At 40.2% G+C, this 72089-nt stretch overlaps 1 protein-coding gene and 1 non-coding gene across 2 annotated transcripts; both read left to right on the top strand.

The window, feature by feature from the left end:
- Positions 1 to 25815: 25815 nt before the first annotated feature.
- On the top strand, positions 25816 to 25922 carry LOC133781066 (small nucleolar RNA R71). The gene has a single exon (XR_009869862.1). It is a non-coding gene; the product is annotated as a small nucleolar RNA R71 (small nucleolar RNA).
- A 31259-nt stretch (positions 25923 to 57181) lies between these two features.
- On the top strand, positions 57182 to 59041 carry LOC133777641 (transcription initiation factor TFIID subunit 5-like). Its single transcript, XM_062217326.1, has 6 exons — positions 57182 to 57345; positions 57442 to 57511; positions 57593 to 57632; positions 57973 to 58131; positions 58206 to 58282; positions 58880 to 59041. Exons 1-6 carry the CDS (start codon positions 57182 to 57184, stop codon positions 59039 to 59041), a joined length of 672 nt encoding a protein of 223 aa, XP_062073310.1.
- The last annotated feature ends 13048 nt before the right edge of the window (positions 59042 to 72089 follow it).

Raw genomic sequence — 72089 nt, 5'->3', positions numbered from 1 at the left:
TAGGACTGGGCTTTGAGCCTTGCATCCTATTTTGGTTGAACACCCGGATCACACGGGTCCGGGTTAGGACTGGGCTTTCAGACTTGTACCCGATTTTGGTTGAACCCCTCAGATCACACGGATCCGGTTTAGGACTGGACCTTGACCCTTGCATCCTTTTTTATTGGGAGTCGGGTTTCGAACCTCCCGGAAAATGTTCTTTGGGCTAGGACTGGGCTTTGACCCTTGCATCCTATTCTAGTTGAAATCCTCGGATCACACAAATCAGGGTTAGGATTAGGCTTTGAACATTGCATCCTTTGTTATTGGGAGTCAAGTTTCGAACCTCCCGGACAATGTTGTCCAAGCCAGGTCTGGGCTTTGAGCCATGCATCCTATTTTGGTTGAACCCCCCGGATCACACGGATCCGGGTTAGGACTGGGCTTGTATAGATGGTCTTACCCTCCCAAGTGAATGAAGAATGTAGTCTTAGGTCACTTGTTTGTGTAAAACTTGAAGGCGAACGCGAACTTTTTCGTTCCTTACAACATTTCTTACGATGTTTTGTATACACCATTTCCATTAACCAAGAAATCACCCTGGGGCATACATAAAAAATGTTAAAAAGGAACAGAATTATATCCTCCCAACTACTGATAGTACTGGCAGAGGTGTTCCGCGTTCCATGCCCTTGGGACCTCCGTTCCATCTAGTCGCCTTAAGCGATACGTTCCTGGGCATACTTCGTTTTGGATTTCATAGGGTCCTTCCCATTTTGGTCACAGAACCCCCACTCTTGGATCTTGAGTTATAGGGAAGACTCTTATAAGGACTAGGTTGCTTGTTTCGAACCTCTGACTCTTAACTTTAGAGTTAAAGTGCCTAGCGATCTTTCCCTGATACATCTTCAGCTGCACCTGTGATTCCTTCCGAATATCTTCGATGGGATCCAATGATTCTTGGAGTAGGGCGTGGTTCTGGACGGGATCGTATGTGTCCCGTATGTGAGATGAGACCGTCATTTCTACTGGGATGAGCAATTCCCATCCGTACACCATTGAATAGGGTGCATGTCTGGTTGAATTTTTTTCAATGGTCCTATAGGCCCATAGGATGCGGGGCAACTCTTCTGGCCACTTGCTTTTACAGGCTTAAATTTTTTTCTTTAATGTTCCCTTCAAAATTTTGATCACAACCTCTGTTTGCTCGTTTGCATGAGGCTTTGTGACCGTGAAGAAGCTTTTGATGCTGCCACGTCTTTCATAGAAGTCGGTGAAGTGGACGCTATTAAATTGCTCCTCATTGTCAGACACGATTTTGTGAGGGAGGTTGTATCGGCATACAATGTTGTTGATGAAGAAGTCTAGGGCCTTTTTGGAGGTGATAGTGCTCATTCGTTTTGCTTCAACCCACTTGGTGTAATAATCGTCGGCTATAATGGCATATTTTACTCCACCCTTCTTGGTCAGGGGCCATCCTACTAAATCGATTACCCACATTGCAAAAGGCCAGGGGCTGGTCATTAGGGTTATTTTCATTGGAGGGGCTCGAGGGATCTTCGCATACCTTTAGCACTATTCACATTTGCGGATGTAATCAACCCAATCCTTTTTCATCGTTGGCCAGAAATATCCTTGCCTTACAATTTTCTCGGATAAACTGATTTTGGGTGTGTAATCTCCGCAAAAACCTTTGTGCACTTCGTGCATGAGTTCACTTATTTTTGACCCGGATATGCATCGAAGATAGGGCATGGGAAACCCCCTGCATTAGAGTTTTCCATCCATCATGACATATATGGGAGTCTGGCATTGAAGTTTCCTGGTGGCAGCCCTATCCACGGGCAAAGAGGATTGGTCAGGTGGCTTATAGATTGGCCTTGCCACCGGAATTGTCGGCCGTGCATAATGTGTTTCATGTTTAAGCTCTTTGGAGGTATGTATCTGATGGGAGTCATATTTTGAGTTATGAAGATCTGGAGCTTGAGCCAGATCTCTCCTTTGAGGAGCAGCCAGTTCAGATACTTGACACGAAAGATAAGGTCCTCAGGAATAAGACGATACCTTTGGTGAAGGTATTGTGGAGGACCAACAAGGTCGAGGAAGCAACCTGGGAGCTGGAGTCAGATATGCAGAGTCAGTATCCTGAGCTGTTGAGGTAAATTTCGAGGATGAAATTTCAGTAAGGAGGGGATAGTTGTAATGCCCCGAATCCCTAATGCGGTTTAGTGGCTAGATTAGTAGGCCGGGAGGGCCATAACTGTGTAATTATGCCAATTAAATGAATATATGCATGTTTATGTGAATTATATTATATGCATGATGTTATATGCATGCATGTGGGTCCACATTTGAATATTATGATGTTTTGATAATTTGGCCCATTGAGGGTAAATTTGGGTGCATAATGTGATTTGTGAATGAGATTCAATTATTAAGGAGATATATTCGACCTATTCGGCATGAGACAGTCCTATAGAATGGATTAGCGGTTTTGTCATAACGGGGTCAATTATTGGGTAATAAGAATATTTATTTGATGATAAATTCGGAGTTATTGAGATCAGGAGGAAATTCTGGAAGTTTTGACTATAATACCCCCGGGAGTGTTTTTGGGACCCCGAGCACTAGGTTTTATTTGAGGTTACTTAAGCTTGAAGTAGCTTGTCAGATAGAACGTACGTTAGCTTGTGAGTTCCCGGATTTGTTTCCGACAGATTTCCTAGGGTTGCCGCCGCAACGAGAGATTGACTTTGTTATGGAGTTGGTACCAGGAGCGGAGCTAGTATCTAGGATACCTTACAGAATGGCTCCAACGGAGTTAAAGGAGTTGAAGATTCAGTTGCAAGAGTTACTTGATTTGAGGGTCATCAGACCGAGTTTTTCGCCATCGGGTGCTCCAGTGTTGTTTGTTAAGAAGAAAGATGGATCCCTTAGGATGTGTATTGATTACAGGGAGCTAAATAAGTGGACCATTAAGAAAAAGTATCCACTGCCTAGGATCGATGATTTATTTGATCAGTTATAGGGAAGAACAGTGTTTTCCAAGATAGACCTCCGATCAGGTTACCATCAATTAAGGATTAAAGAGGAGGACATACCAAAGACCGCTTTCTGAACCAGGTATGGACACTATGAATTCTTGGTTCTTTCCTTTGGATTAACCAATGCCCCAGCATCCTTTATGGACATGATGAATAGGGTTTTCAAGGATTATCTGGATAAGTTTGTAATTGTGTTCATCGATGACATCTTGGTGTATTCTCAGTTAGAGATATAGCACAAGCAGCATCTGCGGTTGGTTCTACAACGATTGAGGGAGCATAAGTAATATGCTAAGTTCAGTAAGGAGGGGATTCTAGTTAATCCAAGTAAGATTGAGGCGGTCAGAGATTGGCCTAGGCCGAGCAATGTTCCTGAAGTGAGAAGCTTTTTGGGTTTAGCGGGTTATTATCGGCGTTTTGTTGAGGGGTTCTCCAGAATAGCTACGCCATTGATAGAACTGACAAAGAAGAAGACAAGGTATGTCTGGACGGACAGATGTGAGAACAGTTTCAAGGAGTTGAAGTGGCGATTGATCACCGCGCCAGTGTTAAGCTTGCCGACAGATAATGAAAAGTTTGTGATTTATTGTGATGCATCCAGACAGGGTTTGGGGTGCGTGTTGATGCAAGCTGGTAAGGTGATAGCCTATGCATCGAGATAGTTAGAGGAGTATGAGCAGAGGTATCCCACGCATGATTTGGAGTTTGCAGTGGTGGTGTTCGCACTTAAGATTTGGAGACATTATATTTATGGTGAGAAGTGCGAGATATACACCGACCATAAGAGCCTAAAGTATTTCTTTACTCAGAAGGACCTGAATATACACCAGAGGCGGTGACTGGAATTGGTTAAGGATCCTATACCATCCTGGGAAGGCTAATGTGGTAGCTGATGCAATGAGTTGGAAAGTCCCATGAAAGTTGTTTAGTTCGAGACAAATATCTGATAAGCTAGCCGAGGAGATGACCAGAGCAGGTATAGAGTTGGTGGTTGGACAGTTGGCCAACATCACTCTTCAGTCTACACTTCTTGAGAGGATCAAGGAGGCGTAGGGGAAGGATTCCCAGTTGAGAGATCACAGAGAGAATGTCTTAGTCAGAGGGACTAAGGACTTTTCTATTTCAGAAATGGGATTACTGAAGTACAAGGGTCGGATCTGCGTTCTGATGGATTTTCATATCCAGCGGGAGATCTTAGATGAATCGCATACCACTCCTCCTTGAACCCGGGTACAATGAAGATGTATCAGGATCTGAGAGCTTTGTACTGGTGGTCGGGCATGACGAGGGATGTGGTGGATTATGTGGCCAAGTGCTTAACTTGCCAGCAGCTCAAGGCTGAGCATCAGAGGCCAGCGTGGTTGCTGCAGCCTCTGGGGATTCCAGAATGGAAGTCGGAAGATATCACTATAGACTTTATGGTTGGTTTGCCAAGGACCGTGGGACAACATGACTCGGTGTGGATGATTGTTGATAGGTATACCAAGTCCGCCCACTTTCTGCCTGCTAGGACGATCTATATTGTGAAGCAGTGGTGCAATATGCTGAGTTATACGTGAAGGAGATTGTTCGACTTCATGGGGCTCCGAGGTCGATAGTGTCCGACAGGGACCCCACCTTCACTTCCATGTTTTGGGAGAGTCTGCACAAGGCTATGGGCACGCAGTTACGGTTTAGTACCGCTTACCATCCTCAGACAGATGGCATTCTGAGAGGACGATTCAGATATTGGAGGACATGTTGCGAGCCTGTGTGCTAGATTTTGGGGGATCATGGAGTAAGTATTCCCTTTGATCGAGTTCTCGTATAACAACAGTTATTAAGTGACCATTGGAGTGGCTCCATACGAGATGCTTTATGGAAGGAAGTGTAGATCACCAGTTCATTGGGATGAGACAGGTGAGAGGAGATATCTGGATCCAGAGATGGTTCAAAGGACCAATGAGGCGATTGAGAAGATTAGAGCACGAATGCTCGCCTCCCAGAGTCGTCAGAAGAGTTAGTCAGACCTGAAACGCAGGGGCGTGGAATTTCATGTTGGTGACCATGTGTTTCTTAGGGTTTCACCTTTGAGGGGAGTGAAACGGTTTGGTGTTTGGGGCAAGCTGAGCCCTAGGTTTGTTGGCCCCTTCAAGATTCTGGAACGGGTTAGAGAGGTAGCTTATAGACTAGCGATGCCTCCAGCTTTATCAGGGGTTCATGATGTATTCCATGTGTCCATGCTCCGGAAGTATGTGTCAGACTCGACGCACGTTCTAAGTTATTAAAATCTGGAGCTTGATCAGGATTTGTCCTATGAGGAGAAGCCGGTTCAGGTTCTTGATCAGAAAGATAAAGACTTGCGGAGAAAGACCATCGCCTTGGTGAAAGTTCTGTGGAGGAACAACAAGGTTGAGGAGGCGACGTGGGAACTTGAGTCAGAGATGAGGGAGCGGTATCCCAAGTTATTCAGGTAATTTCAAGGATGAAATTTCTGTAAGGAGAGGATAGTTGTAACGACCCAAATTTGCTAATAGGGCTTAGGGCCTTGATTAGCGTGCCTTGAGGGCAATAAATGATTTAATATTTTAATATATGAATATATGTGAATATGTGATGGAAATGCATGTTTAGTTGAATTAAATATGCATGTGGGCCCCGTTTGGATATTAGGGGTGTGTTTGTGATTTTAGCTCGTTGAGGGTGCGAAAGTGATAAGTATGATATGCATGTGATATATATATCTGTGTAGCACAAATTGAGATAGTTCTAGTGAGTAGTTAGCCAGAAAGTCACAACGGGGTTGAGAATCCGACTCGGGGCAAGTTGTGGGGTAATTTGATGTAACGCCCTGGATAGCCAAGATCGCTACACTGTGTACTTTTAAAGGTGCAAGACTTGCTAATCAAGTCATAAATTTGAAAACGTGTCATTAAACATGCAAGAACTAGGGTTAAACATGTTTTGGTCTTAAAAGACTCATTTTATATAATTAAACTGCTATAAACACGGGATCCCAAAAGGAACAGAGTTAAAAGTTGATTTACAGACTTTCAAAAAGAAACATAAACAAAGGTTAGCCATACTAAGGCAAAATAGACAATCTCTGGTTTTGCGTCCCTGCCTAAACCTCAACCATGGTGTCTAAGCAGTTGGCTATGTACATTCTGCTCATAGAGCTCTCCAATCAGGGCTAATCCAATTTGCCCTTGCCTTTACCTGCACCACGTAGCACCCGTGAACCAAGGTCAAGCAAGAAAACATGTGCAACATAAATAGTAGAAATAGATAACAAACTCACTAAGCATGAACTCTCATCAAATAATCCACAATAGTCAATCAACATATATTCAGAGTCAAGGATGCAATCGAACACTTATAACATTTATATCACATAATAATCAGGGCCGACAATTTGGACCGCACCCTCTGTTTAACCCACTGACTCAGGCCCGCTAAAACCGAGCTCAGTGCATATTATGTTGTCCTCGGCTACTAGTGGCCGAGCCGCGCCCTGTGCGCTAGTGTAACCCTTGGCACCCTTAGATCGTTGGTTCACTAAATAGATTGCATGGCATAATACCATCTTTTCAAGCATTCTCATTAGGGAACCCTTAGTCCCGTCACATATATTCAACTGGGTGCAGTTTTCTTACCTCTAGCCTTTACGGTTATTGTTTATGAGCAACACTCCTCAAGCATGATCCGTTCGTGAGCCTAAGCGTTTATCACCTAGTCACAACCAAAGTATTAGGTTTCATTAATATCCAAATATAGGTTTCCAGTTACGAAACTAACTTCCGGGAATCCGATTTCCACCAAGCACGGTGGTGAAATCAATCCCAAGCATACTAGACCACATTCCCATGCCTAAAATCCCCAAAAGTTCAAGTGCACAACTAAGGGCTGCGGCCCTTGAAGCTTAGCTGTGGCCCTAGCCTCAAAACAAAACCAAGGAACACCCTGGGCAAAGACACGTGCCATGGCCCTTGCAATGGGCGCCGCGGCGCTCACCCCTGGTCGAGCCCCCTTGACTCATCTTCATCCTAGGGCTGCAACGCTCTAGAACAGAGCCGCGCCCTTCCCTTCGAGCCCAGAATTCCCACCATTTATAGGCTTGAAACCTTAGCCAAAACCACCCCTAAGCTCCCTACTTCAACACCCAATAACCCCAACACTTTCAGAGCAAATTAAGCCACACAATTCAACAGAGAATTCAACCTAATACTCATAAAAATCACACTCCCAATCACTGAAACTTTAAGAACATAACTACTCAAACTAACCAGTCAAAAATCCAAACTCAGACCACCAATCCACAAATTTAAGCTTACCTTGTTAATGAAATCCTTCCTCTAACCAAAACCCAGCTGATTCCCACTGTTTATCCAGCTCAAGTTCCTCCCTAAACATCAATTGAACAATAACCTCAACAACTAGTTGAAAAATCAAGGTTAAACTTCAGAAAACCCATGGTTTAAATCCTTACCTTAACCTTGATTTGATTCCTCTGAGTAAGTCTTGAACTAAGCCTCAAAAATCCAGCTCAATCTCCCAGCGATTTCCCAGATTTTTCTCAGTTTTCTTTTGTGGTTTTTCCCAAATTTCCTTCCTTTGTTTTCCTTGAGAGAGAGGAAAGAAAAGATGAAGGAGAGAGTTTAAGTCGGTTTATTTTCTTCTAAGGGTTTCTTTAAATTTGTCTTACTTGTTAAGTTAATCCCAAGGCTCGGGGTGCCAGAAACGTCCCCGAGGCCAAAACGGTAAAATCCCCCAATATTTCCGCCTAGACTTCCTAACCTCAAATATATCTCCATATATTTATTTTCATAGCCCGATAGTCTAAATAGCTACCTAATACCTAAAATACCCCTGACTTATCCAAAGTCAGCTGTTAAGCCCTGTAGTGACTTTTCCCCGCTAACTAGCCCTAGGATCGCCTCGAGTCGTGCTCTGCAGACCTACCCACATAATAATGTGGTTCTCACATATATCACATATGTATATCATATTATCATTCAAACATTATTAATCAGAGAATCATGCATTTAAGTCAATATATTCATGCAAACCATATCTTTTCCAATTATAACCTCCCGGCACGCTAATCAAGGCCTTTAAGCCTCATTAGCAAATTTGGGGTCGTTACATTTGGGTACTAGTTATTATATTGGGTTATCACAGTATGAAAATAAATATTCGGAGATATATTTGACGTTAGAATGTCTAGGAGGGAATATTGGGGAAATATACCATTTTGCCCTCGGGGACGTTTCCGGTACCCCGAGCCTTGAGGTAACCCTATAGATTTAAGTTAAATAAAACAAAATAAAGTAACTGTTGGGAAACTTGGAGAAACCGACCTTGGACTCTGCCATTCTCTCTCTTTATTCTCAAAGCTGCATTAAGGGGGAAATCTTGAGGAAGAGAGCTAGGAAATTCAAAGTTTCAAGTTGGGGCTTGTGGAGAATTGTAGCTTGGAATCTAGAAGATTGGCTCAAAAGTATAATCTAGCAAAGGTAAGTTCCTAATATGTTGAATTGTGTCAATTTATCAGCTGGTTTTAAGGTTGAACATCTGAGTTTGCATGTTAGCTAAGTTTGAATTTGTTCTTAATTGCTTGGCTGAGTTTGGGGGCAAGAGTTTGTTGGGTTTTGATGCTAATATTGTGTTAGAAACTTTGTGTTAGTTAGTCTGGATTGTTGGCGTGATTTTGGGGGAAATTGGATTGATTTTAGAGGTGGAAATGTTGAGTTTTTCTAGGTTCGAGGGGTAGGGTTGCGGCTCTGTTCTTGCTGAGTCGTAGCCCCTTTGAAGTTGGTGCATTAGGATTTGAAGGTGCGCCGCGGCGCCCTTTAGCAAGGACCGCGACGCGTATGGGTACTTCTGAGGTAGGGCCTCGGGTTGAGCTGGGGGCCGCGACATGGACCCCTAGGGTCGCGGCACTTAGAGCACTTTTGGGTTTTTAAGAGGTTTTAGGCACGAGAGTTCAATGGTTAAGGCTCGGGATGGATTTTATAACCCGGATTGATGGAATCCAATGTCCCGGAGATTATACTTATGGTTTGAGAATAATTATTGAATTAGAACTTGATGGATGAATACTGTTAACGCGTTGTGACTAGGGTTTTGGCGAGGCTCAAGTTAGGGGACTTCGCTCGGGATATCGGTGGTCGGAAAGCTCGGGACGCAGCTAAGAATACCCTTGTTCCCATAGAGCTTGTATGCAGGGCTGAGTCCCAATACGTGTGAATTCCAGGGCGTAGCCCTTTGATTGAATTTGTTAGTGTTCAGTATATGTTTATTATGCTATGTATACGGTTTTGTGAATGTTCGGCAAGAGCCGGAAACGGCGCAGTCCGTGGTCGGCAGGGGCCGGGAATGGCAAAGGGCCGGGAACGGCGTTGGGCACGTTGAGTGCAAGGCCGAGTATGGTAAGGGGCCGGGAGCTGCGTCGAGCACGAGGAGTGCGAGCTGCCAGAGCGAGATCCTAAAGGATACCTGGGATATCCTCATGGTGTGGAGCGCAAACCCAGGGCCTGGTAAAGCGCCTGGGACGGCTTGGCCGTATGTGTTTAGCCTAATGATGTCCTGTTATATATGCTATGTGTTTGTTTTGCATATGTTATCTATTTGTGGGTTTTCTTGCTGGGCTTCGGCTCACGGGTGCTCTGTGTTACAGGTAAGGGCAAGGAGAAAGCCAACCAACCATGAGTATAGGAAGCATGAGGCGGCGTGTACATGTTTGGCCTGCCTGGCTGCCACAGCCAGTGGTTTTGGGAGATGATTGTATTAAAACTTAGATTTTGTCGTCTGGCCGACTTGGTTTGCACGTATATGTTGTAAATATTTCTAAACATTATTTTGGGATCTCAAGTGTCAACCACCTTATAATTTTCAGTAAATGGAATTACTTTTCAAGATTTATAACTCTGTTTATAGCTTAATTACACTTTTTGACCTAAACTCTCGATTAGCGAGTTGAATGCACATTTTAAACTCACTTAGTAACAACTCTAAGGAAGTAGGGCATTACACATGTAGTCTATATAGACCTTCATGTTCTTCCCCAGTTTGTTCTTGAACATCCTATTGACCAGCCTCTGATAGGTGGCGACAACATTCTTAAGCTCGAAGGGCATGTAGCAATATATACCCTTGTTCATCTGGAAGCTGTGTTTTCCTAGTCTGCTAAAAGCATTGACATCTGGTTGTTTTCGGAGTAGTCATCCGTGAAGCTCAACAACTCATACTCGGATGTAGCATCCACCATGTGGTCAATCCGGGGCAGAGGGAAGCAATATTTCAAGCAGGCTTTGTAAAGATCGGTAAAGTCAATGCAAGTCCTCCATGTCCCATTTGGCTTTGGTACTAACACTGGATTGGCTAGCCAAACGGAATACAAAGCCTCCCAAATAAAGTTGCTCGAGGACAACTTCTCGACTTCTAACTTGAGGGCCTCTGCAGGATGGCAGTTGCATTTTCATCAATGTTCAACGCATGACATATGACGTTGCGGTCGATCCCGGTCATATCTGAATGGGACCAGGCCAGGACATCCTGGTTCTCTTTCACCCAGGCGATTACGGAAGCCCTGACCTCCGAGTTTAGGTTTCTCCTGACTCGGATTACTTTGGTCGGGTCGCTATCATCGATGCATAGCTCTTCAACCTCCTCCATAGGTTTTAATGCCATATCTGTTTCTATCCGCATATCCAATTAATCCTCCTCTCGGACCACCCTCCATGCTGGTTGTGGTGGTGGGATTGAATCTGCATTTTCCTCTTCAAGAGGCTCTTCGCAAACCATGAACATTGGTCGGGTAGAGACGTGATAGCACTTTTGACTGCTTTTTTTATCTCCTTGCACAGTTCCTACTCATCCATTATCCCATGGGAACTTCATGCAGAGATGGCAGATGGAGGTGATGGCGGAAAAATTGACTAATGCAGGACGACCAAAAATTACATTGTATGCAATGGGGCCTCATTCCCCAATGTCATTGGTAGTTGAATCTTACCCATCGGGAGTATTGAATCCCCATTGAAGCCATAGAATTGTGTTGGGCATGAAGCCAGATCTGCCTCTGTCAATCCAAGTGCTCTGGAGGCCACCTTGAACAGTACATTGACGGAGTTCCCGTCATCCACCAACACTCGGGATACTCTTTTGTTGGCGATTTGGGCATCAATGACCAAGGGGTCATGATGCGGAAAATGAACATTCCAGACATCCTCTTCTGTGAACATGATAGGCAGGTTCATCAACTTTGGGCACTAGGTCGGTGTTTGGACAAAGGCGCATACCTCATGGTCGTGATCGATCTTGCTAAAGTATCTTTTCTTATCATTTTGGGATGGCCCTCTCAGATGTGATCCTCCTGATATGGGGCTCCGTGGCCATTTACCCATGGAGGCACTGTTACGGGAGAACATGAATTTCCGGGCCCATAGGCATGCACCATTGGGGACCCCTGAAAGGCTTGTGCTCCCGAACCTGTAGCATACCCTCCCTGAGGAGGTCAGTACGATTCAAGTGCACCTGGGGCCATAGGTTTTCTGGGAGCTACTGGCAGTCTTGGAATCCCTGTTGGCATCCAGATTCATTGGTGGAGATGCCCCACTTTGATGAGGTTCTCGATCTCATCCTTTAGCTGATGACACTCTTCAGTCATGTGACCCACATCTTTGTGGTAAGCGCACCTTTTGTTGGTGTCCCTCGAATTCTTCCCCCCTTTAAACATGGAGCTGGCTACAATCCAGGATGCTAGGTAAATATTTTCCCTGGTGTCCACCTTAGCTTTTGAGGCTTCCTCCATAAAGTGCTGGATGTAAGCCGTGAGGGTGTCCGTGGGATGTTGTTTGACATTAGCAAGTGCACTAACTTGCATGTACAGCTTTATGGTGGCCATGAACTGTTTACGAAATGCTGACTACAATTCAAACCAAGAGTGGACTGATCCCGGCTTAAGTCTTTTCCACCACTCTTCTACAGGTCCAGCCAGAGTGATCGAGAATCATAGGCACTTGCCGTTGTTGCAAACGTGAGCTACAGTCATCAGGTGATTGTAGCGGGACAAGTGATCTCTGGGGTCCGTGTTCCTAGTATAGGTGGGTAGGTCTGACATCTTTAAACCTTTGGTAGCACAACATCCAGTATATGCTTGGTGCATGGCTCATTTTCCTCTTGTTCGAAATAAGAACCTCCCCCTTCTTGTTTCTAGACCAAGCGGTCCGTGACTTTTTTAAGAGCGGCTAGCTATTCCATAAACTGTCTGGCCATTCCATCGTCTAGGGGGACTCTCTCGTTCCTCCTATCGTTGAGGTTATTCCTCAAGGCGCCTCTTCAGGGCTGAATCTTTTCCTTGTGAGCCCGCACCTTTCGGGCGTTGAGGCCATCATGCAAGTCTACTCAGGAAGTATCGTCTCCCGAACTGACGACATCTGGTTGTTCTCCGCATTTGCGCCCTCCGTGATCCTTTTTCACGGAGGCGCTGGGATAAAAGCGTCATTCTTGTTAATCCTATTTAGGGACGTGTCGGGGCTTAATACGGTGCAAGCGCTTCCCCTACGGATCCTTCAAATGAACCCCTCCTGGGACAAGATTCATCCGTTCTCTCCTAGGGAAGTGTCCTAGGTTAGCCCCAGTTTTTGGAATAGGATGAGATTTCTTTGGGGGGATTTTTTTTCCCATAGGATCTGTCATTTTGTCTTTTCCTTTCTCATGAGCAGGATTCGATGGTTCGACTACGAGATGCAGGGATGGTCTCGGAGGAGGAATAGGGCTAGCATCGTTGGGTATGTCAGTCCTGATTGGTGGAACAGGCGGCTGCGTTCCTGGAGGAGGAATGGCCGAAGGATTGACTGCCAACCCTTGGGCAGGAAAAAGGCCTGATGAGTGAGGAGGGACTCTTGCATTTGGCGAGTAGCCTCTTTTTGTTCAGCTAACCTGGCTTCTTGATCCAAAACCTATTGTCTCAGGTGGACCATCTCTGGATCCTCCTGTTTAGGATTCATCTCCTTCTCATCAGGATTAACGGGGTTTTCTAACATCGTGATCCTCATATTCCTCTTCATCTTCCTCATAATAGCATTCATCGTAGTCACCCCCATCCTTGAAGTTTTAGGAATCGTCGGGCAGAGGCCCTAATATGGGGTATCCTCGGGTTGGTCTTGAGGAAATGTTTGATTGGGAAACGGTTCTCCATTGTCTTGTTGTTGCTGGTGATCAGGATCAAACACACTGTGCCTAGTGTTCACCATTTTCACATATGAACGAGATTGATTCAAGCTTCCTTCAACTCTCAATGAAAGCACCAAAATGTTTACCGAGTTTTTCAGAAACTAGACTTTTATTAAGAAGTAAGAGCTTAAAAGAAAGAATTAGTGATGAACAATCAGAGCCTTTACGTGGTTGGGGCGTTAATGAGCCTTAGTCCACAAGTCCATAATATTAGGATTTAGAGAGTTTCTGACAATGGAGTTTTCTACAAGTTTTAGTAGAGTTTTTCTTAGAAGAGAAATTTTTTGGATCCATGCTACAGTGCACAACTTGCCCTTTTTAAAGGTAGTCAAGCACAGTGGGCTTGGGCCGGATTAATTCAGGCCCAATAGGGATATAATAATAGTTTGCTCGCTAATGGAGCCATAATACAAATAATGTTACATAATAAAATATAGTTAATCTGGGCCCATTCGGACGGCTCAAGTGCGACCATACTTTACAGCTGCCCATTGTATGTTAGCACGGACTGGTTCACATGGGCTTCTAAGGGGATCCTGGGGAAAGGATCTGTCAGAGCAATGGCAATACCATTTCCCAGGAACAGTGTACGTTCTATGCATACCCTCTTCTGTAGGTTAGTTGAGGATACAAACTGATGGATTTCATGGGGACAGGTCAGGATTAGGGAGAGTGAGGCTTGCCCCATCTGGATGTTTGGTCCGAGTTCGTTTACTAATGTCCCTGTTCATTTACCGGAGTCTTGGTTCGTTCACCAAGGCTCAGATTCATTTGCCAATATGGACATCGCGACACTAAATATCTCCCCTAGATTCTTTATAGGGTCTATCTCCATCGACCAGTTAGTCTTCCACCTCAATTGGCATCCCGGAGGATTTAGGTTGGTCGGGGCTGGGAAGATGAGTCGGGCCTGCATCTTAGTCCTGGTTCCATTACTATGCTCGCGCCCATTGGATGTTGTTGGGCTCGATGCTGCTTGGGCTATCTTGGGTTTCATCCTTCCTTGATGAGCAAATTCAGGATGGGCCCCGACCTTTTAAAAGGGCCCACTGACCCATTGGGTCATGCCACGTGTAACAGGTGGAAAATAGTGATAACAATTAGCTATATGCTCGAGATTTAATAAAACCTTATATTAAACAAATAATCATGAAAAACAAACATGTGAGCAAAGTTATTGACCATGTCAAAAATTGATTTCTATTCTTTTATTGATAATAAAATGAGATTACAAAGAAATTAGGTTTTAATTAGGGCATAAAACCCTAATAAACTCCCACTTGCACTAACTGAAACTAATGCCTTAATTCTACTAATCTGATTTCCTTGATATGCTTATCAAATGTAGCTTCTACTAGTGTCTTTGTCAACACACCCGCAAGATTGTCTTCAGATGCAATCTTCATAACCTTCACATCTTCCCTAGCCACGTATTCTCGAATTATGTGGTACTTCCTTTTGATCTGTAAAATACGCACGCAAGTGTACGTGCTCGTGTCAATTAATAAATTCCAGAAAAACGAATATCATCCAATAGAGACTATTAACAAATTACCAATAATCGATCTTTACTTTCTATTAGGCAAGTAAAATTAAGATGAATAAATCAAACTACAAACACAATTTCAATAACTATAAATAAAACAATTAATCAAAGGATGAAAATCAATAATAAAAAGACTTAGGGTATTAACTTCATCAACTTTTTATTCTATTAATTTTATTAATCAGTTCTAAATTTCTTTCTTACTTTTCTAATAGCAGGTTAACATAAATCGATTCCTATTATTTTTCAACCTATATGATCTCAATCTATATGCAGGTTTTCTACATCTATGTGATAAACTTAAATATATAAGAGAAATTAAGCATAGAAAACCTAATTGCTACACAAGCCATACAGGTATTTTCGTCCAATATGTAACCTATGTCTATATAACGATAGCATATTCAATTCACATCTTTCGAATTTTGAATCAAAATCATAATTCAAGCAAATATTGATCAGATATTTACTAGTATTATACAAATATTATATAGATTAGAATAAAGAAGAAGAATTAATAGAAAATCATAATAACATTAAATAAAAATCCAAGGGACTACATTAACCCCTAGATAGAGATGTTTAGTTCATATCAGACATGACTAAAATGACAAAATAATTATTCAGAAACATAAAATTCAAAGACTTGAAGAAGAAATAGAAATATGAAAGTGGAGAAAAAATTGTCTCAGAATCAAATTTACTCTCTAAATTCGTAATTAAAATCTTACCTAACACTAATTAAAACATAATGTATGAATTTATACTGAAAAAAATTGATTTCCTCTTTTTTTCAAAGGCGGGCCACGACTTGGCCTTTCCTAGGTCACGTCTCGTGTGTTTTTTAGGCCCTTCAACATCTAGTTAAGCCCTCCAAGCATCGCGACCCTCTAAACCCATGTCACGTCTTGCATGTTGATGCGTCTCCTGGGTTGTCCTCTGGCCTCTACTAGCGCCATGACTCTATGGACCAAGTCGCGACTCTAATTCTTTTAAGCAAACATTCAGCCTCTGACTTTGTTAAAGTCACGACCTTTAAGACCATGTCGCGACTCTAATTATATATATTTTAGATTTTTACCTTTCAATATCCATCCTTAATCAAAAGCTTATTATAACACGTCCTTGTCGTCACTTTAAGTCAAACAACCACTCAAAGCTCCTTTTTTTTTCACCAATTCCTCTTCTTTTCACATTTATCTCACGATTCATAGCACCTATGCAAAAAAAAAAAAACACACAAGCGTAATCTTGCACAAAACAAACAAAAGGACTCAAGATTACAACAAAACACACATCTTAAAACGACACCAAAATGTTGTTATCAAACTCCCCCAAATTTACCCTTTGCTCGCCCTCAAACAAAGGACTCAAAACAAACCTAAACTTTAACAACAAAGACAATACCAGACAACACACACAACATGAATTATACCAACAATAACACTTACACCTCAAAATCATGATTGCTAATCATATAATTCTCAAAAAACTACTCAACAGTTTATTCAATCCAGAATTTCGATCAAAACACTCCATGAAAACTCTTTAGTCTACTAACATTTGGATTACCAAGTCATGATCATTAAATAAACATATTTGAAATCAATTACGCTAGCAAAATTCATCCAATCAATCCATTCAAACCAAATAATTTCATAAGCTCACTTACTTGCTATTCTCCACTAATATAAATCATGATATGGATAAGAATCAACAGGACTTATATAGGCTTGCAATGATGGCTTAGGTAAAGGTATACGAGAAAGTAATTTTTAAGCTTACTATACTCTAAGCACATGACCAAAAATCACCGACTTTACTTCCATAGTATATAATCCCATAATTCCCTTTCTTGAATTTATTTAGATAGAGAAAAAGAATTTATATATTTTTTTGTCTTTTGCATATGATAACTACACTCCCCCAAAAAAATTTCTTTTAGATATTCATATTGGGAGTGTAGTAGATTTTTTTGTAAATATATACTCTCTCAAATCTTTTCACTTTTCATATTCTAATCCCACTATATTTACAAATAAACCCCATTAGAAATCAATCCCCATAACTTTTTTTTTTCAATCATGTGCTCATAGTATATTAGGGACAGATATCTAACCATGTTTCAAATATTAGGCTTAAATAATGTCTTAGAACAAAAAAATACAATATTAATCTTAAAAAGGGTTAATCAAAGGATGAATTAATCTTAGGTTAGCCAGAAAAGTTCAAACGGTCCAAATGATTGCCTAAATCATATTCTTAAGCATAGATGATATATTATTTTGCCTCAAATAACAAGTAAGCAAGTTATAGAATTATCGAAAATAATGTCCACTTTCCATTCATTAATCCACCAACCAATTCCACCAAGCATAATCAATATCAAAAACATCAATTTAAACATCATGACAAGACATTCATCAAATGCTGCCTAAAGTAAAATGAACTAACAGAGTGTTCAATCAACCACACAATTTTTTTTCTTCAGATTTCATTTTCTTTAGATTATACTCATACCATTCACTTTATTCTCATTAGCACTTGTTGTCAACAATCATTCGTGTTGGTACTAGACACACACGAAAACAAAACTCTACACCAAACAACTAACACAAACTAGACACACAACAAAACAACACAGACAAAACGAACAGTAAATTAGCTCTCTACCCCAAACTTAAGATAAACATGGTCCCCAATGTTTAAAAATATGTAAAGAGAGAAACCTTACCTGCGACGAATCATGTCAAAATGGCAGTGGATCTGAGAAAGGATGCCAAGGTGGTGGACAAGGGAAATGACTCCTGATTAGACCACTGGTAAACCAACTCATGTTTTGGGTCCGCTTGGGCCCGATGATAATCATGAAGCTCCCCCAAATAATTATGGGTATGTTGGTTTGGTGGGATGATGTAATCCAATCTGAAAAATTGCGGATTTGGTGGGGCCTTAATTGCCAAAAATTGAGGATAAGCTCCTCTCCTCTCTTCCTCAGCTAGCCTTGATTCTTCTAGTTGAACATTGGCATGGGCAGGTTCATTGGCTACATCTCCTTTTTCTTCAACTCTCACGTGGCGAGGTTGTGGTGGAGGTGGCTCCACAGATGGGGCATTGAATTTAAACACTAAAGCTCAAGAAATGGGTCATATTGCTTTCCTCTAAATATCAATAGGTATGTAGGCACCTTCCACACCTCATATAAATCAGTAATCATCGATCCTTGCCCTAATCCAGCAGTGGTAGTCATTCAGCATAAATCATGGATACTAGTTTGGATAACTCGTCCAATATCTACAGAGAGTCTCGTCATTATAGCATAGACAAGGAGACACCGATCGGTTCTCAGTTCAGATAAGTGAGTGTTAGGCATAAGCCTGACACCCTCAAAGAGTGTCGAAGCCTTCACCACCTTATTCATTTGAAACTGTCTGAAATGCTTTGGTTGTCCATCTTGCATTACGAAACTAGCACCGGGAATGCCTAATGTTTCAGCCACCTCAACCCAATCAATCTCACTATGATAAGCTAGTAGATAATATTCATCGTCCTCCTGTGACAACATCAATAATTCATATAATGCATCAATAATTCATATAATGCATCAATATTATAAATATGGCACTCCACCAAAACCCTTCTCAGAAAGACCTACCTATTTATCGCTCATGGGATATTATCATGAAATTCATAAACCATGGAACAATTGGCCTTGGTCATTTTATGGTCCACAAAACTTTGCCAATTGCGACTTTTAATTTCAGCCACAATTGTGTCATAAGTTTCCCGAGGATATGATTAGTCTTGATATTCCATGCCTCGTTCTTGAATTACTTGACGTTTAGAAAACCTTTGATAATTGTCAAAGGCATCTTTATTAATGAATCAAGTCAGGTCAAATTCCTGAAGTGGGGGTGCTGGCGGTGGGGCTGGCTGTGGTTGTGGTGATTGGGTGTGGGATATGGAAGGGCAATTTTCACTTTTAGAGGAAGCAACCCTAGCAGGTTGTTAGCTTGGTCCCATAATAACACAGTGCACCAAATACTACGACAAAAATTCTGTAGCACTTCCGCTAATTTATCTTACTTCCCTCAACTGAGTAACATCCCAATAATATGAACTCAAAGAACACAATATACACTAGCAATGTATCCAAAAATTCCAATGAAATCTCTGGTCTGTCTAGCACAAAATTACTCCACCCCAAAACTTGAAGAACAGTGAAAGGAGAGACTTACGTGCCTTCGAGTTGTTGAGATTGCCCACTCCTAAAATGCTCCTTCTATGTTCAATACCACAAATAGAACCATGTAGGGTTTGGATTAGAAGAAAGAAAGAAGGGAATAAGTATCTAGGAAGTTCTGGGTTTGGCTTTAGGGTTGTTTTAAGAAGAAGGAAAATGGAAAATTGAGAGAGATTCTGAAGAAAAAAAATTGTTGGAATTAAGAAAAATTTGAAATGAGGGTTTTGGGTTGAGAAAAAAATGATTCTATACAAATTTTACCCTTTCTGACGGAGGCGTGTCGCGACACAGCACTATCAAGTCGCGGCCCGCCTTTTTTTTCTCAATATCTGTTATGCAGGCGCCGCGACCAAGCCATAGCAAGTTGCGGCCCACCTCTGCCACTAGTCCCCATATGCTCTCTGACTTCTCTTAAGGCCAAGACTGATAAGCTCATGTCGCAGCCCACCTCCTCTTTCATTTTATAAGCTCTCTGACTTAAGTTTAAAAGTGCAACTTGTCCGCTAGACTAATTTAAAAACTACCTTTTTCACGAATTGCACGTTTTTTTTTACATACGTTTTACTCTAAAACTAAATAAACAAATGAATCTTTACAAATACAAAACAAAATTAAATAAAAAATTTCAACTAATTATGAATTAAAACAAAAACACCAATTTTTTTTTATAGGAATGCCTCTTACAACGCTGTCATTAACGTCATTTAGCCGAACGCTAAATACCCAATTCATAGCACATACTTGCATTTTTCCACCGGTCCTTCCAAATAGTGCTTCAATCACTTATCATTCAGCTTAAAGTATCCCCTCTTCTCACTTTAAATCTGCACCACTCCATAGGGTAATGAGACAAAAACTATGAATGGTCCCGACCATCTTGACTTTAATTTTCCCGAGAAAACCTTCAATCAAGAATTAAATAATAGCACCTTGTCTCTCGGTTGAAAATCCTTCCTAATTATCCTTTTATCATGAAATGCCTTAGACTTTTCTTTATAAATATTTTCATTCTCATAGGCTTCATTTTGAAATTCATCAAGCTCATTCAACTCCAGAAGCCTATTCTGTCCTGCCATATATAGATAAACATTCAGTTTTTTTACTGCCCATTAAGCTCGGTGCTCAAGTTCCACCGATAAATGACATGCCTTTCCAAACATCAGTCGATATGGTGACATACCCTAATCAAAATCGTGAAAGCTATACGATATGCCCACAATGAATCATCAAGCCTTTTTCACCAATCCTTCCTTCATGTAGTTACAGTCTTCTCCAAAATACTTTTAATCTCCCAGTTTGACACTACTTGACCATTGGGAAGTGAACAAGGCCTTTCGATGATGAACTCCATAATGAGCGCATGGAGCTGTGAATGACTTGTTCCAGAAATGACTTCCTCTGTCACTAATAATAGCTCTTGGAGTACTAAATCGGGTAAAAATATTTTTATGAAGGAATTTAAGTACATCCTTACCATCACAAGCAGGAGTTTTTGTAGCTTCCACCCATTTAGAAACATAATCTATTGCCAGCAAAATGTACTTGTTTTTATAAGATGATAGGAAATGTCTCATATAATCTATTCCCCCACACACCAAACAACTGAACTTCCAGAATTCCAGTCATCGACATTTGATCTCTTCTTGATATGTTACCGGTCCTTTGGCAACGATCACAACTCTTGAAAAAGGCACTAGCATCTTTAAAAAGGCCAATAAAACCCACATTGCAAAACTTATGTTGCTGTCATTGTTCCTCCAAAGTGACCACCATAATGTAAAGTATGGCAATGAGTAAGAGAGGAAATTATCTCCTCTTCTGGGACACATCTTCTAATTACTTTATCAGCACAATGACGAAAGATAAGGGGCTTATCCCAATAATTATGCTTGACTTTCGAATATAACTTTTTGAGTTGCTGCCTTGACATGTCAGGAGGCAACACTTTAGCTACCAAATAATTGACATAATCCGCAAACCAAGGTAGCTTTTCGGCATTTTCAATGGAAAATAACTCTTTATCTAGAAATTTTTCATCAATTTGTTCATCTTTCTCATTAGGCACTTCTCCTTTTTCCAATCTAGATAAATGATCTGCAACTAGATTTTCTGTCCCCTTTTTGTAACGAATTTTCATATCAAACTCTTGCAATAGTAGGACCCATCAAATAAACCGAGGTTTAGCAACCTTCTTGGTCATAAGGTACTCAATAGAGGAATGATCTGTGTAAACAATCACCTTATTACCAATTAAATATGGTCTAAACTTTTTGAATTCAAAGACAATTGCAAGTAATTCCTTCTCAGTAGTTGCATAATTTAATTGAGCATCATTCAAGGTTCAACTAGCATAATAAATCGTTTGAAATACCTTGTCAACTCGCTACCCCAGAACCACTACTACTACATAATCACTCCAATTGCACATCAATTCAAAAAGAAGTTCCCAATTAGATGATACAACAATTGGAGCAGACACCAATTTTTCCTTCACCGTGTTAAATGCCCTTACAAATTCATTGTCAAAGTTAAATACCACACCATTCATACGTAGAGTAGATAAGGGTTTCAAAATTTTCCAAAATTCCCTTATAAACCTCCTATAAAGTCCAGCATGGCTCAAAAAACTATGAACCCCCTTAACAAACATTGGTGGAGGTAAGTTTTCTATTGTAGATATGTTGGCCCTGTCTACCTCAACACCATGGCATGAAATTTTATGGCCCAAGACTATTCCTTCTGTAACCACAAAGTGACATTTCTCCCAATTTAACATTAAATTTGATTCCTCACATCTTTTCAAAACCCTCTCCAAATTAGCCAAACATCAATCAAAAGAGAGCCCAAAGACTAAAAAGTCATCCATAAAGATGTCTTTACCTTTTTCCACCATCTTTGAGAAGATAGACATCATACATCTTTGACAGGTTGCTAGAGCATTACATAACCCAAATGACATTCTCCGAAATGCAAATGTTCCATAAGGACACGTGAAGGTAGTCTTTTCTTGATCCTCCGGTGCTATGAGAATTTGATGGTATCCCAAATACCCATCAAAGAAACAGTAATATGGATGGCCTGCCAATCTGTAACGACCGAAAAAAAAATCACTAATAAGGCTTAAGGGCCTTGATTAGTGTGCCGGGAGGGCATAATTGGTTTATATGTGATTTAAATGATTTAATGCATGATTCTATGATAAGCATGCTTATATGATTTTATGGATAAATGAAATGCATGTTTATGGGTATTAGTATGCATGTAGGTCATGTTTAGGTTAAAGGGGCATATTTGTAATTTTGGCACGTTGAGGGCATAAATGTGATTATATGTTTTAATTGTGGAGACCACACTATTATGTGGATATATTTGCAGTAAGCAGCTCGAGGAAATCCTAGGGAGCCAGTTAGCGGGAAATTCACAACGGGACCCGATACTCGACTCGGGGCGAGTGAAGGGGTATTTTGGGTAATAGATATTTATTTGGGGGGGCTAGGCCTCTATTGGGAGGTGGGCCGTGACATGGAGGGCTTAGAGCCACGACTCTTAAGAGCTTTTTTTTGGCTTTAAGGAGGTTTTAGGTGCAGGAACTTAACCTAGGTTGCTCGGGATCGATTCCACTACCGTGTTTGGTGGGATTCAATGTTCCGAAGGCTAGAACTTCATCTGGAAATCTTTTTGCAATTATTATTGATGGAATCCCTTATCTTGGTTGTGACTAGGTGTATGCTAGGGCTCGGGCAAGGGATTGTGCTCAAGCATCATTTCTCATAATCAGAGCGTTAAGAATTATAGGAAAGAAATTTGCACCCGGTTGTGTGATTATGTTGGGACTAAGGATTCCCTATACTTGTATGCATTACTATATGATGGTATAATGCCATGTGAACATGAGACAAATGGCCTAAGAGAACCGGAATTGATATTGGCACATAGGGCACGGCTCAGACACTGGTAGCTGAGGATAGCTTAATATTCACTGAGCTCGATTTAAGCGGACCAGAGTCAGCGGGGTAAACAGAGGGTGCGACCTAAGGGCGTCGACCCTGTTTGTTACATGACTTGGTTATTGATGTTGATTTGATGAATTTGGTATGTTGAATGTCTGATTATGTTAATGCTATGGATTGCTGAGTATATAGTTATGGTTGATGATTTATCTGATTATTGTCATTGATCATGCTGTGATATTATGGTTTTCTTGCTAGGCCTTGGCTCATGAGTGATACATGGTGTAGGTAAAGGGAAGGGTGAGCTTGATCAGCCATGATTTGGAGAGCTCTAGAGGAGAAATGTACATAGTTAGTTCCTCGGCTGCCACGGTCCAGGGATCGACAGGAACAGGAGAACCTTAAATGTCTATTTTGCCCTTAGAGTGGCCAGTAGTTGTATATACCTTGGAATTTTGTAAACTATCCTTTAAACTCTATTTATTTTGGGATCCCATGTACGAAATTTTTATTTAAATGAAATGTATCTTTCATGACCAAAATCTTTTAATCCTTGTGCAATTTTAGTTTCAGTGACACGTTTCTAACTAAACGGCTTAACTAGCAAGTCTTGCACCTTTATAAACACACAGTGTAACGGTCTTGGATACCCAGGGCGTTACAAAATCTATCCAACATATGATCTACAAAAGGCAAGGGGAAATGGTCTTTCCTGGTTGCCTTATTCAGTTTACGGTAGTCTATAAAATTTGTCCATCCCGTCACCATACGAGTTGGAATCAGTTGATTATTATAATTCTTAACCACTATCTTGCCACCCTTCTTCGGGACCACCTGAACAGGATTAACCCATTCACTGTCAAATATTGGGTAAATTACTCCTACATCCAACCATTTAAGGATTTCCTTCCTTACCACATCTTTCATTGAGGGATTAAGCCTCCTCTGAGCATCGATACTAAGCTTACTATCATCCTCCATTAATATATGGTGCATCACCGTTGAAGGGCTTATACCCTTGATATCTGCCAAAGTCCACTCAATTGATAGCTTGTGAGCCCTCAACACTCTAAGTAGCTTCTCTTCTTCAATCAGAGACAACAAAGCTGAAATAATAACTTGTAGTGTGTTATTCTCTCCCAAATATGCATACCTAAAGTGATCAGGCAATGTCTTTAACTCAAGAACTGGTGGCTTCTCAATAGATGGGAGAGGTCTCTTAGACACGTGCCCCAATTCCTCATATTTCTTTTTATAAATTTTCCCCGATGAGTTCAACCACTTAACATATTCACTGGCTTCAGTATCATCACACTCCTCTGGACTTGCTACCAAACTCAACTCAATTGGATCCTCAATAGACTTGACCCATTCACCTTGTTCCTCCAATACACTAACACTAAACCAACTGTCACTAGCTGAAGGATATTTCAAGGCTTTAAAGACATTAAAAACTACCTCATCACCTTCTACTCGTAGCCTTAACTAACCCTTCTAGACATATATCAAAGCTTGCCCTATGGCCAAAAATTTTCCTCTTAATATAATAGGCACGTTCTCATATTCTTCCATATCTAAAACAATGAAATCCACTGGAAAGATGAATTCATCTACCTTTACTAGAATGTTCTCTATAATACCTCGAGGGTGTGTTAATGAACGATCAACCAATTGAAGAGTAACAGTAGTTGGTCTAGATTCCCCTAAACCAAATCTTCTAAGTATGGAAAACAACAATAAATTAATGCTTGCGCCCAAATCACATAAAGCCCTCTCACAATGAAAGTTCCCAATGGTGCAAGGTATAGCGAAGCTACCCGGATCTCTTAACTTTTGAGGAAGTTTCTTTTAAATAATTGCACTGCAATCTTCTGTTAATGCCACAATTTCACAATCCTACATTTTTCTCTTATTAGACAATATCTCTTTCATAAACTTCATATAACTAGGAATTTGTTCAAGAGCCTCTACAAAATGAATGTTAATGTGAAGTTTCTTAAATACCTCAAGAAATTTGGGGAATTGTTTGTCAAGATTGGCCTTTCGGAATGGTTGAGGATAAGGAATCTTTGGTGTAGGCTTGGTGTGTTTCAGCTTCTTTTTCTTTGGAAGGTCTTGAGTAACTTCCTCTTGTGCTAAACTAGTAACATTTTTATCCTCTGTCTTCTTTCCCTTGTCATCCAAGGTAGGCCCATCATACTTAGTCCCACTCTTCAAACTAATAGCTTGACATTGCTCTTAGGGATTTACATCTGTGGAACTAGGCAAATTCCCTTGTTGTCTATAAGAAAGTAGTTTAGCCAACTGACCCATTTGTGTCTCAAAATTCCTGATTGAATACCTTGTCTCTGTCATGAATTGATTTAATTGGTATGGCTGAGTTGTTGGTGAGTTCATTGGAGGATGTGGTGGTGGATGAGATGGGCGTAGGTTTTGGTCATAATAGGGCTAGAGAGTAGTCTATAAGTCAATTGATGAGGTGGGTGTTGAGGTGGATACTAGGGATACTATGGTTGTAAACATTGGTTATTTTTCCAAAACAGGTTGGGGTGATTCTTCCACGCAGGAGTATATGAATTGAGTAAGTGTTGGGTGCAGGTCTTGGAAAGTTACCAGTAGCCTGTGCCTATTCCAAAGGCATACTGTTCACATCTGTTGAGCAACTGGTAGTGCTCACACATTGTTCATAAGAATGCAGACCCCCATAAATCTCATAACTCATAACATTCTGTACTTGCATTTCTTGGGCGGCGAGGTTATTCTACTGCATCAATAATTGTCCTTGTATTTCCCCCCAAACAATTGTAAAACATATGCACCAGCAACCACTTCTCTATTCCATGATGTGGGCACTTCCTTTGCAACTCTTTAAAACATTCCCATGCGTCATATAAAGACTCCCCATCCAGCTAATGGAAGTTATTAATCTCTCATCTATATCTGGCTGACTTTGCAGGAGGAAAATATTTACCAAGGAAATTCTGAGCCAAGTCTTCCCAAGTGACTACAGAGTTGGCTTGTAATGAATTCAATCAACTCTTAGCTCTGTCTTTGAAAGAAAACAAAAATAATCTTAATCTAACAACATCGTCACTCACCCCATTCATTTTGAATGTCGCACATAGCTCTAAAACCTTGGTAATATAAAGATTTGGATTCTCGTTTGGTAATCCCCTGAATTGTACACAATTCTACACCATCTGAATGATCGAGGGTTTTATCTCAAAATTATTCACCTCTACAGTAGGAGGACAAATACTTGAATGTATCCCCGTAATAGTAGGGAGTACATAATTTCTCAAAGGCAGGTCAGCCTCAACTGCTACATTAAACGCATTACCCAAATTTGCATTGTTGTTGACATTGTTATTCACGTTCTCAACCATGGAAAAACCTAGCATTTTCTTTATCTTTCGGTTTTGTCTGTACATTCTCTCAATTTTAAGATCTATCAGTATGAGTTCCTTTTATCTACTTCCTTGCATATACCAATAATTTCTAAAACATGATACATCCTTGATCTGAATGAGTATAAAGTATAAGAATCAAATTAGAACAAGAAAACAACAATTAATTATGATATTGGATATTAAGTCTCCATCAACAGCACCGAAAGCTTGATCTCTAAAATATGCACACAAGTATATGTGCTCGTGTCAAGTAATAAATTCTGGAAGAAAGAATATCATCCAACAGATTCTATTAGGCAAGTAAAATTAAGATGAATAAATCAAACTACAAACACAATTTCAATAACTATAAATAAAACAATTAATCAAAGGATGAAAATCAATAATAAAAAGACTTAGGGTATTAACTTCATCAACTTTTTATTCTATTAATTTTATTAATCAGTTCTAAATTTCTTTCTTACTTCTCTAATAGCATGTTAACATAAATCGATTCCTATTCTTTTTCAAGCTATATGATCTCAACCTATATGCAGGTTTTCTACATCTATGTGATAAAGTTAAATATATAACAGACATTAACCATAGAAAACCTAATTGCTACACAAGCCATACAAGTATTTTCGTCCAATATGTAACCTATGTCTATATAACGATAGCATATTCAATTCGCATCTTTCGAATTTTGAATCAAAATCATAATTCAAGTAAATATTGATCAGATATTCACTAGTATTAAACAAACATTATATAGATTAGAATAAAGAAGTAGAATTAATAGAAAATCATAATAACATTAAATAAAAATCCAAGCAACTACATTAATCCCTAGATAGAGATGTTTACTTCTTATGAGACATGACTAAAACAACAAAATAATTATTCAGAAACATAATATTCAAAGACATGAAGAATAAATAAAAATATGAAAGTGTAGAAAAAATTGTCTCACAATCAAATTTAATCTCTAAATTCATAATTAAAATTTTACCTACCCCTAATTCAAACATAAAGTATGAATTTATACTGAATAAAAAATTGATTTCCTCTTTTTTTTTTTCAAACGTGGAACGCGACTTGGCCTTTCCTAGGTCATGACCGGTGTGTTTTTTAGGCCCTTCAACATCTGTGTTGTCACAAAACAACACAAGTGGTTTATCTATATCTGGAATAACACCAAGATCTTAATAGAACTTCTTTAGCTAGACTATTTCTTTAGCTGCTTCAGACGCAACTATGTACTCAGCCTCCATGGTGGAATTTGAGATCGCAGACTACTTTACGCTTCTCCATATCACAGCTCCACCCCGAACAATATACACCATTCCAGAAGTAGACTTCTTGTCATCGACATTGGTTTGAAAGTTTGAATTGGTGTATCCTACAGGGTTCGGAACACCACCCTTGTAGACTAACATATAATCCCTAGTATGCCTTAAATACTTCAGAATATGCTTAACTGTTATCCAATATTCCGGTTCTGGGTTTCATCAATACCTACTCACTACTCCCACTCCATAGGAGATAACTGGTCTAGTATACAACATAGCATACATCAGACTTTCAACTTTCGATGCGTAAGGAGCTTTTCTCATTGCATCTTCCTCTTCAGGAGTCTGGGGAGACTGCTTCTTTGAAAGATGAATTCCATGGCTGGACGGTAGACATCCTTTCTTGGAATTTGTCATTGAGAAACGTTCAAGCACTTTATCCATGTAAGTTATTTGAGATAGAGCTAATAGTTTGTTCTTTCTATCCCTAATAATCCGGATACCAAGAACATAACTCGCTTCACCCAAATCCTTTATCTTGAATTGAGTGCCTAGCCAATTCTTCACATATGATAATTTCTTAACATTGTTACCAATGAGTAAGATACCATCTACATAAAGAGCCAGGAATACCACTATTTGATTTGCCTTCAGTTGGTAAACACAAGGCTCATCAATATTATGTTCAAAGCCATATGTTTTAATTATCTCATCAAACCTAAAATTCTAGGAACCAGAAGCTTGCTTCAGTCCATAAATGGACCTATTCAACTTGCAAACTTTTCCTTATTGTCTAGCTACTTTAAATCCTTCTGATTGATCCATATAAATGACTTCGTTAAGCTTCCCATTATCGAAAGTTGTCTTGACCTCCATTTTCCAGATCTCATAGTAAAGAGTGGCTGCTATGGATAGGAGGATGAGAATGGACTTGAGCATGGCTACCAGACTAAAAGTTTCCTAATAGTCCACGCCTTCTCTTTGGTAAAAACCCTTTGCCACTAATCGGGCTTTATAAGTTTCGATCTTTCTATCAAGACCATGTTTCTTCTTGTAGATCCACCTGCACCCAATGGCCTTAAAGTCACTAGGTACTTCCACAAGATCCCAGACGTAATTTGAGTACATGGACTCCATTTCCTGTTTCAGGGCTAGCCATTGCCTATTTTAAAGAAAATGGACCATCGTCACTAGTGTGACCAACAACCATATTTGTTTCATCATCTAAACCATAGTGAATTGGGTTCCTAGAAACCCTCCCACTACGACGAGGCTCCGCGATTGTTTACTTAGGAACAGTGTTACTTTCTTCATTTAAATTGACTTGCGTTAGTTGGACATGAAGAGTGGGGATTTTATCATCAACCTTCGTTGATGACTATGGAACATTGGTTGGAGTCAATTCTTCAACCATCTCCTCTAAAACTATTTTACTGCACGGTTTGAAGTCTTGGACATAGTCATTTTCCAGAAAAGTAGCATTCATAGAAGTAAACACTTTCTTTTCTGAATGACTATAGAAAAGTCCCGCCCGAGTGCCTCTAGAATACCCAACAAAGATGTAAACTTCGGTTCATGGTTCTTGCTTTCCTTCCTTCTTTCTCAGGACGTGGGCGGGACATCCCAAGATTATATAATGACGTAAACAAGGTTCACAACCATTCAAGCATTCTAAAGGTGTTTTTGGGATTGATTTGGATGGTAAAACATTTAGAATGTCGTTCACAGTTTCAATTCCATATCCCCAAAATGAAGGTTGCAGAGATGAGTAAGTAAGCATGCATCTAACCATTTCCAATATAGTTTTGTTCTGGCATTCCTTCACACCATTTTGTTGCGGAGTACCCAGGGAAATAAGTTGTGATAAAAGCCCAAGTTCAGTTAAATAATCTTGGAACTGCATATCCAAATATTCTCCACCTTTATCAGATCGCAAGATTTACCTAATTGGTTCTAATCCATAGCTAGGAATTCCTTAAACTTTGAAAATGTTTCTGATTTCCTATGCATTAGGTAAAGATATGAGTATCTAGAGTAATTGTCAATCAAAGTGGAAAAATACTCAAAACCACCCCTGGCTTTTACACTCAAAGGTCCACAAACATCTAAATTAACAAGTCCAAACGGTTCTTTGGCCCAATCACCCTTTATAGAGAATGGATGCATGGTTAATTTGCCTTCTAGACAAGATTCACAAATAGGTAATTCACCTAAGGTGAGTTCCCTCAAAGACCTATCCTTTGTAAGTCCTTGAATTCTATCATAGCCAATGTGACCTAAGATCAAGTGCCATAAATATGCCATGTTATGGCTATCAGTCTTTTGACGTTTATTGGTCCTAGGTTTTGCTACTTTGAATAAATCATTATTAAGTGTGAGGGGTTCGTTAGGTCGCAAAATATAAAGCTCGTTTTCCAAACATGCAATACACAATTCTGATCCATTGAAAGAAATAGATATATTAGAATTTGTAAAAGTTATAACAAATCGTTCTAATTGCAACATGGAAACTAAAATTAAATTTCTACTAAAATCTGGAATACAACATACATCTTTCAAAATGAAATATTTATTTCCGAACATTAGGCGAGCTCTTCTTCTAGGTTCGACTGCAACGAATGCTAAGTTACCAACTCTAAGCTTTAATCCGCATTAGTCCACTTCCTCCCACGATTCTAGAACCTGTAAAGAGTTACAAACATGGTTAGTAGATCTAGGTACAATAATCCAAAAAGATTTATCATTCTCTAAAACATATGTTTCTAAGGCTTGCCCATCTCTCTGTCTCTCTCAGCACCATTCGATATTGAAATTTAATAAGTTTTAATATTTATATGGGTTCTATTTATAATCTATCTTTTTTTAATCTTAATCTGTGTGAGTTTTTATGAAGCTTGAATCTATGTTTTGAGAGGAAGGGTGGTAGAGAGAGAGAGAGAGAGAGAGAGAGAGAGAGAGATAAAATGAAACATTTTTATTATTGTTTTATTCTTTCTTAAAATATTTTTAAATCATTTTAAATTTACAAAAACATAAGAAAATTAATTAATTAATTAGAAAAGGGGCAATATGGTCATATTCAAAAAAATATATGTGGACTGGATTTGATTTGCAACCAGAGGGTATCTGTAACGCCCTACCTCCTTAGAGTCGTCACTAAGTGAGTTTAAAACGTGCAATTAACTCACTAATTGAGGTTTTAGGTTAAAAGTGTAGCTAAACTGTAATAAAAGTCATATAATTTGAAAATGTAATCATTCATTGGAATTATAAAGCATTATACAATTGGGATCCCGTAATACTATTTAGAAATATTTACAACTCAAAATAATATTAAAGTCGACTAAACAACAAAATTTAGACTAATACAGAACATCTCCCAAAAGTACCCCTGGTCGTGACAGCTAGGCAGGCCGAACATGTACATGCCGCTTCATGCTCTCCGTAATCATGGTTGATCGACCTTTCCCTTGTCCTTACCTGCACCATAGAGCACCCGTGAGCCGAAGCCCAGCAAGAGAACTCCACACAAGCAATCAACATATGCACAAATATCAATCAGCATATAACAAAGTCACCAACAGGCTAAACATATAACAGCCATGCCGTCCCAGGCACTTTACCAGGCCCTGGGTTCGCGGTCTACACCGTGAGGATATCCCAGGTATCTAATAGGGGTCTCACCCTGGAAACTTGCACTCCGCATGCTTAACGCTGCTCCCGACCCCTTGTCGTACTCGGCATTCGCCGTTCCCAGCCCTTGCCATTCTCGGCCTTCGCCGTTCCCGGCCTTTGCCGTACATTTACAGATATACAACACATAACATAAACTTAACAAATACTTAAGCAAATACAATCATAATTAATAGGGCTACGCCCTGCAACACAATCACATAGGGTCGTGCCCTGCAATACAAACTATAGGACCACGCCCTGCTCTACGGTTACAACAGTTTTCTTACCTGTGTCCCAAGCTTTCCGAGCTCCGATATCCCGAGCATAGTCCGCTAGTCCAAGCCTCCCTGAAAACCTTGTCACAACGTATCAACAACATCCATCCATCAAGTTCTAATACATTAAATAACTTTGGATTATAATTCTAGTCTCCGGGACCTTTAATTCTATCAATCCGGGTGATTAAATCCATCCCGAGCCTTAACTTTTCAATTCCCGAGCCTAAAACCTTCTTGGGGTCCAAAACCCACTAAGCGCCGCGGCCCCAAGGCCTTGTGTTGTGGCCCCAAGGCCTTGTGTCGCAGCTCACCTCAACCAGAAACCCAGCCCCCCATTTTAGTCTATGCGCGCCGCGACCCAACTTGTAGGGTGCTGCAGCCTGTCCCTCTTCTTGGCCTCCCAACTGTTCTAGAGGGCCGCGACTGACCAAGAACAATGCCACGACCCGACCCTTCGAACCCAGAAAAATCCCCCATTTTCACAACTAAAACCAAGCCAATTTACCCCAAAATCAATCTAACAACTCAATTTAATCACCACAAAAGTTCTAGAATAGTCCCAATAACACAACCTAACAAAAAGCTAGCTTAAAACCTCATCAAATCCCAAATTTAATCTTCAACTTCAAAAACTTAAGAAATCTAAAAACTCAGCCAATAAGTACAGAATCTAAAGGCTAAAACCACAATAAAAAGCTTACCTTATCATTTGCTTGAAACCACAAGTTGATACTGAGCTAATCCCCAAATTCAGAGCCCAAATTCCTTGCTTAATCTTGAATGTTTCCCTTGGTAAGGTTTAGAGAAAATAAGAGAGAGAGAAAAGGGTGTTTGGGTCGGTTTACCAAGTTTTGATTTTTTCCTAAGTTTTGTGTTACTTATCCTAGGTCACTTAAGTTACCTCCAAGGCTCGGTGTACCAAAAAAAAGGTTCCCGATGAAAAAATGGAAAATCTCCCTAATAATCCCTCCTAAACGTTCTAACTTCAAATATATCTCCAAATATTAATTTTCATAACCTGATAACCCTGTAAAATGTCTAATGCCCAGAATACCCCCTCCCCCAACTCACCCCGAGTCGGGTTTCGGGTCCCGTTGTGACTTCTTAGCTAAACCGCTCCCTAGGACTGTCTCAGATCGTGCATCTCAAATATATCACCACTCGCACGTGGTAAAGATCATAATAATCACAAATATTGCATTTATGCCCTTAATGGGCTAAAATTACAAACATGCCCTAAATAACCAAATGGGGCCCACATGCATATTTAATTTACTTAAACATGTATTTCTAATCACATACTCATCAAAATCACATATTTAAATAGTAAATCACTTATTGCCCTCCAGACATACTAATCAAGGCCCTAAGCCCTATTAGCAAATTTGAGATGCTACAGTATCAAATGATATCCCAAGTATGTATTTTGATAAAACACATTGTACCAAATGAGTATTCGTCATAATATATATTTTAATTATTTGAAAAAAAAATGATATACCAATATTTTGACTATTTTTAAAATACCAAAATATTTATAGTAATTTAAAAGTTTCAAAAATAATTAAAAATATTTTAATTGCTTTAAAAATAAAAAAAAAATATATGAAAAATTCTATTTTAATTAATATAAGAAGAAAAAAAGCAAAAGGAAAGAGGAAAAGGATGAAGGAATATATTTTATGAAATGAAGAAGAGGGGACAAGGACGAAGGGAAAATACCTAGTTTTAATTAAAATCAATTAAAATATTTTTTATATTTTAAAATGAATTTTAAATATCTAAAATTTTTTTGTATATTTCACCGCAAAATAATAAAAATAAAAAGTTTTGGTATTAAACTGTAAATAAACACAAAGTTTATGTTATTTTATTGCCAAAAAAGTTAGACTTAGTTGTATATGTACTTACGAAATACTAGAAAAAGTAACGTTTTGGTACTTATAAAAAATTTAATACTTTAGCTGCTAATTTCCTTTAAACATGTTTTGTCTTTTCCATACCTGTATCACACCAAACCAACAAATAATTTAATCTGCAAATGTTAATAGATAAAAGTAAAAGCTCCCAATAGTGACAAAGATGAAAGAAATTAAATAAAATAACTAACTCAAAAATATTATTTGAGTAAATGCAAAATTCATAAAGACAAACCTTAATTGAGCCAAATTTTGATTCTCACATCAAATTGATGAAACACATTTGATGCCCAAAAAATATCCAGAACAAAAACACCTTATAGTTATTATTTGATTATAGAGCTTTATTTGAAGAATTATTGCTTGAAATCTGTTGTGGTTTAAAGAGTTTTTTTGTCTTTTTATATTTTAAGAAAATAAACTCTTTTTAAGAAGATACGAAATGTAAGAAGTAAAAGAAGTTATAGTTCACAAAATAACATGAGTTGGATTTTAATTCAAGTTAGAGTTATTTGTGGCAACCTTTATCTAGAAAGTGTAGCCTTTCATATTTTCTTTTTCATTAGTGATAACAACACTTCTCTATAAGTGTGGCTATATTGACTAATATTATTTATTTTAAAAAAATATATATATTTAAAAAAAAAAAATACATTAGTTCTATTGCAACACTGTTTCTTTAAGTGTCTCCAATTTAAAATGAAATTAAATTAACAACACTTTTTTTTTGTTCTATCAAGTGTTGTATATTTGACAAAGTTCAATGGGGCCACATGGTCATGGCTGGATAAAATAATCTCATACGGTCTCCTTTCTTCGGTTCTCCTCTCTCTCTCCTTTATCACACCTTTCTAAAGAAAGATATCAACTTGATGAGTACGAGCCCATTCGAACTTTTACATGATATATACTTGGAAGAATTGAAAATCAATATATATATATATATAAATATATTCATTCCATGAATTACAATAAAGATAGTACATTTTTTTAAACAATTATATATAAATATAATTTAAATATCAATAATAGAACGGGGGATAATATTAGGGTTTTTTTTCATATATACACATTTTTTATGTTATTTTTACATTTTTACGACCCCTAATTTTCTTTTTCAATTTTACTAACTCAACTTATTAAAAATATTATTTTTAAAATATTTTATTTATAGAAAAACGTTGTCAAAAGTAACTTAAAATTAACGAGACATCAACTCCCCAACAACTTAAAATCAATTTAACATGAACACATTGCATCAATCCAAAATCAACGAGACATCAACTCTACAATAACTGGAAATCAATTCAACAACAACACATTACATCAACGCAATATAAACTGAAAAAACATAAAAATAAACCTTGAAAAACTTGTCACTGAAATTTAAAATGTATAAAAAATAAACTAAAAAAATACACTATAACAACTGGACATAACCCTTAAATAAACTAAAAAATAACTGAAAATCAACTAGATATTTATCCACTGTATGATTAAAAAATAACTACAAATCAACAAGGCATCACCCACAAAAATATTGGTGTTTTTTATTTCATCATTGGACACGTGGAAATCATAAGAGAAGTGATTAGGCTCCTCAGACGCTAATGAAGTCTTGTGGATCTCGACTAGAGCTCCTTGGAGCGTAGTTCGTCCTAATGTGTTGTTATCCCTTCCAAGTGTGGGTGTCTTCAAGTTAGGCCACATCATGAGGACATCCGTTATGATCCTCCTATCTTCTTGATCAGTTAGTCCTCCTGGCCTTTGAGAACCTCCTCGACGCATCGAGGGAATGCCAGATGTCAGTCCCAACGACTTTGGACCCCAAGTGACCACCTGACAACTTTTCATGCCTCAAGTAGAGATGTCGAGGCTGTACACTTGACAATTGGTATGTCCCAAGGAACCGTCTGACATGGGAGATGTGTGGCTGCATTCTGACCATGTCAGAGGCATGTTTCCCATAAATGAGTGGGCTGCAACCTACAAATTGGGACCCGTGCAATCTGCATGGACCCACCGCCACCTTTATCTTACAAATGTATTTTAGTTAGGCATTTAATCCCAGTTACGGGGGAAAATTGTTGTATTAACTCCTCATTATGAGAGTTAATTGCTCTCAGCCTCTATAAATAGGGCTAGAGCACCATTGTAAAGGGGTTCACAACTTTTGTTTTCAAAGCATAAATGCTACCTGAACTTCATTGAAGCTTGCCCAACCAAGCTTCATAGATCCCAATACTAAAGGGCTCGTGGACTAGGGTTGTTTTATAGCCTGAACTACGCAAAAATCTTGTGGTTCATGTTATAGTGAAAAAGGTAATCATCATTTTGGTGCTTTCATTGAAAGCTTGAAGGAAAGCGTGAAGAATCAATGATGGTGGCCACTAGAAGAAATGCTCCAAACAATGTCGCTCCTCCCACCTAAGCTGGGGAAGAGGAACCCAGTCGACCACCTCCACTAGAGTTCCCGTAGGTGGCCCACAAGGATTATGAAAAAATTGTCGACTAAGATTGCGAAGATAGCGAGTTTTATGAGGGGATTATCCTCAACCCATGGACACGAAGGAACCCAACAATAGAGACCAAGTAGCCACCCAACAATAGAAAATTGATGCCCATGAGGGCAATATCGCCGCCCTACACGAGATGGTTAATACCATGAGGGCTACTTTGGTAGTCGAAGGGCTGTGAGTGGATCTCCATGACAAGATACCACTTAGGCAAAAAGCTGGCGTGCCACCTTTGCACCCAGCTGGAGCATCGTCTGATGGGCCGGTGGGTGTACGTTCAGAGCACCCCATTAACAGGGTCCAAGATTCACCAGTTGGTGTGCCACTTGTGCAATCTGCTAGAGTTGGAGCCTCGCCTGCACCATAAGACCATAGTAAAGGAAAATTCAATGAAGATCCCGCGCAAGGGCAGAAGAGAACTTGTTAGGCTTCCAAGCCCATTCAGGCCCCGAAACGAGGTAACGATAGCCATAAGCATGGAGTCCGAGAACACTTCCAAGATGATAGCATCTGTGGAGTCCAACGCGTTCAGCCTAAGGATGTCACGACAGATCGTGTACGGCCTGGGGGTGGAGTCCCCCTGACACCTCGCCAGCCTCATAGAAACCCCAACCAAGGTGCCAACAGGGGAAATGTCTCCATCGGTGCCTCGCCAATGAGTACGATGACTCCATAGGGGAAACATAAGTATAATACCCTGAGGACGGTGGTCGCCACCAAGCACAACATGACCTACGAGATGACCTAAATGCCCGTAAGTGCAGGGCAGCTCCAGAGGAAAATCCTGGGAGACAACAACAACAACTAGACCTCTGAGATGTCCTTAATGCTCGGAGGAGAGAACATTAGGAATATAGTGCCAATCAAAATAACAACCCTCTCCACGCAAAATTGGATAGTTTGAAAATAATAATGCGAAAGATGTCCCGGAGACAAGGTCATGACCCAAACTCGAAGGATGAGGATGGGGAGCCTTGTGCTACCCACAATGTGGAACTCCCTGTACCTTGAAGCTTCAAAATGCCAAACATTGGTTCATAAAGTGGAGGTACGGATCCCATCGACTGTAACGACCCAAAATCGCTAATAAAGCTTAAGGGCCTTGATTAGTGTGCCAGGAGGGCATGTTGGGATTTATGTGTGATTTGATGAGTTAAATGCATGATTATGATTTAAAGCATGTTATATGACTAATTGAACATCGAGATGCATGACTACGTGGTTAGTATGCATGTTAGGTGAAATAATTATGCATGTGGACCCCGTTTGCATGATAGGGGTAAATTGGTAATTTTAGCCCGCTGAGGGCATATATGTGATAATTGTATTCTGTGAATTGTACCACGCGAGTGTGGTGTTATTGTTGTGATGCACGTGCCGAGACGGTCCTAGAGAGCTAGTTAACTTAAGAGTCACAACGGGATTTCTATACCCGGCTCGGGAGGAGCCTAGGGGTACTTTGGGAATTTTATGGTTAAGATTGAGATTTAGCGGGTAATGGTTATTGGTGATTGAGTAACCTGGGTAACCATTAGTTACTGCTGAGAGTAACAAGTTCTAGATAGAAAATGGTAGAAATGAAATAGAAGTAAAAGGACTTAAGTGCCCTTGAGGTTTAGTTGGGAAAGAATAGGCAAGGAGGGGTAAAATGGTCATTTGGCTGGGAATTTGATATATGGCAGCTGGGTTATATGGGGTACACGGTTTGGGGCTTAGTCATTTTGGTGGTTTTGTTTAAAATTAAGAAAGGAAAAGCTAGAAGGAGACCTAGGGCAAGAAGAAGGAGAAGAAGAAGAAGAGGAGTGATGGAGATGAAATTTGAAGACTTAGGAAATGGATCAAGGAAGCATAGGGTTGGATTCTTCATTCAAGGTATGGATTCTAAGTAATTTAAGGCTTGTTTCTGTTATGGGTTAAGGAATTTGAGCATGGTTTAAGTTTGAACTTTGAGTTTTTATTTTTCTGAAATTGAAATCAAGGATGTGGATTTTGGGGATTTGATTGTGTGTTTGGATTTCTTTGATGATGTTTATGGGTTGTTAGATGGTCCATTTGAAGTTTTAAATTGATTTTGGGGTTTGGGTATTGGTTTGGTATGATTTTGGAAGGTTTTAGCTCGGAGATAGTGCAGGGAAAAACCCAGAATTCTGGGTCTGCGAAGGCATGCCGCGACACAAGTTTTTCGTGCCGCAGCGAGGGAGTCCCTGACTGATGGGTGCCGCGGCACAAGAAAGTTGTGCTGCGGCACAAGGCAAATTTCAGGTTGACATTTTTGGCAATTTTAGGCCTTTGCTCCAGGGGTTCGGGGGATGTCTCCGGGGTGTTGTTTTAAGGTTTTAGAGGTCCCGAGAGTGCGTGATTGGTCCCGGGAAGTGGTTTTGGGTTGATTAGTATTGAGGGACGTTTCTTGTGTGTTGTGACTAGGTTGTTGGTGAGGCTCATGCTAGAGGACCGTGCTCGCGGCTTTAGTGCATCAGGAGGCTCGGAATACAGGTAAGAAAACCGTAACACCCGAAAATAGGGCATGGCCCCACTGTGTGATTGTAGGGCATGGCCCCAGATTGTATTATGTGCAAATGTTTAACCTTAAATGAATCATGATGTGTGTGAATAATTATTTTGAATGTACTATATGTGTGATTATAATGAAATGAACGGCAAGGGCCGAGTGCGGCGTAGGCCGGGTGCGGCCGTGGGGCCGAAAGTAACACACAGCACATGGGATGCTTATATTCAGGGTGGGACCCAAGGGATACATGAGTTATCCTCGTGGTGAGAACCGAAACCCCAGGCTTTGGTAAGGCCTCTTGGGCGGCATGGCCGTGCTTGTTTATTATGATTGTTTTCCTATTTGTCAGTGATTTATGCCAGCTATATGAATTGCATATGTTATGTATTATTTGGGTTTTCTTGCTGGGCTTCGGCTCACGGGTGCTCCGTTTGGCAGGTAGAAGCAAGGACTGAGTCAACCAACCATGAGTACGGAGAGCGTGAAGCGACGCGTACATGTTTGGCCTGCCCGACTGCTTTGGTTGGGGGTTTATTCGAAAATGGCTGTAATAATCTATGATTTTATGATTTCTCAACTGTAACCTTATTTCAAGATGTAATTAGTTTTCAAACCTTATTTTGGGATCCCAAATGTTTAATAATAGAAGTTTTAATGAAACGACGCATTTTCAAAGATTACAGCCTTAACTTTTAATTAGTCACACTTTTGTTTCAAAACCTCGGTTAGCGAGTTCATTGCACACTGTTTTGTCTTAAAAACTCACTTAGTAATGGCTCTAAGGAAGTAGGGCGTTACAACTTGGTATCAGAGCGAGCCAAGGTTTATTGGTTCTGGAGATCGACCGAACATGTACGCTCGCTGTCAGTGACAAGCTCGACTCAGGGTTGGTTGGTATGAATGATTGACATGTCTGAATATATGTTTGAATGCCCTGTTTGCCTGCTTATTTATATGGAGCATGAGGAATGAAATGACATATGCATGAGATGTTGTTGGGCTGGGCCCTTGATTATTGCATGTTGAGATTGATGCATGCTGATAAATACTATTATGCATATGGATGAATATTGGCATAATGGTTCGCATATTGAGTTTATGTGGTTAATTTTCTGGATTAAATTCATATGTTATATCTGTATATTGGCTTGTATGAAGCATGATGAGTATGGATATACTTAGTGATGATTGAATCTGGTAGCTAAATGTATATCATTGTGGTTTTGACCTAGTATATGCTTGTGTGTGCATTATACCTGTGGATATTTGGATTTAGATGTGAGTTGGTTCAGGGTATGAACCTCTGAGTTCAGGAGTTTGGTCGGTTTTGACGGATGAACTCGAGTTGTTGGTTCCTAGAAGGGTTTGGGGACCTGATATTGTGTTGAAAGGGGTTTTTAGATATAAGTCAGAGTTGAGATCTCCAGTTATCCCTGAAAGTAGCAGCAAAGGGGTCACTAGTGTGGGAGTAAGCTGTGGAGTTTGTTAGTTGAGATGGGATAGAAGAACAGCGGATTCTCTGGGGAGATGGCTGATTTAGATGTTTTAACAGTAAGGTTACCGGTGATGGTTTACTGTGAGGTATGGACAGAAAAGGGTATTAAATGAAAGGCTTAAAGGGTGTTAACCTTGGGTTTTGAGGAGAGTTCGAGTTGACAAGGAATTTATCAATAGATGAGCAGAGTTAATTCCACCCTTAGTTAAGAGGATGAGAGATCCTGATTAGAGGGTTGTGTTAAATATTGAGGCAGGGAGATGCCTGGATATGGTACTCGGGCGGAGGTACTGGCTTTGTAACGCCCTACTTCCTTAGAGCCGTTACTAAGTGAGTTTTAAGACAAAACAGTGTGCAATGAACTCGCTAACCGAGGTTTTGAAACAAAAGTGTGACCAATTAAAAGTTAAGGCTGTAATCTTTGAAAATGCGTCGTTTCATTAAAACTTCTATTATTAAACGTTTGGGATCCCAAAATAAGGTTTGAAAACTAATTACATCTTGAAATAAGGTTACAGTTAAGAAATCATAAAATCATAGGTTATTACAGCCATTTTTCGAATAAACCCCCAACCAAAGCAGTCGGGCAGGCCAAACATGGACGCGTCGCTTCACGCTCTCCGTACTCATGGTTGGTTGACTCAGTCCTTGCTTCTACCTGCCACACGGAGCACCCGTGAGCCGAAGCCCAGCAAGAAAACCCAAATAATACATAACATATGCAATTCATATAGCTGGCATAATTCACTGACACATAGGAAAACCATCATAATAAACAAGTACGGCCATGCCGCCCCCCGAGGCCTTACCAAAGCCTGGGGTTTCGGTTCTCACCGCGGGGATAACTCATGTATCCCTTGGGTCCCACCCTGAATATAAGCATCCCATGTGCTGTGTGTTACTTTCGGCCCCACGGCCGCCCCGGCCTACGCCGTACTCGGCCCCACGACCGCCCCGGCCTACGCCGTACTCGGCCCTTGCCGTTCAATTCATCATAATCACACATATAGTACATTCAAAATAAACATTCACACACATCACGGTTCATTTAAGGTTAAGCATTTGCACATAATACAATCCGGGGCCATGCCCTACAATCACACAGTGGGGCCATGCCCTAATCTCGGGTGTTACGGTTTTCTTACCTGTATTCCGTGCTTCCCGATGCACCACGATCACGAGCACGGTCCACTAGCACGAGCCCCTCCGAAATCCTAGTCACAACACACATAAAACACTTTCAATACTAACCAAGCCTAGAACCACTTCCCGGGACCAATCCCGCACTCCCGGGACCTCTAAATCCATAAAGCAAAGTATCGGAACCATCCCCCGAGTCCCCGGGCAAAAGCCCTAAAAACTCAACTTTTGGGCTGCCAAAATGGCCTATGGCCGCGGCACTCCCCTCAAGGGCCGCGGCGCCCAGCAGCCTGACCTCCTCCTGATGCAACCTTGCGCCGCGACGCTCATATGCGAACCCAGATTTTCTGGGTTTTCTCTTGCGTTTTTCCCGAACTTAAACCCCTCCAAATCATCCCAACAATTACCTAAGCCCCAAAACCAAATTCCAAACTTCAAATAGACCATACATCAACCCATAAACATCATATCCCAACTCAATAACACAATCATACTCAAAATCCACCCATTTAATCTCAACTTAAGAAATCTAAACCCATAAACCAAAAAAATAAACCAAAGCTTGAAAAGCTTAAACCATGCATCAAATTCCTAAACCACAACAGAAATAAATCTTAAAATTGCATAGAACCTTACCTTGAATGAAGAATCCAACCTTAAGCTTCCTTGGTTCATCCCCTAAGTCCTCAAGTTTTCAGCTCCCTTCTTCTTCTTCATGCCCTAGCCTTCTGCCTCTCCTTTGTCTTCTCTTTAAATTTCAAAGCATCAAATGACTAAGTCCCCAAACCGTGTACCCCTTATACCCAACTGCAATTTACCAATTTCCCAGCCAAAAGACCATTTTACCCCTTCATCAAAACCCTTTGCTAACTACACCTCAAGGGCACTCTAGTCCTTTCTCTTATATTGCAATTCTACCATTTCTTTCACCTAACTTGTTACTCTCAGCAGTAACTAACGGTTACCCAGGTTACTAAATCTTCAATAACCATCACCCGCTAACTCTCAACTTAGCCATAAAATTCCCAAAGTACCCCTAGGCTCCTCCCGAGCCGGGCATAGAAATCTCGTTGTGACTCTTAAGTTGACTAGCTCTCTAGGACCGTCTCGGCACGTGCATCACAACAATAAGACCACACTCACGTGGTACAATTCACAGAATACAATTATCACATATATGCCCTCAGCGGGCTAAAATTACCAGTTTACCCCTATCATGCAAACGGGGTCCACATGCATATCATTTCACCTAACATGCATACTAACCACATAGTCATGCGCCTCAATGTTCAATTAGTCATATAACATGCTTTAAATCATAACCATGCATTTATCTCAAAGAATCACACATAAATCCCATTATGCCCTCCAGGCATGCTAATCAAGGCCCTTAAGCCTTATTAGCAAATTTGGGTTGTTACAACTATCCCCTCCTCATAAAAATTTCGTCCTCGAAATTTATCCAACATTTCAGTCAGTAAACCCGCAATTCTGACCATAATTTCCAAGGCCCACCGCCTTCACTCTACTTTTCAACAAGACTCTCACAAGAGTAACAATCTTGCCCCTCAAGATTTCGTCTAATAGCCATACTCTCGATAGCTTCTTGTTTACACCGCAACCCTGCAGAAACCTCAGGGTCTGCCTAGATTACAATGACCAATTCATCGTCTTATTCCTGATTCCAGAGATAATCAATGAGCGTTGTTTCATGTTGTACGTAAGTAAAAAGGCAAGACGAATCAATGAGCATTGGAGTCTGTGTAACGCCCTGGATAGCCAAGACCGTTACACTGTGTGTTTATAAAAGTGCTAGACTTTCTAATCAAGTCATTTAGTTAAAATCGTGTTACTGAAACTATAAAGGAACTAGGGTGAAAATGTTTTATTCTCATAAGTCACATTTCTCATAAAGAAACATTCCCTATTTACACGGGATCCCAAAAATATTAAAATTAAAACCATTTACAAAAGATTCAAGAATTAAATACAGTATTTGCCATATTAAGGCAAAACAGACAATTAGGGAATCCCTGTCCTGATCCACTCCTCGGCCATGGCGACCGAACAACTGGCTATGTACATTCAACCCCGCAGCTCTCCAACTCAGGATTGGTCCAACTTGCCTTTGCCTTTACTTGCACCATGTAGCACCCGTGAGCCAAGGCCCAGCAAGAAAACACAACAACAGAGCATAAGCAATCAATAGACAATCCAATATCTCATATTGCATAACATATTCTCAACCATATAGACATTCAGAATAATCAAGTATTCAGCATACTAAACACATCAACTCAAATCATACATCAATTCACAAATGATAACTATGGTTAGCGCCCTCAGGCCGCACCCTCTGTTATCCCACTGACTCCGGCCCGCTTAAACCGAGCTCAGTGAATATTAAGCTGTCCTCGGCTACCAGTAGCCAAGCCAAGCCATGTGCACAAATATTGTGTATGGAACCCTTAGGCCGCTATCACATGTCCCATGGAATAATACCATCACTGACATTATACAAATATCGGGAGCACTTAGTCCCATCACAAACATATAACCGGGTGCAGTTTTCTTACCTTTAGACTCGCTAGCTTTGTTCACTTGATTCCTTGAACACGATCCCTCTCGAGCCTTAGTTCTCACCTAATCACAACAATAGATCAAAGTCATCACCAAACCTCAAATCCAAAACCTAGCCTCGGGACCAATCCCGAGCCCCCCGGGAAGTCCTAGTTCCACCAAACAAGGTGGTGGAATCGAACCTCGAACCCTTGGTCAAAAACCCTTGTAAATAACCCTAAAATCCCTTTCTGAAGACAGGGCAGCACTACAGTGCTCTAAGGAGGGCGCTACAGCGCTACAAGTAGAACCAAAATCCCCCAGAAAGCATGGCCTAGCGCTACAGCGCCCAAAGGCTAGCGCTGTAGCGCTAGTCAGAGACAGGCAACATCTCATTTTCCCTTCCTGCGATTTCCTCGAGCCAAACTTAACCAAAACTTCTCCAAATCTTCACCAAACTCAAAAACAAGCTTATTAACACACTCCACTCATCCCAAGCATCCCAAATATTCAAAACACAAGCACATTCATCCCTAATCTCAAAATTCACCATAGTTGACCCTAAACTCAGAAACTCAACAGAAACTAGTCAAAACATCAAATTTTAAAGCTCAGAATTTATACCTTTGCTGGAAATTCGATTTCAAGTTAGCCTCTAGACCTCCTTAGCTTGTTCTTCCTCAATTCCTTGGCTTGAGTTCCCCTAAAATTTCCATCAACTTAGCATAGATACCCTTATTCAAACTAGCCAAACCTGAAACTGAAAACTCCAAAGGCTTACCTCAAGTATTGGTGTGACCCTGCTTACCCCTAGCCAACCCTTCAAGCTTAGCTTAGTATTCTTGTTACTCAGCTTAACCTAACTCCCTTCTGAGTTTTGTTCCAAGAAGAATGAAGAGAAATGGTGAGAGAACCACAAACCGACCTTTTGGAAAAATTGCTCTGTTTTCTCTCTTTTTCTTTTTCTTTCTTTTCCTTCTTTTCTTTCTTTCCACAGCCTTCTACCTTTTTCTACAATTCCCACTAAGTATAAAGCCTCAGCATACCTATGCCTTGCAAGCCAAATGACCATTATGCCCTCCCTTTTAATTTTAAACCTTCAATCCATTTAGGGGCATTTTGGTCATTTTACCCAATTCCCGCTAATTTTCTCGAGTGTCTCTAATATTTCCCTCTTAATTCCAGATACTTAATTAATCACCAATTTTATTCCTCGATGTCAAAATAGACTCCAATATACTCACTAAATTCCCATTTATACCCCCAGGCACACCCCGAGCTGGGTACAAATTCCCGCCATTACTTTTTCGCTAATCTGCTCACTAGGATCGTCTCGAATCACAGATCACAGATATATCCACATAATAATGTGGTCTCAACAATTATCACATATATATATATACAGTTATGCCCGCAACGGGCCAAAATTATGATAATGTCCTTCTAACCTAATCAGGGCCTACATGCATACTAATACACATAGTCATGCATCTCATGTATTCAAATAGTCATATAACATGCTTTAAATCATTAAATCACATATATTCCAATTATGCCCTCCTGGAACACTAATCAAGGCCCTTAAGCCCTATTAGTAAATTTGGGTCGTTACAACTATCCCCTCCTAATGAGAATTTCGTCCTCAAAATTTACCTGAATAACTCGGGATCTTGATCCTGTATCACTGTCTCAAGCTCCCAGGTTGCCTCCTCAACCTTACTATTCCTCCACAATACTTTAACAACAGGAATCATTTTATTCCGCAATACTTTATCTTTCCGATCTAAGATCTGAACTGGTTGCTCTTCATAAGCCAAATGTGTCTGTAACTCCAAGTCCTCATATCTCAACACATGAGTCACATCTGAGACGTACTTCCAGAGCATAGAAACATGGAATACGTCATGGACTCCAGACAATGATGGTGGCGAAGCTAATCTGTAAGCCACATGACCAATCCTTTCTAGGATCTCAAATGGTCCAATGAATCTAGGGCTTAGCTTGCCCTTCTTTCCAAACCTCCTCACCCCTCGCAGAGGTGAAACTCGAAGGAACACGTGGTCCCCAACTTGAAACTCCATGTCCCTACGCTTAGGATTAGCGTAGCTTTTCTGTCTGCTCTGAGAAGCGAGCATTCTAGCCCGGATCTTCTCTATAGCTTCACTTGTCCTCTGAACCATATCTGGCCCGAAATATCTACTCTCACCCATACAACATCTCATAGGGAGCCATTCCAATCATTGACTGATAACTATTGTTATACGAAAATTCAATCAACGGAAGACACTTACTCCATGAACCCTTAAAGTCAATCACACACGCTCTGAGCATATCCTCCAACACCTAAATCGTCCTCTTAGATTGTCCATCAGTCTAAGGATGAAAGGCTGTACTGAACTTCAACTGAGTCCCCAAAGCCTTCTGCAGACCACCCAAAAACTTGGAGGTGAAGATAGGATCTCGGTCTGACACTGTAGACTTAGGAACCCCATGGAGACGTACGATCTCCCTCACATACAATTCTGCATACTGATCTACAGTATATGTTGATCTCACTGGTAGAAAATGGGCTGACTTGGTGTATCTATCCACTACCACCCACACCGAGTCATGAAGCCCCACTGTCCTGGGTAAACCTCCCACAAAATCCATAGTAATGTCCTCCCATTTCCACTCAGGAATACCCAAAGGCTGAAGCAACCCTGCTGGTCGCTGATGCTCAGCTTTCACCTACTGACAGGTTAAGTATCTGGCAACGTACTCGACCACATCCTTCTTCATCTCGAGCCACCAATATAAAGTCTGTAGATCTTGATACATCTTCGTGGTACCCGGATGAAGTGAGTACAACGTCATATGAGACTCATCTAATATCTCTCATCTAATCCCCTCATTAGCTGGAACACAAATCCGTCCCTGATACCGAAGCAAACCCACTTCAGATATAGAATAGTCCTTAGCTACTCCCGCTAAGACATCCTCTCTAACCCTATGAAACTGAGCATTTGCCAACTGTCCTTCTCTGATCCGCTCTAGCAGGGTCGACCGCAGAGTAATATTGGCCAACTAACCTACAACCAACTCTATCCCTGCTCTGACCATCTCATCAGCTAACTCTCTTGAGATCTGAATAGAACTATATAACTGACCTAGACCTCTCCGGCTCAACGCATCTGCCACCACATTGGCTTTCCCCGGATGTTAAAGAATATCACAATCGTAGTCCTTTACCAACTCCAACCAACGCCTCTGTCTCATGTTCAGGTCCTTTTGTGTAAAGAAATACTTCAGACTCTTATGGTCAGTGTATACCTCGCACTTCTCCCCATAAAAATAATGTCGCCAAATTTTCAGTGCGAATACCACCGCTGCTGACTCCAAATCATGGGTAGGATACCACTACTCATACTCCTTCAGCTGTCGTGATGCATAAGCTATAGGGGCCGATATATCGGCTTACACTGATATTCTAAACCACATTTTTTGCACATTTTAAGCATACTTAAAGCTGTTTAAACCACTTTTAATGAGTAATACGAGATCCTAGCATCTGAGAGAATATTCTAGGGGGCGATATATCGGCTCCATGTGAAAAATGTCACATTATTAATTATTCTATCTAAACCTTAGGTTAAAATAAATAATATTTCTAGGAACAACTACATTAATCAAACAATATGATAAAATTAGTTTTTCTAAACTAGGCTAAACTTATAAAATCCATAACAATCTCTACGAGTTTCCAAATAATTCGTGAATTGAACCAATATCCACGAAAACTAAAAGACTACAACATAAGCTACTACCATCTAACTTAGTAAAATTATGAGGCGCTACAATTCTCCCCTAATTAAAAGAATTTTGTCCTTGAAATTTACGTACCAAAAAATTGTGGATACCGTGCTCGGATGTATTTCTCCAATTCCCACGTTGCCTCCTGTTCTGTACTATTACACCATAAGACCTTGACTATCGGAATACTCTTCGACCATAATTCCTTTACCCCCTTCTCCAGGTTACGAAATGGTCATTCCTCATAACTTAGGTCATTTAGAAGTGCTAACGTATCGTACTTGAGAACGTGGGATGGGTCTGACACATATCTACGCAACATCGAGATGTGAAACACATTGTGGTTGTCTGCTAGAGCTGGCGGTAGGGCTAATCTATATGTTACTGGTCCTACCTTGTCCAATATCTCAAAATTACCTATGTACCGGGGATAAAGTTTGCCTTTCTTCTTGAACCACTTCACTCATTTCATTGCAGATATCCGTAAGAAGACTTGATATCCGACCTTGAATTCAACATCTCGTCGCTTGGCATCCGCATAACTCTTTTTTCGACTTTGAGCAGTGACCATACGCTTTCTAATTTGTTCCACTGTGTCTTGAGGCTCTCTAACAATCTCGGGTCCAAGAAGTTGTCTTTCCCCTATCTCGTCCCAATGTAACGGCGACCGATAGTTCCTTCCATAAAGTAGCTCATAGGGCGCCATACCAATCATTGTCTAGTAGATATTATTGTAGGAGAACTCTATAAGTTGTAAATACATACTCCATGATCCTCCAAAGTATAGTACACAAGTGTGCAACATATCTTCTAAAATCTGTATGGTACGCTCAGACTGTCTGTTGGTCTAAGGATGAAATGTCGTACTGAGACTTAGCTTAGTACCCAAGGCTTGCTGCAAGCTTCCCCAAAATGTCGATGTGAACACCGAACCCCTATCAAATACTATGGTCTTAGGGATTCCATGTTGTCGTACAGTTTCTCAAACAAAAATGTCTACGTACTAGTCCATAGTGTACATAGTCTTGATTGGGAGGAAGTGAGCTGACTTTGTGAGTCTATCCACCACGACCTAAGCCGAGTTGTGCTACTTACTTGTCCATGGTAGTCCTGTCACGAAGTCCATGGCTATGTCTTTCCATTTCCATTTCAGAATATTTGTGTAATTGTATGTATTTCTTTTTTGTTTTATGTCAATTTTTTCAAATGATATTTAGTTTTAAATTAGGTTAACACTAGAGTAACCTATTAAATTTGTTTCAGATTACGTTACCATCAGAGGTACCAGGTTATGTTTTGATGCGGTATGTTGAAAACCATATAAAAAAAAGTAACCTAATGTTGACGCGGTTTTTAACCAACAATGTATTTTAGAAATTATAAGATTGACTAGTGCTTAAGAATAAACCGAAATATGAAATAAATTCAAAAGAACACAAATCCTTTTACATGGTTCAGTGGTTAAAATCCACCTAGTCCACGAGTCTATATTATTGCTGTTTCTCTCTCTATTTTGGCAGAGTTTTAGTATTACATCATAATCATCCCTTTCCCTTTCCAATATTCTCAACATTTATAGAGAAATTCCATGGACGGGTTTGGGTAACCGCGTGAGTCAATCACGGATTTACATATTTATTACATTTAACACAAACAATTCCCATTTATACTGGGATATGAGTTGATTATAAAATAAATTGGCTCCTAATATCTAGGACATTAAATATGACAGGCTGGTCATAAATAATCGTATAAAAGTTCCCAAGTATTTAGGGATCCGTGGGTACGCAATATATTTGAATTGTCATGAGCTGGATATCTCTCCGAGCTCGTACTTTGGCAACCATTTGAATATCATGAGCTCGTGCTTCACAACCTTCATGTCTGTAGCTGAGGTTAAACCCAGAACGGCTAACACGACACGTGCCCATGTGAAACTGGAGTTGCTTACGTCGATAATAAACATATATCTTTTCCTTGGTAATTTCTCCATATATTTATTTTCCAGCTCTACCTGAGCTGAGTGAAGGACTCGCGATGTTATTAGGGTACAATATTTGCCCCCCAAGTCCCTGCTCATGGTTCATGCCATCACCTTCTGACCTACATAGTAGGGCCTTTTAGACTTTTGTTGCATTAAACCATGCCTGCCTGCTTCTCAAGTACTGGACACGTGGTATACCACAATTGGCGTCTGTTCGGGTTTCGAGGCCTACAATAATTGTCTTGTCACCTTTTTTCTGCTGTTTTTTCTTTTTAACCATGGCCTTTGGATCTTGTACTAACAAAATCAGATGGCTCAAATTACTTTATGTCATTTACGTATAAATAGGGTAGGCAATTTTCAAGTTTCACCACTTTTCATTTGAAATTTTTCTGTATTCCCTCTCTTCTGTATCCCCGAACCCTTCTTCTTTCTCAGAAAAACCCAAAAACCATTTGTTGCACCCAGTTACTTAGGATTCTTTCAGGAACTTTCCCCTGTAAAGTCCATTTCTTTTCATCTAAGAACATACTATAAGTGCCTCGTCTTTTGGTTTTGAAGAAAATTTTCTTCTATTGTTCTTTTCTTTGTTCTTCACCATGCTCACCCGCACTTCACAGTAGTCAATATTAGGTTATCCCCTAGATGTTTTTAGCAAACAGGCTTCAACTTAGATTTAATGAGTAGGTCCTAAAATATATTTAGAACTATGACATTCATAAAACTGGGTAATTTCTGGGTAATGTTGGGTAATCCATGGCGAATTTAGGAAATACCCATTGGGGATATAGAAGATGAAAAGATTTTACGGTCCAAACCAGGTTGCTTAGGGGTCACGTTTCTTGGGTGGTTTTACACTAAACCGCCTCCCAACGAAAGTAGTGGCCTGATATTCTGAAACACGGATCCCTAAATATCAGGGGTCTGTTAGGAAACCGAGGTGCGTAACTTAGGGTAGTGCGTGACATCACATGATGGGACCGAGGCTAACTCAGCTTGTACATCTAAACTAAAACATTCCCCTCCATACTTTCGAACTATAACCTTTAAAACCTCTTAGGTCGCCCACTAATTAGGTCATTCCATTCTTTAGGCAATCTGATGGCTCCCAAGAAGAATGCACCCAAGAAGAATGCATCTAGTTCTTCTGCTCAGCAAAAGAACAAAGGGAAGGTGGTCTCCCCTGAGTCTCCTATTCCCCACTTCAGTCCAGTGGTGGAGAAAGAGGTGGTGGAAGACCCCAACGCCTTCTTCGAGGCGGAAAGAATCATATCCAAGATCACTACTCAAGGGAGGGTGAACAAGATTATGCTGAGCCACAATATTGAGGTCGGGGCCGGAGTTCTCATCGCCCGACCTACTTTCAAAGGGAAAAGGAGCTGCTCCTCTCTCCAGGACGATTTTGCGGCCTGGAGTGAAGAACACTTGAAGGCAGGTCGCTTCCTTCCCTTGGACCAATACTTCGCAGATTTTCTGAATTTCGTGAAGTTGGCTCCATTTCAGCTCCCCCCAAATTCTTATAGGCTTTTGGCGGGGATGAAATACCTGTTTTTGAAGCATGAGTGGGAGGTCCCCACTCCGGCAGATATATTATATTTCTTTTGCCTCAAAGTCAGCTCGAAACAAAGAGGTCGAGGTGACGGGTTCTACTACCTTGCCAAGTTCTCCAATTCTGCTCCGGTCATCAAGCTCCCAAGCCACCCCAATGACTATAAAGACTTTTTCTTTATGTCGAACGAGTTCCAAAATTGTGAACACAGATACTTCAACAGTCCTCGTAAGTTTTTTATGCTCTGATCTCAGCTCGTGAAACTTTATTCTTTCCAAGATATTTCCCTTATACATGTATTAACTGAGTTTATTATTCGTCTAGCCATATTTTCGAGGACGATGAAGTCCGTGACCCTTGGGTTTCAGTACGAGAAGTTGTTTGGGCTGCCCCCCAGTGAGAAGAACTGCTGCCAGATCGTGAATGACGTCACGATGGTGGCGTGCCAGGTTATTGGCGAAGGCCAGACGTTGGCCTTAACGACCCGGGCTACTCTCCCAGTAATCCATGAGCTCCCACCCTCTAAAGAAGAGGCCTTGCCGGCCATTGAAGGCGAGGATGAGGTGCCTCTTGTGCGAAAGAGGCGGGTTCCTAAGGCTGTTCAAAAACCCAATTTAGAGCGAGCTGCATCAGGGGCAGCAGCCAGCCCCTCCAGCCAAGGTAACCCATATCCTTATAGGGAACTAGATAGGGTTGTTTCCAATTTTAACTTAGTTAGATTTAACGCAAATTAGCTCATCCATCATCATCCTAACAACCCAGACCATAATATCACCGTGCTCCAGTGTGTAGACAACTTGGTGGTGCGTCATGACAATAGTTATCCTAAGGGCACCATTGTTGTTGATAATACCTTAAATTTTAGGTCTGCCATCTTTGAGGGGTACGGGACCAACTGTAAGACCTAGCCTTCTCTGCTCCAGGGCGCCTATGCCCCTGGATTTATGCAGTACGTAGATGAGTCCAGCCCCGAGGTAGAACCAGAGCCTGAACCTCCTAGGATCCAAGAAATACTAGTCATAGACTCTCCTTCTCCTCTAGTAGCCCCAAGGTCGAAGGTTGTGATAATAGACTCCTCCCCCAGCCCGGAGGGTAGGATCTTTATTTATTTTCTTTCTGTGTGTTTTTTACTTTATTTGAGAACTAATCCCCTCTTGTTCTTTTCAGGTGAAGAGATGGAACAAACCGAAGCTCCTGACCTCCGTACCGCTTTCCAAGCCAGGCCCTGTTGTGAAGAGGCCCAATACTAGTAGATCCCCAGGATCTAGAGAAAATTCCTGAAGCCTTTCGGGGAATCCTTTATGAGACGGGGAGCCACATGGTGGGGCAGGACTATAAGGCCAGCTTGAGGGACTTGAGGACTATCGAGGAGCGGAGCCCGGAGAACGTCTAGGAGTCAGCCTTGGGGATGAAACTTCCCGTAAGTTATCCTTCCTTGGTGACATCTTTGTTTTTATCGTGTCTAAGGATATATATGACTTGCCTTGTTATTTTGCAGTCTACCCTAGCTCAATATCGCAATATAGCCTGGGCTAGGGCTAGTTTCGATGAGCTCTAGGCAAAAATAAATGCTACCAAGACTGCCCTGACAATGACTCAAGAGGACGAGTAGGGTGCCAAAGCTGCCTTTGCGGCTGCTCAAAAGTGCGAATATGATGTCAAGTTTGCCCTCGCCTCGTCTCAAGAAAGCAAGGAGGCTGCAAAGATTTCCTTGGTTGCTCTCCAAACTCAAACTGCACAACTCCAGGCCGAGGTTTATGAAGCCAAAGAAAAACTGCTCGTAGCCGAGGCTGCAGTCAAAGTGGAGAAGGCGGCCTCCTTGTCGTCCATGGAAGATATGTTATACCATTGCTGGGCCTTTAACCAGGATGGGTACTTTTCTTTCATGTCTCCCGCGTTGTGGGATCCGTACCTTGAAAAATTCAAGGCTCGGATCTTGCTAGAATCGTCAGAAACGAGGGATGCTTCTGTTGCGAGCAAGCAGAAAGGCGAGGAGCACTACAACAAATATGAGTAAATATTACGATAAAATATAACATAATTTTTAAAATGTTATTGTTGAATAAGTAAATGAAAACACGGAGTAAACAGCAAATGAAATTCAGGCGCCAAATAAAATAGTAATATGGCGCCTTTACTTCGTCCCCTCCTTTTAATTCACATTCTGATTATATAAAATCAGAAAAAAAAGCTCTCTTTCTGAAATGGAACCTCTCTGCCCTAACCGTTCTGACTCTCTCTCGATCTCTTTTCTCTCTGTTCTTCTCCCTCTATTTCTTTCACATGGTCGACGGGTGAATGGAAGTGTGCAGGGGCTTCTCTCGGAAACTAGCTTTGGAGAGGGACAGTGCGATGACATCATTCTTCAACGGTAACTCTCTCTCGCTCTATCTTTCTCTCTGAGCTACTCTATCGTTCAATCTTTCTTTCTTTCTCTTTGTTTATTGCAGGTGTGTAACAAGGTGGTGGAGGCCCACGGCTTGGGTCGTGTGACAGGGAGGCATGACTCGTGGGTCTACGGCGTGGCTCGCTCATGGGTGCGACGGTGCTTGCGACGGTGGTTTATTCGACGGGTTTGACTTTAGTGAGGTTATTCTACAACATTTATGGGTTTGATAATTGTTTTGAGTTTCCAAACTCATGTTATGCTTAGGCACAGTATGATGCCTCCTTTCCCACATTTTAGTTTTCATAAAGTACAATTACTAAGTACCTGTGATAGTTTATTTATAATGTCTTATTGATACATGATTTGAATTTTTACTTGTGCACCGAAGATTCTTTTTGTTGCACTTGTAAGTTATTGTTTTGATGAGCCACATTGTGCTGAGTGTTAGCTGGGATATAGGAATTGGCCAGCATGTGAAGGATGTCTGGGATATAGGAATCTTACTTTTTGTTTGAATAAGTATATATGCTTAGATGAGATTATATATTAACAAAAAAATTTAATGTCTATTTGCAATCATAGAAAAAATGGGTTCTTGCAGTACTATAAGAAGAGCAAGAAATGTAAAGATTCATTTATTATGTTCTTGTGCAATTTGGTCTTTCCGTGTCAGAATTTAGCTCCTGTTCAGTATACAAGAAAGCAAGGTAATTAGCATGCTCTTTGGCTTTATCCTTTTTTGGTTGTAGGTGATTTGCCTGTTGTGATTTCATGCGCTAGTGTAGCTCTAGCAGATGCAGGGATAATGATGTATGACCTTGTAACTTCAGTTTCAGTGGTAAGTATCTTGCTCAGTGTTTTTTCCTTACTTTCTATTAAGTGTTCATAAAAGATATCATGTCACCCTCTTTGGGCATTCTCAAGCCATCTGTATCTTGTTTTAGTCCAAGTTAGCCTTCTACCATCTTTTCAAAAGGGTGGCTTGCATACATAACCTGTAAGAGATATGAGGTTTTTATAAATGTGTTGTTATAAGAAGGTCAAATTTATGTGATTGGTGATCATTTTTCATGTTTTGCAGTATTGGCTTGTCAGCAAATATTGCTCATCTTTTAACCCAATTTTGAGGAAAAGTTGTTATTTTTTTCTTCATGCTTTAGTTTGCTAGTATTTTTGTCCATTTAGCTGAGCAAGAATACAAGAAAGAGCAAAGAGCTTTTATGTGTTAAGAGAGAAACTTTTGAGAGCACAAATGTTGTGAAAGTGTTGGTTCTTGCTGCGTGTTGAAGAACCTGTTTGAAAATTTCTTGTTCATAACAGTTTGTTTAATTGTTTGAGTGTTAGTTTGAGATAAGTTTTATTATTTGTTCTAAGGTGTCATTACAGGTGCTGCATTGTCCTTTTCAATGTTTGTTGTTGGTCTGCTGCTTTCATCTAATCCTGATGCCACGGGAGACCTGGTGCAGGTTCCAAGCATGCTGTTTCAAGGTTCTTTGCTTCTTGGGCTCATCAGTAGAGCCACTCTTGGTTATGCGTATGTCCCTGTTTTCTTTTTCAATCTTCATTATGCCAAAATAATAGTTTGTTTATTATTCAAAAGAGATCTTAATGAGAGCCTGCTAAGTCTTATTTCATCTTTCGGTGATGTTGTAATTTAAATTAAAGTCCCTGTTATTTGTCTATTATCACATTTATGATTAAACTTATACCATTATTCTTAGGCATCATCTTTGGGTATTCTGTTTTTTATATTGGTTTTAGATTTAGAGTTTTTGTGTTTTATGTTTCTGTATATAGTTTGTTTGTTTATCCTAGTTGTGTTTACTGTTTACAACATGCTATACATGCTGATAGTTTTGGGAATTTTGTTTCTGATAGTGGTGTGCTATGCAGCCTAGTTTTGTTTCTGGTTTGTCTTCTCCTGTATCATTGGCTTAGTAATATAATCCATTTTGTATTCTTTGGTTTGAGACACTATAAGCATAAAAAATAAAGTATTCAGATTGAGTTTTTTTGTTCTTCAGAATGAGTGGTTTGCTTGATTGGAGAGTAATAGATGGCACGTGAGGTGGAAAGCCCCTATGTTTTGACTCAATCCTCATTTCAGATGCCCATTCCTCTCTTCTCGACACCGTTCGGTATTGAAAATTACCAAGTTTTAATATTTATATTGGCTCTCTTTATAAACTCAGTATGTTTTGAATTTGTGTATGAGTTTTTATGAAGCTTGAATCTGTGTTTTCCTTTCTATTTGAATTGGAAAATAATTTTCAACATGGCAAGCAACTTTGTTTAAAACTGTACTACTACAGGTGTGTACATGATGTAATTGTTTCTTCATTTCCTTTGTGTCTTGTTCTTCAAATAGTTTTAAATATATGTGTTTACTTTCTTTACTTCAGTAGGTAGGATCATTTATAAATTTTTTTAATTTTCTTTTTGTTCCTTTTTTGAGGATATGCTCTTGCTGCTCTTCTCTTATTACTTTGTGTGTGTTTCAATCATAAAAATATTGTTTTGTCTTTGAAAAAACTAGTATAAATGAAAGGAGACAAAAACGAAGTTGTTTGAAAAAACTAGTATAAATGAAAGGAGACAAAAACTAGTATAAATCTGGGTCTGTCTTTTGTTCTGGTACTTCTGTTTCACAAGCTCAATAAATCTTCTTGCTCCTTTTAGTAAAATTTTTGTGTTTCATGGTTCCATTGTTTGCCTGAATTCTTATTTATACGTATACTTGAATCAGTGAGGCAGCAGTATAAAAAAACTCATGACTTGTTGTCTTCTCAGTATTCTTATGAGCTTCTTCTGCAATTTCTGCATAAGTCTCAATCTACCACTGTACTTGGTATTATCAATGAGCATATCAACTTTCAAGGTACATGTTTCTTCTTTTACTGCTTATGTAAAAATGCTTCCTTTATTTTTATATGATGTGTAATGTATGCATGTGTACTGGTTTGCAGTTTCTCCTGGACAGCCCAACTCAATTTCTGATGATGCGGAGGCTGTTACATTGACTGGCAGCAGCCAGGATGTAGTCAGTCAGATTAATCAGAAGGAAATACATTGGGGGGTGAGTCAACAAAGTTATCATGTTTCAATCGGGTTTGCTTTTTTCTGTTACCCCCTCTTTGTGCTCTGAGTATTACACTTATGATCCATTGATTCATGTTGGTATGTTGAAGTTAAAATGGAATCTAAATGGCTTTTATTCATTCCTTTTTCATTTGTCTTCTGATCTCAGTATTTATCACATGTTTTTCCCTTTTTCATTTTCATTCAAAATTATTTAGGAATGATAAGCATCATTCTTCTTTTCAAAATTAATTATTTAAAACTTGGTCAACCTACAGAGAGTTATTTAGTAGCCTAAAAGAGGTTTTTTTTTTCTTTCTATATGACAGTTTCCCATATATGTTTGTTAGTAATAGGAAATTTAAGTAGTTGCCATATTTTTATAGTTGCTGTAAGATATGAGGATGCATATTTTTAGCTTTTGTATAGCTTGAGGAACATAGTTTATGTATATTGGTTTTGTGTGAATGTGACTATTCTCGATAGTTTATATAGATCTATTTATGATGGAATATGTTGTTTCCAGTTTTAATTCTCTCTGCCAATCAAAGTCTTTCAGAGGGATTTAGTCTTAGTGTTTGCATACCTATGATGTTTATTCTAGCAAAAAAAAGGGAAATCTACCACTGTTTTTGTAATGTTAACTTTTGATCTAGGTTATTTGATTAATCTTTTATTTTGTTGCTTCAGTTCAGTAGAGGTTGAGCAGTTTATACTTGATGACTTGAGAAACCGTGTACAGCTGAGCAGTGTTGCTCTGCCATCCGTTAGTTTTTATATATTTATCAATGCACATAATGGGTATTGTCTTCGATTTTTTTTCGGTTCAACATTATCTTTCTGTTTTAGTAAAAAAAAATTTCTCAATTTCTTATCTTCCTGTTTATCTTTTTCTAGTTTAAACTGTTCAACTATACCCCCTGACGGGTCATTGGTTGCTGCTGGATTTTCAGATTCATCGCTGAAGGTTTGTTCTTGATTACATTTTCGTTGCATGTGACATGTCAATTTTTTGTGTTTTCTACTAAATTTGGTACACATTGTGCAGATTTGGGATATGGCAAAGCTTGGGCAACAGGCTGTTGGTTGTAAGTCAGTCCTCTGTTTCTACTGTGTTGAGATATTCTTGTACATAAATCAAAGTTAAAAAAAAGATATGCACATGTTTTACAGTGTATAAATTAGTCTAGGATATATAGACACACAATTTAAGCCTTCATAAATTGCTAGGTTTTTTCGGCTGTAAGTGCAACAAACATTTGGTTAAAAAATTGCTGGCAGTCATGGAGTTAAAAGCTAGTTAAGGATGGTAATATCTCTTTAGGTTTATTAAAGCTATGTTAGTTTGTTGACATGTATGTTTTGTTTGCTCTGTATTCTGTATTTTGGTCAAATCATATCTTATTTTTAAAATACTGCTGCTATCAGCTGTTTTGCAGGGTGACGATGATGCAAATCCAAATGAGTTTGGTTTAAATGGTGGAAAAAGACCCTATACCTTATTTCAGGGGCACTCAGGACCAGTTTATTCAGCTTCTTTTAGTCCTGTGGGAGATTTTATACTTTCCTCTTCAGCCGATTCAACAAGTACAGTCATCTATTCTCTCTCCCTCTTTCCCTCTTTGTTTTGTTTATGAAAGAATCACATTGTTTTCGTGCAGTTCGGTTATGGAGCACTGAACTAAATGCAAATCTTGTTTGCTACAAGGGTCATAATTACCCAGTATGGGATGTACAGGTATATCTCATAATTTTCAGTTGTAAATTGTTCATATTAGCAGTTCTTTTGCATCTCTGCTGTTGATTTGACATGAAATGAGTGGCCAATATATATATGTGTGTGTGTGTGCATTCTCCTTTTTAGTTTCCTTTCTTGGCCACTTAAACATTTGCCCTCTATTTGGAATTTGGATTCTAGGATGGAAAAAAGAAAATCCAAAAGATTTTTTTTCTCTCTTGTTTGGATTCAAATAAAAATTGAGATTTTTTTTCTCTCTTGTTTGGATGCAATTTTCTAAAATTTATAACTTTTATAAATATATTCAATAAGGTGTTATAGAATTTTAGATTTTCCTCTACTTTACTTTTTTTTTCTCTCAAAAAGAATTTGCTTCTTTAAATTCAAGTTAAAAAAAAAGCGATATTAGGGGTATTGGTTTTACTTTTGTACCTATTCAATTACTTGTGTTATTACTATTTTCTGCCATACAATTGTTTTGACTTCTTTACTTTGTCTCTTCTCTTTCCCTTCACCACATTAAATAATGGTCATCTTTCCTTAGTAATGATTTTAATGTTATATATTAACTTCTTTGGTTATGAATTCTCGGAGCAGTATAGTCCTGTAGGACACTATTTCGCTAGTGCATCACACGACCGGACAGCAAGGATATGGTCTATGGAAAGAATACAACCTTTGCGAATAATCGCAGGGCATTTATCTGATGTTGATGTTAGTTTCTCTCTGACTTTATTACGTGTTATAAAAGGGAACTAGTATTGCTTTGATGTTATTTATATTGTTGAACAACAACAACCTTAATCCAGAAGAGTGCTTTAATGTTGTCTAAACTTACTGATCTAGTCTAGTTCTTATACACTAATTCTGATTGAGGTTTCATTTATCATTATCAGTGTGTGCAATGGCATGCCTATCTCATTTCCCTTGTATTGAAGCATTTATCTATCTCATTACAACATTTCATGTTTAAGGTGTAAAATTTGAGCCTCTCTCTGTCATTTTAGATTTTCTCTAGAAATCCAAGTGTCATCTTTTTTTTCTGCAATTTTGGGTAAAATCTGAATCTGAATCTCATATTATAATTGTAGCTCTCTCTATAAAATTGTCTACTATATTCATATCTATGTTAATGAAGCAACTAGTAAATTGTTGAAACAATAAATTGCTGCTAGCGTAAATTGTTGAAACATTCTCTATGCCTCAATCTCTTTTTGCTATGTAATCTCCTTTGCTTATGAGTAATTTTATTGATTTGATTTATCAATTTTGAAAAACTAATTATTATAATAGTATAACTTGTAGCTTTTCTGCTGTCATGATAAATTTTTCAAAGGATCATTAAGTGTTGACTGCTTAGGATACTTTTTGTACTCACCTTTGATGGCACTTGATCATTAAAATATTCCCTAGAAAGATTCAAAAGATCATTAAAATGTGGTACCTGTTAGGCCAATTTTTATAGCTACTAACTGTTTTGGTTAGTTAGTTGTTCATTGTAACTAATTATTGTTATTTTGTAGATTAGTTACTTTATTAGTTTTGGTCTTTTCTGTATATATACTCTTTTGTATCATTACTTCATTAATGAGAATTGATTCTATTCATTCAGTCACTAAGTTTCCTTACAGTACCTACCACCAATGAGGAAAAAAAAAGATTTACTAAATTGTTATTTTGGTAATTTTAAACACAATATCTTATGGTGCTCAAGTCCCTGCAATCCTAATAGTGCCCACCCTAAAGTGAGAAGCTTTTTCACTAACCTCTATTAAATACTTGACCTGCCTTTGCTCATTGCCTTTTTTTGTAATGTTATAACTCCTTTTTTTTTTCTTTCTTTCTTTCTCCTTTTTTTTTTGGCTAAGCTTACTTTTCTGCTGTATTAATACCAAAAAATTAAAATTTGAGTTAGCACCTATAATCAATTGCTATCTTCACTGGAGGGATCTGATTTCTTCTTCTCTCATGTAGTTAGAAAATATTTCTAGCTTATTTTTTAACTTTCTTTGGTTTTGATGAGTCTTTGATCTGAATGGTGTGTACATATTAAAGATCATAATAAGGATGCTGAAATGTAAAACATTTTCAACCATATCATCAAAATAAAGGCTTATGCCTGCATTAGATTTTGAAATATCTAAAAGGGTATGTACCAACTATGTCCTGAACCTTTATATTGGTGTTTGCAGATGACAAGGGATACTAGTGGAGTTCCTAAGGTTCTTACAAGGTTAGATGCACCCTCATCACCCTTGGCTAACACCATGACATAATATGAGAGCTAGAGATCCTTTTGTCTGTGAAATGAGAATTTAAATTTTTCATGTTTCTTAAATTTGATATTCTATTTTATTACTTCTCTTACTTTTATTTTTGTTATAATATTATGCTAACTTCAGACACAATTTAAGTGTTAGAATACTGAATTTATTGTATGTGAAACTCAAGCAGAAATTTCTTCTATACCTCTTCTACTGCCTTATCTTTACATGGTTGTATGAACTCATTATTAACTTGTTAAAACAGTAAAATACAAATATACTGAAACATATTGATATACATTCACTGTATTCTCTTAATGGCAGCAAGTTGTTTGACAAGTTTGATTTTATTTGCATTGTATTCTCTTTTCTTATTTATAGCTTTGGTAGGTTATAGTTTATATGATAGTTATGGGATTGGCTTTGCATTCACTTGTTATATTATTTATTTATTTTAGTTTTCATCTTGCAGTTGTTCCCAAGCTTTGTTTGAATCTTCATTTTGTTTTATATTATGCTTATTTATATTTGGATTTCTGAATTCTGTTTTGTTCATGTTGATTATAGTTAGTAATGATTTAAATGGGGCTAATTGTATGTTAGGTTTGTGGTATCAGCTCTCCAAACCTGACTGCTTATCTTTCTCTATTTATTTTTCAGAGAGTTTGAACAAGTTCCCTCGAAGGACTAGTACGCCATCTGGGGTTCATAGTCAAGCACAACAATCTGAAGAACACCTACAACAACAGCAACAATAGCATTAGCAACAGCAACAACATCATCCAAACTATAGTTTGAAGTAAAAAATGTTCAAGATTATAAAACTTTATTATGTTATGCTTTCAAACTTAAGTTAGAACTAATATCTTATGAAGTAGACACATTCATGGTTTGAATTAGTTATTTTTTAATGTAATACTTATGGTTTATCAATTTATTGAGAATTACATTTTATGATTAATTTTGTTTTTTTTTTATCAAAATACAATAATGAAGATCTTTTAATTAAAAAAAACCATATAAGTATACTTATTAAAATAAAATTTAAAATATATTATCCACACTAAAGTAACAAAATTTTATTACTATATGTTACGATTTAAAAACATATTATAAGCGAAACAAATTGTTATGATTTATATAATATAACAAACTAAAAATGCTATTAAAATAATCAAATGTAACAGTTGAAAAGTGTTATGAAAAAAGTACAAGATTAAACTTCAAATTTATAACCAAAAACTCTATCTAAATGTTATTATTTGAATATTATAGCACCTAAAAATGTGTTATTGAATAGTTTAAGATAACACCGAACATAACATTCAAAAACTGTTATAGAAAAGACTGGACTTTTAATAACAGGGGCTATGTTAGCATTTTCAGAAGTGCTATCAATAGTCCCGGTTAGCAGTTTTTAAGTGTTATGAATACTGTTTTTTCTTGTAGTGGAGGTTACATCCTCAGAGCAACCTGGAGGAGCCCAGTGACAATTTTTTTTCCTTTTGTTTTTATTTTTTATATTTGTTTGTAAACAATTGCCTTTGGGCTCAGTTCGAGGTTTTTCTCCTCGGGCCAATTTTATTTTCAATTTATATATCTAACTTCTTATCTATTTATCTTTCCCTTATTATCTCTCGTGTTTATGACTTCTTAGACTTGTACATTTGAGATTTTAGGAATCGATTTTTAGATCGGGATAGATATTTTGAGCTCGGTTTTATCCAAACTTTGTGTGTTTATTTATATCATACCTATTAAAAATCAGGCCTTGGACCCGGTTGTATTCGGGATTTAGAATATTTAGTTCGTGTTAGGTTTATTGACAACTTGAGAGCCTTAAAAAGCCCTTGATTTTAAACAATTTTCCTAACTTTCCATGTTTTGTACCTAGTTGTATCCAGAGTTTTAAATGATTAAAACTTAGTTCGTGTTATGCTTATTGACATCTCGAGTTCTTGAAAAGCCATCGAATATTAAATTTTCCAAGCTTCTAAGTTTTTGACTTGGTTGTATCCAGGGTAGTTTTATACCTGGTTGTGTCCAGGGTCTTAAGTATTTTAAGCTTATCTAGCGATCTTTTTCTAATCCACCTCGGGTTATATGCCCCCTAAGTAACTAGAATGTAGAGACTTTCTTGGTTTCTTTTACAAACATCAATACATGAGCTAAGATAACCTTAACAATAAAAATTATTTAAAAATCCATCTGTATTTAACTATATGGCTTTTATAATTAAGCATTACATAGATGACTATACTATTGATAATACTTTTTTAAATGCATGGCATTCCAGGTCTGCGGGACTATCTCCCCATTCAGTCGAGCTATCTTGAAGGTTCCTTCCCAGTTCGAGCCTAAAACGCCGTCCTTGGGATCCTTATTCGCAAGAAAAACCCTTCGGAGAACCAGGTCGCCTAATAAAAAACTAAGTCTCTTGACCTTAGAATTAAAGAAACGAGTGATTTTTTGTTGATAATGGGCGAGTTGTAATTGTGAATCCTCTCATTTCTCGTCAATCAGGTCGAGAGATGCGTTAAGTAATTCATCATTCTATTCCTAGCTAAATGTCTTTTGCCTGTGAGTGGTTACTATAGCTTCGACTGGAAGGACGACCTCACTTCCAAAAGTTAAGGAGAAAGGAGTGTGTCCCGTGGAGGTTCTGTGAGAAGTTCGTTATACCCAAAGTACATGCAGGAGCTATTCGGGCCATACTCCTTTGGCCTCATCTAACCTTTTCTTAAGGCTCGCCTTTAGGGTTCTGTTCACAGCCTCAACCTACCCATTGGCCTGGGATATGCTACTAAGAAGAAACTCTTAATAACACCGTATTTTTAACAGAAGTTACTAAAGAGCTCACTGTCGAACTGGGTCCCATTGTCTGACACGATCTTTTTACGAAGCCCAAACCGACATACAATATTCTTCACTACAAAGTCCAGGGCTCTCTTTGAGGTGATGGTCGCCAAAGGTTCGGCCTCGACCCACTTCGTGAAATAGTCGATTGCCACCATCGTTTAACTAACTCCTCCCTAGCCCATTGGTAGAGATCCTATTAGGTCGATTCCCCACACCGGAAATGGCCACAGGGATGAGATCATCATTAGCTTGACTGGAGCAGCTCGGGCAACTGTGGCGAAGCGCTGACATTTATCGCATTTGTGAACATACGAGATGGAGTCTTTCATCAAGGTGGGCCAAAGATAGCCCTGCCTTAATATTTTCAATGCTAGGTGTTATCCAGATTTCCGGATAGCGTTTAGATTGATGACTTCGGGGAAGCAGAATTATCGATGTCTTTCACGGTAGGTGACCAGAGCTCGCGGATGGACAGAAAGGCTTCGCCTCCCCTGTTTGATATCCGGATTACTCTTCCAAGCAAGCACAACACGGAAACTCGTTGACTCTCCCGGACTCCCGAAGGATACCCCTCGGGGAGGCCCCTTCCAGGAGAGGCCCTTCGAGTGGTCTCCGCGGAAACAGTTCCGTGCCTCGCACAGAACAAAACCGAACTGTCGAGTCCGGGAGAGGGCATATTTGGAATGATATCCGTCTGACACAGGATCCCGCCTGACACGCCCGTCAGGACAAAGCCGCACACATCCCAGCACGCCTAAAGGTACCTTTTCGCCTACTGTTCCGCTGACAACTTGGAAAAGACGGCTGACTTTGTGTGTTCCCCATACTTTCACGTAAATATATCCACATAGAGTCTTGTAGCCATGCGACTACAGTAATTGTATCCCCTATTTATGGCTGGTGTAATTAAGACCCATGTACGTGGAGAAAAACCCTAATCCGAAACCCTAGCTATAAAGGCCCCTTCATTTTACAAGAAGGGGGGGGACCGAGAGATCACATAGCAAAAACTCTACCAAAATCTCTCTAGCTTCATCTTCTTCAAGAGAACTCGAGAGAAACATTGTGAGTGTGTGAAGTTCTTATGCACCAGCCATCTTACTGTAACCTTTTCCAAGTATAATAACATCGACTCGTGGACTAGGGCTTGTTAACGCCTGAACCACGTAAAAACACTGTTTGTTTAGTTACATTTCAGTATTTCTACAGTTCTTATCTTTTTATTATTCTGTTAGTTATTCGTTTCCGAAAAACTCGGTAAACATTTTGGTGCTTTCATTGAGAGCTGTAGGAAGTTGTTAGTCAGCTCTTTTTCTGTGTACGTTTTTTGTATTCACTTCGTACTAAAGAGATGGTGACTACGCGAAAATCCGCTGTTGACAAAAATGCTACGGTCAACCCCGATACCGTGATGGAAGATGTGGTGCAAAGCGAACCCTTAGACTATCGAGGTGAAGACCCGACATCCCGCCAGGATCAGGTCAGTACCGAAGATACAACATACTTAGAAGACGAAGAAGAGTATGTCCAAGACGGTTATTACAAGGACGGCTGCTACTATGAGAAGGACCCAGAACTGGTCCAAGTAGCCGAAGAACTGGTGGCCACTAAGGCCAAGCTTGCTGAGCAGGAGCGCGTCTCCGAAAGAATGCAACGCATGATGGAACGCCTCCAAAGTAAGTTCGGAGATCTAGGCGACTCGGACGAGGATACCTCTGTTCGAGGTGGTGCTGATGCCCCCATGCCGGATCCAGCCGGTGCTGGACCATCCAAAGCCGCCCCTAACAAGGGCAAAGAAAAAGTTGGAGAGCCTGTGCGTGCTGACCCCTGTCCTAAAGGCGTGAATCACCAGGCCGACTGCCCCCCCCGCGCGCAGAAGGTCTCTGGCGCTCCTAAGCCCAGACGCCCTTCAGCCCCAAGGGGGCACTCTGTGCCTAAAGGGCCCGGTGCTAAGGCACCCAGGCCTAGGGGAAGGAACAACCGCCCCAGTGATTCCGTCAATCAGGACGGTCGGGCTGCGAACTCGCACTCCGAAGATAGCTGGTCCACGGTGGACCTAAGAAGAAGGTTGGAGGCCAAGTATGAGAAGGCCAAAGGGGAAAAAGCCCGACCTCGCGGAGATGACCTCCGAAATCATATTAATGACAAGCTCCGGGGACGTGACCTCCCGGAAAGTGATACGAAGAGGCTCGAGGAACAGATTGCTGCCTTGACCAAGCTGGTCCGGAAGCAAAGTGGGGCCCTGTCAGATTCTGAGGAGGAAGACCCGGAACCATGTATTAGGAGGATCGCGGAAACGTCCCTCCCGGATAACTTCAAAATGCCTCACATAGAATTATATGATGGGAGGACAGACCCGCGTAACCACCTAGCTAAATACAATAAAATGATGCAAGTGGCGCGCGTCAGTGAGGACGCCAAATGCATGTGCTTCTCACTCACCCTTACCAAGTCCGCGGAGGACTGGTGGAAAAGATTAGCTCCCGGATCAATCCACAGTTGGAAGGAGCTACAGTCCGCGTTTAGGAGGCAGTTTATTGCTGCCCGCGACCACGACATGGAGGTTGGTTCCTTAACCAACATCAAGTAGCAACCCACTGAGAACCTCAAAGCTTTCATTCAGAGAATGATGGAAGCTGCTGCAAAAACCAAGGTCAGCGATGACATGAAGCTGATCGCCCTTCAATCGGGCCTTACTGTCGGCTCCCTGCTATGGGGGGAAATGCAAAGGCGACGGGCAGAAACCCTGTCCGAATTCATGTCAAAAACTCAGGGAATCATCAACCTTGAGGATGCCTACCAGCAAGCCTTTGGAGTTCCCCCGGCTCCAACCCCTTCCGTGACTGCGCCGAGCTTTGCTTCGCAAGCTCCCGCACCAGCCCTCACGCTTCCAGGAGCCCGATTCACTCCGAGTGTGTATGGGCCTTCCGCGTCTGCTCAGACGCCGGGTCAAACCCATTTCTCTGGGTATGGAGCAGTACAAACCGGATGTAGTATCGCTCCTAGCATGCCGCAGCCCCAAGCGGAAGCCCCGGAACGAAGTTTGAGCCAATCGCGGAGCAAACGAAGCGGAAGAAACTCCAACCGGGGAGACCATTCAAAGAAATCCCGAAAGGATTATGAGCCCAAGTTCACGGAATATACCAGTTTGATAGACTCGCGAGAGAATGTCTATCGGGCGACCTGTAATATGGTCAACTACAGGAAGCCCCCGAAAGTGTCTCACGGAGGAAGGCGTCCGCGAGACTCCAATAAGAGGTGTGAGTTCCACGGAGACGTGGGGCACACCACGAATGAGTGCCTTCAGCTGAAGGATGAGATCGAGTCCCTGGCAAGAGCGGGACACCTCGGTCAGTGGGTGAGAATACCCATAATCTATCCCGGACAGGGGATAGTTCACGGAGCTGCATATTCACCGGGACAGAGGGGGGCCGCTAGCGCTTCATGCACTTATTACATAATGGTTTAGCCTTCCTACGCAAAACACACCGTAGGAGAGGTAATGAATGATCACATCAGTATAATGTATCATCTACTATCACATACCTCGAAGCTTGATATAGTACTTTTCTTGCATCCTTTATTCCCTAGGTAGCCTTCTCGTTGTGATGTATTCCATTATGGGGGTCCCAAGTTGGTCTTGTGTCGATCATCTCAACCTCTACAATTTTTTCTGTCACGGTCGGACTCTCCAAGATCTCCACTGGCTCTACATTCAAAGTCTTAGCTTCCTTGGTGGTGGCAAGCCTTGCCAAAGAGTCAGCATTAGAGTTCTGCTCGTGAGGTATATGTTCAACAATATATTACTCAAATTCGAATAGCTCCCCCTTCACCTTAGTTAGGTAAGTTGCCATCTTGGTGCCTCAAGCTTGATACTACCCCAACACTTGATTAACCACGAGCTAAAAATCACTATAACATTGGATGGCCTTCACTTTGAGCTCCTTCGCCACTCTTAGTCCACCCAGTAAGGCCTCATATTCTGCTTCGTTGTTAGATGCTTCGAATTCGAATTCCAGAGTTGTATGGAATTGATGCCCTTTTGGGGAGATTAAAATGATCCCAGCTCCTGATTCATTTTTGTTCTATGATCCATCTACGAATATTTTCCACAACTGTTGCATCGGTTCCTTCAAAAGGTCCTCTTGAAATCCGGTGCATTCAGCCACAAAATCAGCAAGGGCCTGACTTTTTATTGAGGTCTGTGGCACAAACAATATCTCGAAATGACTGAGTTCAATTGCCTATTTTAAAAGACGTCCCGATGTTTCAGGTTTTTGCAATACCTACCTTAAAGGTTGGTCGGTCATGACGTTGATTGAATGGGACTGGAAATATGGTTGGAGCTTCCTGGAAGCCAATATCAGACAGAATGCCATCTTTTCTATCAGTGGATACCGTGATTCATCTCCAAGAAGTCTCTTGCTTATATAATAGACCAGTTTTTTAGCACGGTCTTCTTCTTGAACTAACACGACACTGACTGCATTTTCTATCACTGCCAAATAAAGAAATAGAGGCACTCCAGACATAGGCTTAGACAATACTAGGAGCTTGACCAAGTGTGTTTTTAGGTCGAGGAATGCCTGCTCACACTACTCAGTCCATTCAAATTTCTTGTTTCCCATTTGCAAGTTGTAGAATGGTAAGCACTTGTCAGTGGATTTTGAAATAAAACGTCTCAAAGCTGCCACCCTTCTAGTCAGGCTTTGAACTTCTTGCGCGACCTAGGCGAGGGCATTTTTCACAGTGATCTGATTTTATTAGGATTTGCCTCTATCTCCCTCGTATTGACTATGTACCTCAAAAAATTTCCCAATGCTACTCTGAAAATACACTTCTGGTGATTCAGCCTCATACCATACCTCCTTAAGATCTCAAAGCATTCATTCAGATCAGATACATGGTTACCGGAAGTCTTGGATTTGATAAGCATATCGTTGACATTCACTTCAATATTCCTCCCGATTTGATCAACAAACATTTTGTTGACTAATCGTTGATAGGTAGCTCTAGCATTCTTCAGCCCGAAGGGCATGACTTTATAACAATATACGTTAGTTGAGTTCATAAAGCTAGTATGTTCTTGGTTTGCAGGATTTATCGTGATCTGGTTATATCCAGAATACGCATCCATAAATGACATGAGCTCGTGAACCGCCATGGCATCTACCAACTGATCAATCCTTGGCAGTGGGAAACAATCCTTGGGGCAAGCTTTGTTTAAGTTGGAGAAATAGATGCAGGTCCTCCATTTTCCATTTGGATTTGGGACTAGCACGGGATTGGCGACCCAGATCATATATTTTGCTTCACGAATAAACCCGCACTTTAACATTCGAGCTACTTCTTCCTCCAGTGCTTCAGCTTAGACTGTTCCCAAACGCCTCTGTTTTTGTGATTTTGCAGGCACGTAATTGTCCAAGTTTAGAGTGTGCATGATTACACTTGGGCTTATTTCCACCATGTCTTCATGTGACCAGGTGAAGACATCCAAATTCTTTTGTAAGAAATTGACGAGTTCCCTCTTCCTTTTATCATCAAGATTATTCCCAATCTTAAAAACTCTTGAAGCCTCTTTAGGATCTATACTTACTTTCTCGAGCTCCTCGATGGCCTGGGGCTCTGACTTGTCCTCTCCCATTCGTGGTTCAATGTCATCATGTGGGACGATGTCGCTATCCTTTGCTTCTTGAGGTTCTTCTGTCCCACAAGTGTCTTCCACTTCTTGGGACTCCTCACCTCCGTCACTTATGGCCATAGCTTGCTGCCCGAGTTCTGATTTTCCCTTCATAGAAATGCTATATCATTCCTTGGCTGCGAGTTAATTGCCTCTGATGGTGCATATCCCCACAACTGAGGGGAACTTGATTGCTAGGTGGCGGATAGAGGTTATGGCCTCAAATGCCATCAACGCAGGTTGGCCCAAAATTGCATTGTATGCAGCTGGACAGTCGATCACAACGAACTCGAGTAACTTGGAGACAATACTTGAGCCTTCTCCCAATGTTACCACTAATTCAATCATTCCGATGGAAGCCGACCCTTCACCAAAAAATCCATACAGAATCATTGAGGTCGTCTTCAGTTCTTTTACAGACAACCCCATCTTTTCCAAGGTAGACCTAAAAATTAGATTCACATAACTCCCGTTATCTACTAGTGTCCTCCATACTCTTCGATTGCCGAGCTGAACGATTTGACCAAAGGATCATTATGTGGGAGCTGGATGTGACTAGCATCCTCTTTTGTAAATATGATTGGTTGTTTTTCCAATCGTTGTTGTTTTAATAACCGTTGTTCCGAGACAAACTCCACTCTATTATGGGATTTTAGTTCGTTAAAGTACCTCTTCTGAGCACCTCTGCTCGTGCCTTCCAGATGGGGCCCTCCTAAAATGGTTCTTATATCTCCCCCTATTATCGGAGGAGGGTTGTCCTGATTTGCTTAAACTCCGACTTGATTCCTTGGAGCTTCAGGAGCTGGCGAAGGGTTTCGTCTAGCGGGCTAACTAGGGACCACTCGATTTTGGGTGTATTGGGCCAAAGGTCCTACCTTGATAAGGGTTTCGATCTCATCCTTCAGCTGTCTACAATCATCAGTTTTGTGACTGATATCATTATGAAATCGGCAGAACTTCAAAGGATCTCTCTTCCTTCTTTTGTTTTTCAGTGGCTCTAGCTTCTTTCGTGGAAGGCGAGTAGAATTACCTTGGAAGATCCGCTCCCTAGTATCCGTGAGGTCGGTGTAGGTTGTATAAACAGGCTTGAATTTCTCCCCAGACTTATTTTTCCGTTCCATTTCCCTTCCTCTTATTATTTCCCCCTTGGTTATTCTGGGTAACGATTTGAGTCGTAGCTGCAACATCCGTTACCGCTCCAACGGGCAAGACAGGGATCTGGCTGGTTCCTGTGATAGAATCTCGCACCTCTTCTAGGTTAACCCATCTTTGAGCTCGTGACAAGAACTCTTCCACACTATTAACTCCTTTTCTCTGTAATTTGTGCCATAAGTCACCTCCAACAAGGATTCCTCTCCTCATTCCCATAAGCTTGGAGCTATCATCGACATCTCTAGCTCATGCAGCAACAATTGCAAACCTACTTAGATATGCCTTAAATGGTTCGCCAGATTGTTGCTTTACATTAGCCAATGAATCAGCCTTAATCCAGACTGTTTGGGAAGCCTTGAATTCTCTCTTGAAATTTGCAGAAAACTTCTTCCACGAGCTAATTGAATGCCTCTTGTATTGTTTAAACCACTGCCTGGCTGGCCCAATTAGAGTTGAGGGGAATAAAATGCACCTTAGATCGGGAACAATATTGTGGGCCATTATCATGGTGTTAAACATCTCAAGGTGACCAGACGAATCCCCATCTCCATCAAACTTTGACAAGTGTGGCATTCTGAAGCCCAGCAGATATGTGGTCGTCAGAATATTTGTAGCGAAAAGCTCGAGCTCATCCTTTGAGTCACAATCATCTTTGTCTTTTTTAGATAGACGCTTCTTCATTTGCTCCTCCATCTGAGCTAACCTCTCGAGGGTTTGGTCCCTAGTCCCTAGGTTATTTTGGGGCTGTTCAACAGCTCCCATCCTATCATACGCATTTGATGGGTAGTTGTCCCTCCAAGCTCAAGCTTGGTTTGGTGGGGCATTCCCATTATCACGTACTATGGAGGGACCTCCTTCTTGACGAGTGTGACTAACATCCTCATCTCGAGCTGAATTTCTTCTCTGTGAATTCATGCAATCACGCAGATCAGGTTGTGAATCGTATCAAGGGCTTTGTGCCGAACTTAGATGATTTCTTAGATTGCCTTCGGACCTACCACTTCTATGACTTTCAGTCCAGTAATTTCAATTTGTGAATCTTACAGCTTGTGGTTGAGGCCGAGGATCTGGATTTTCAACAGTGTCAGTGGGACATAGGTATGTGCAGATGAAGGAGGGTTTCTCCTACTGTCTCCATAAGCAAGAATGTCCCGCGTAGGCCGAGGTGGTGTTGGATGTCTAATAGGTGGCGGGGATGCTTTACTGGCGGGGCAATCCTTGTCCCATCAGGGCGAACTCAATTAGCCCGCCTCTATTCTGCCCCATTATTTCTAGCTCTCTGCGCCTAACGATCCGATCGTGACGCAGGAGGGTTAGCTAGAACATTTTGTCTCTGTGAGCCTATCCCTGCTCCTCCTAGTGGGTTTCCATGGGTATTCCCAGGCGCGTGTAAAGGAGGCACCGAACTTGGGGTCGTAGTTCTAACCGATCGACTGACGTGTTGATGACCCCTATGAAGGCCACTAGGTTGAGCATTTTGGCGATCTCACGCTGTAGGCACAGAACTTAGGGTGGCAGTTCTGACTGACCGACTTGGTTTGAATCGGTTATTCCTGTGGTACTTATAAGACCTACTTTGCCTCTTTCTGACATTACCTTCGGTTGCAAGAGGGGGTAACTGAGCCAAATCCTCCTCAATTTTTCTGTTTTCCTTTGCAAGATGGCTTCTTAACTCGATATTTTCGAACTCAACTACAGTTATGTAGTCTGGGTTTGGATTCAGTGGAAATGATGCCGAACTCACAGTATCGACGTGACCTACCAATTGCTTTCCCAGACATTGCTGAACTTCAGGGCCATGCTCGTTTGAAATAGCGGTATGATGGGCCTCCTACCCACCAGACTGTTCTAT

This window comes from Humulus lupulus, chromosome 5 (genome assembly GCF_963169125.1).
Source record: "Humulus lupulus chromosome 5, drHumLupu1.1, whole genome shotgun sequence".
Classification (NCBI taxonomy): domain Eukaryota; kingdom Viridiplantae; phylum Streptophyta; class Magnoliopsida; order Rosales; family Cannabaceae; genus Humulus; species Humulus lupulus.
Note: the sequence above shows the minus strand (reverse complement) of the source record. Positions and strands in the feature narration are given on the sequence as shown.

Excerpts from the sequence above, each read along its gene's own strand:
- LOC133777641 (XM_062217326.1), top strand. The coding sequence starts at position 57,182 with ATGTTAACTTTTGATCTAGGTTATTTGATTAATCTTTTATTTTGTTGC. Across the intron at positions 57,512-57,592 it reads TTTCAGATTCATCGCTGAAG|ATTTGGGATATGGCAAAGCT; the intron begins GTTTGTTCTTGA and ends CACATTGTGCAG. Across the intron at positions 58,132-58,205 it reads CTCTTCAGCCGATTCAACAA|TTCGGTTATGGAGCACTGAA; the intron begins GTACAGTCATCT and ends GTTTTCGTGCAG.